Below are 72089 nucleotides of genomic sequence, written 5' to 3'. Positions count from 1 at the left end.
AGAGGGACGAGGTGTGGGATGCTGTCAGAAGTCTTAAGAGAGCCTCTGATGCAGAAACTACAGAACCCAAACCATCAAAAAAAAGAAAATCAACCTTCTGCTGGTGGCATTATAATTTAACAGTGTGATTAGAACTGCTATTGATGGTGATGATTTTTTATCTCATGATTAATCATGATTAATTTTTAATTGTTTGACAGCCCTAATAAAAATAGACATCGATACCTATCAAAATTATATAAAAAAATTAAAACAGAATTTGGACAAGTCTACATCTATGGTGCTAAACCATTTGGGACAGATTCTCCTGATGTAACCCCAGTGATGAACCAGAGATGAATTTGGCCCGGTATTTAAGTTCCAAGGATCATCCTTTGACTCCCGATTCCTGCTCCTCATTTTATAATCGATGTGCCCACACATTTTTGACAAAGCGTCCAAGAGACTTGAGACTTTTCTTCCAAGCACCAAGATTATAGACTCTTTTCTTGATAAAACAGATAATCATTGCAAGCAAAGGGAATCAGCCAGAAAACAACCTAGCCAGCTCAGGACCTCCGAGACCATCTTATTAGCTAAGCACAGCTGGGGAGTCTGAGAGAAAGTAACAGGCTTAGTTTAGATAAGGTTTATTTTTTTAACCCACTTCTTTCTCGGTTATGGAAAATAGACTTCAAAGTTGATTCTTTTGGAGAAATATACAGATGTGATTAATGTCATGATTTTCCCATTTCTCCTCATTACTAATTCTATTCAAATGTTGTTTGTTCAGAGGGGTCCAGGGGGGGACCTGAGAAAGAACTCCCTTCTGATTCCCAGCGATGTGTTGAGATATGAAGGCATGCAATTTGTTGAATACGATACTAGTCTGAAGTGGGAGATAGTGAGAGGGTCCCTGGTAATGAAGTTATTTCACACACATGCACAAAGAGACAAGATCTTGGTGATGCAAACCAGATGTTCTCTGTCTGACCTGTAGGAAAACAGTAATTTAACTCATCCTCGAATGTATAAAATAGAGATGCTTCTGTCAAACAGTTGCCAAAAGAGAGTTTAGCTACTTCTAAAGTGAGCTGGACTATTTAAAAAAAATATTTGTTACAAATTTATCCTCCTTTGGTTAGAACGTCATTGATCAACCAGCCTTGATTTCTGAGGCTCCATTGTTGTTTGTGAGTATTCACCAAATAGTCTCATGGATTAATTTTCACCATGGATTGTTCTAGTATGGTTCACTTTCCCTAGTCTGCATTTGTTTCTTTGTGCCACCTACATCACTGGGGATTGTTTCCTAATCTGGATTGGTTGCTTGACACTACTGAAACAGGAGACCGACAAATCCTGAATATATACCTCTATGTTGATATAACGCTGACCTGGGGAGCCAAAAATTTTTACTGCATTATAGGTGAAACCACGTTCTATCGAACTTGCTTTGATCCACTGGAGTGCGCAGCCCCGCCCTCCCCGGAGCACTGCTTTACCGTGTTATATCCGAATTCGTGTTATATCGGGTCATGTTATATCGGGGTAGAGGTGTACTTACAATTTTACTTTTTGCATGGATTTATATTCCAGAGTGTTTTGGGATTCATGAGCATGTACCCACACATACCTGGCCGCCATCTGAATACTCCCCAGTAAGTAGTAATTAGATCCCAACAAATCAGAGTGAACCAAACTCTGGGGTTTTATTCATGAAAATAGTTACAAATCAGGATTGATGTTGTTGTACTACTTGGTTTCTGGTAGTTACTACCATGCTCTCCAGCGACCATTTTACTCTGCTAGATTTTTGTAAGGGTAGCTAATGTCTCTATCTGTTGAATGCAGCATTTGAACACACAGGTCCAATGGCTCAGTGTGCGTTACCACAGCTCTCCCCACTGCTGTGCTGAGAGTACCCCCTCCTCTTTTCACCTATTGTAACTACTGGCCCAGTATCTGGCCCTACTAAATCTTCTTTGTACGGCTCCAGCGGCATAAAGCAGATGTAAATACAACTAAAGGTCAATGGGGGAGGGGGGAATTTCTCCTGTATGGGACAATCCTCCAGTCACAGTGGTGCAGAGCTGGCAAAGTAGTTCTGGTGCCCCAACTCTGCTCCACAACACAGAGGGCATGAGTGGAGGAAAGGAGGCTCAGCCCTGAGCGTCCATTAAGAGAATGGTGATCCTAGGCAGCTCTTCAGCACGTCAGTGGTCTGGAGAGATTCAAAGCGGACCTGGGAGCAGGGGAGGATAAAAGTGGCCTAACCCCAGTTTTGTACCCCCTCCCCCTTCCTGAACTGCATATGCTGTACAGCTGTGGTGCCACTGCACATGGGATGTTGCATTCGTTTCAGAGAACCATATTACTGGAAAGCTGGGGTCTCGAGGGATTGATGTGTGAGGAAAGATTAAAGAGCTTAATATGTATAACTTGGCAACTAATTGACTGCAGGTGAAGGGGGTCACAGCATAATAGTCTGCAAAAATTTGAAGACCGTAAACATAAAGAAGGGAGAAGAATTTAGCGAGATACTCTTAGTTATACCCAGTGTAAAGCTACGTCTACACTTGGCGCTGGGGGTGTGGTCTCAAGTTGCAGTGGGGGAGGTTTAGGTTGGATATTGGGAAAAACTTTTTCACTAGGAGGGTGGTGAAGCACTGGGATGGGTTACCTAGGGAGGTGGTGGAATCTCCTTCCTTAGAGCATTTTAAGGTCAGGCTTGACAAAGCCCTGTCTGGGATGATTTAGTTGGGGATTGGTCCTGCTTTGAGCAGGGGGTTGGACTAGATGACCTCCTGAGGTGCCTTCCAACCCTACGATTCTATGACTCCCCAGCTTGAGCAGACATACTCGCACTTGCTCTCATTGAGCTGAACTGCAGAGAATTCGAGTCAAGGGTGTACGTGCAGAATTGGTTTAAATCTCCCTTTTTTGTTCCCCTCAGTCTGGTGCTGCTCTGTGCATGGCCATTCCTCACACCGGCTCTGTCACTGCTTTGCCAGGTCGCTTGGGTAAATCACTTCCCCTCTGTTTCCCTTCCCTGTCTTGTTTTATTAGGTTATAATGCTTTAGAAGCAGGGATGGTCTCTTTCAATGTATTTGTAGATTGCTTGACCCAATGGGGCCTGATTTCTAGGTGCTATTGTAATGCTACTAATAAATAATAATCTACACCTAAATCCTGGGTAACTTCCTTCTCCAACTTCATGATACCAGGGGATAATGACTTTACAGAATATCATGGGGAAACTCCTCAACAAATGATGAAATCGTAGAAACAGAACAAATTAAAAAATTGAAGTAGGACGTGATACTTACAAGGGCAAAATTATTCAGTGGATCCTACAGCAAGATGCTAGACTTTTTAGGAAGGAGCTGTATATTTTCTTTGAAATGCTTGCAATTCCTGAAGAGGTCTCTGGCAAAGATCTTGCAGGTGAAGGATTTCTAGGCTAATGGAACTTGAACAGATAAGAAGGCGGCTCTTTGGCCAACAGACAACTTTATTTTTTCAAAGGAGCATTCAAATTAACAGTTTTGTGTAACTGCAAATCACAGAAAGAATTTGCACTTTGAAAAATGAAATTGGGATAGATTTTAGTTTGGCCGTAAATCCTAACAATTCTGCGAGAATATAGAATGTGAAGGGAAAATGTTGTTGACTCTGCAGTTCAAAACATTGATACTTTACAAAGTTTTTATCATGTTTTAAAAATAATAATTTTAGGCTTTTTTTTTCTAAATCCCATTTGCAACCTCTTTTTTCAGGATGTTTTGCCCACAAAAGTTTTGCCTTTTCATAATTTTTTTCCAGTTCTTTTAATAGACTAACAGCACAGACTTCGTCTGTGTGTGTGTGTGTGTTTGTGTAGCACACTGACAGAGTAGTAGCATTTAATATTGATATTATGGTAGCACTTAAAAGCCACCGTCAAATTGGGCCCCATTGTGATAGATTCTGTAGAAACATATAATCAATGACAATCCCTGACCCAAAGAGCTTACAGTGGAAAAGAGAAGACCTAACCGATCGATGGGACAAATAAAGAGGCTGGGGAGGGATAGATGAGGTAGGTTAACAAATAAATAAGAGTAGAATGTATCTCATCTCTTTTAGTGGCTGGTCTGCCCTAGGCTAAAAGTCTACGACTGGTATCCCCTAATGGACTTGTTCCTTAACTCAGGTGGTAGAGCTCAATGCTGAAGGTCCTGAGATCAAACCCTGCTGGTGGGCAAGGTGTGGTGGGGGTCATTTGTCATATGTGCACTAGCATTAAGAACATAAGAACGGCCATACTGGGTCAGACCAAAGGTCCATCCAGCCCAGTATCCTGTCTGCTGACAGTGGCCAATGCCAGGTGCCCCAGAAGGAGTGAACCTAAGAGGCAATGATCAAGTGATCTCTCTCCTGCCATCCATCTCCACCCTCGGACAAAAAGAGGCTAGGGACACCATTCCTTACCCATCCTGGCTAATAGCAATTAATGGACTTAACCTCCATGAATTTATCTAGTTCTCTTTTAAACCCTGTTATAGTCCTAGCCTTCACAGACTACTCAGGTAAGGAGTTCCACAGGTTGACTGTGCGCTGTGTGAAGAAGAACTTCCTTTTATTTGTTTTAAACCTGCTGCCCATTAATTTAATTTGGTGGCCCTAGTTCTTATATTATGGGAACAAATAAATAACTTTTCCTTATTCACTTTCTCCACACCACTCATGATTTTATATACCTCTATCATATCCCCCCTTAGTCTCCTCTTTTCCAAGATGAAAAGTCCTAGTCTCTTTAATCTCGCCTCATATGGGACCCGTTCCAAACCCCTAATCATTTTAGTTGCCCTTATCTGAACCTTTTCTAATGCCAGTATATCTTTTTTGAGATGAGGCGACCACATCTGTACACAGTATTCAAGATGTGAGCATACCATGGATTTATATAAGGGCAATAAGATATTCTCCATCTTATTCTCTATCCCTTTTTTAATGATTCCTAACATCTTGTTCGCTTTTTTGACTGCCGCCACACACTGCATGGACGTCTTCAGAGAAATATCCACAATGACTCCAAGATCTCTTTCCTGATTAGCTGTAGCTAAATTAGCCCCCATCATATTGTATGTATAGTTGGGGTTATTTCTTCTAATGTGCATTACTTTACATTTATCCACATTAAATTTCATTTGCCATTTTGTTGCCCAATCACTTAGATCTTTTTGAAGTTCTTCACAGTCTGCTTTGGTCTTAACTATCTTGAGCAGTTTAGTCTCATCTGCAAACTTTGCCACCTCATTTTTTTACCCCTTTAGCCGCATCATTTATGAATAAGTTGAATAGGATTGGTCCTAGGACTGACCCTTGGGGAACACCACTAGTTACCCCTCTCCATTCTGAGAATTTACCATTTATTCCTACCCTTTGTTCCCTGTCTTTTAACCAGTTCTCAATCCATGAAAGGACCTTCCCTCTTATCCCATGACAACTTAATTTATGTAAGAGCCTCTGGTGAGGGACCTTGTCAAAGGCTTTCTGGAAATCTAAGTACACTATGCCCACTGGATCCCCCTTGTCCATATGTTTGTTGACCCCTTCAAAGAACTCTAATAGATTAGTAGAACACGATTTCCCTTTACAGAAACCATGTTTACTTTTGCCCAACAATTTATTCTTCTATGTGTCTGACAATTTTATTCTTTACTATTGTTTCAACTAATTTGCCCGGTACTGACGTTAGACTTACCGGTCTGTAATTGCCGGAATCATCTCTAGAGCCCTTTTTAAATATTGACGTTACATTAGCTATCTTCCAGTCTTTGGGTACAGAAGCTGATTTAAAGGACAGGTTACAAATCATAGTTAATAGTTCTGCATTGTGGATGATGTCCGTTGGGATGTGCCACAGGTCTAGCAAAAAGGCAAAGTATTGTGTTCTTGATCACTGATAATCTGATCTCCCTACATGTATGGCATTGGGAACAGCTGAATATCAATCAAGATCCAATAAGTAGATCTCAGAGAAGAATTTTGCTAATGTTTATTAGTTTGCTTCTGCCAAGATGGCATAGGTGCATAGGAGCATAAACTATTTTTGTGTAGGGTCTATACAAACCATCAATATTGTTTCAATTTTTGGCAAAAGGGTGGCAGAATTTGTTTTTAAATGTACTGTACATAGTATTCCCCTCCATGTGTACAATACAGTACGAAATGCCAGCTAAATACATGAAGCTATTAAAACGTCTAAGAATCCAATTCTTCTAATGAACACACAACTCTTGCTGATTTCAAAGTGGGCAGACCTCAGCACTAGGTCCACAGAAATTAAGGCTGCAATAGATGAGTATTTAGGGGGACACAGCATTTTTGGGTATAACTGCTAAGAAATATGTCGGCCCTTTAGAAGGGCACAGAGATGGACTATCAGTGATTATAAACCTTTTCCATGTCACGCCACCATGTAACAGAAGAAAAATGTTGGGGACTATTCTTAGCTAGCCATAAAGAAAGGAAGAGTGGTTGTAACCTCACCCTGAAACCTGCTTGTGACATTGGGGGTCATGATCTGCAGGTCGAGATCTCATGGACTAAATGGATCAATGTTGCTTTACACCCTAATTCCTTAAATTCCCAAATATTATAAACTGGATAAAAATGTTGGCTGACAGTCCTTGTATGCAATTTTTTTTGCAAGACGCAAAAATGTAGGTTTTAATCCCAGATCTAAACAAACATCAATTATAACAAATACATCAAGCTCATAAATAGCTTTGACCATTTGATCTCAGTTACTTCAGATTTACGCTGACGTCACTAACGCCAGTGGAGATACACTGTCAGTGTAAGCCAGATAAGAATTTGGCCACAGGAGAGTCATGTAAGGGGAACAAGGTGGGAAACAAGCCCTTTTAAAGTTACCTTGCCTTTTCTGTCGACCATTAAACTAGTTCTAATGGTGGAATGTATTATCAGTGGGATGCGTTTCCAAGGGTCGCAGTGGCGGCTCAGTTGCATGGGACAATTGTTAAAACAAGATTCAATAACGCATGGGGGAAAATATATTGTGTGGACAACCCTACGTAGGAGGATGAATCAAGGGTCAAATCCTGTGCAGGTTTACACCCTTGCACCCCCACTAAGGTCTCTGGGGTTGTGTGGGGTGTATGTCCGTGCACAGTTTGGTCTTTGATGACCTAATAGGTGTTTTCTAGCTTCAGTTTCTGTAAGGCCACATAATGCTACAAACAGCAGAGGGGAGCAGAATTGGCTCGAAAAGTGCCCCAACACGCAGAAGTGCCTCTCTCGTGTGCTCCCTTGTAGCTCCAGCTACTGGGATTCCATGGATCTGGAAGAGGGTATGAGGCTGGGCCACGAGGGGTTAGTGTTGTGGGGATCAGCTAATCTCAGTTCTGTCATGACTGGGAATAACCCAGGGATCATCATGGAAGGGAATGCTGAGACAGTCAGTGCTGAGACATCTGTACTTGCACTGGTATAAGTGAGAGCAGAATTTGGCCTGAATGTTTAAAGGGTGTCTCACGTTTCCCTTTTAATCAGGGGAATTAGGAAATGAGTCAGGGTAAAACTGGATATTCTGGAGCTCTGTGAAATGTCCCTCCCTCTCCTAAATGCAAAAGCAGTGCTAAAGTGCACCCCTATTTTGTCTCATCGCAGCCACACATATGCTACCCCCCCACCCGACACTTCAGTTCTGCTGTGGATTATTCCCACCAGGAGCTGCATTTGGGTTTGAGTATACAACCTATTGCCTTATTAGGGTGCATTTATACCTAAAAATATGGGACCAGATCTTTAGGGGAGGTTGGTGTTGCACCAGTGAAATCAATGGGACTACACCAATTTATACCAGTGCATGATATGGCCTGGGGAATGCATGGAGGACTATGCTATTAATTAAAGCCATATTTGATTTTTTTTTAAGCCTCAATCTCTTTTGGTTGCTGTGATGATTTCTCAAGTAAGCATTTGCTTTCAGTGTATCACAGAGTGGCTGATGGGTTTTTGCTGATTTGGATCTCAAACTGTCCCAGTAGGAAGGCTCTTTGTTATGTGATGCTCCCAGCGATTGTCTAAGGGGGCAGAGGTTAGCTCCATGCTTACTGACCAAAGCAGCGGGTTGGTTTTATGGTTGTGTGTGTGGCTGGCAGGCAGGCAGGTTTTGTGGTAAGGCAGCTGGAATCAACATCTCCAGTTTGGAAGATCAAAGAAAATGACAAAGCTGCCTGTAATAATGTGGCAATAGATACCTGACTCAGGGCACGAGCTTTGCTGGAAATGAGCTTCTGAGAAGGTTTATGAGCCTTGTATCTTTATCACTCCTTTTTTGCTTGCTTCTAATCACTGTGGTAAGCGTTAACGATGTGCACTGTGCCTGGTGAACTGATAAACACACCCTTAGCTTCCCACTAGTGGAAACCAGCGAAGGACGCTAATGCTTTGTTACTGGAATAGTTGAGTCAGAGCCTGTAGCAGGGATTTAAGTGACCAGAATCGAACAACACCAGTTTACACTAAAGATCTGGTCCCATATTTTAATACATATAGGCACGCTAATCAGGCAGTAAAACCCCAAATGGAGCTTCTGGTGGGAATAATCTGCAGTGGAACTAAAGTGTGGGGTGGACAGTGCTAGTTTTGTGGAGTCCTGTCCTTGTCCATTAGAGACTTAGTACTGGATGTGGCTTTGTCTGGTGAAAATGAGATGAGCGAGGAGGAGATTGAGGATGCCAATCGCGACCTGAGTGGGGGCAACACCTCTGTGTGGAGTGACTCAGGTCGGGGCGGGTCCATGCAGGTGGGCTGATGAAGACAGGGGCAAGAATGTCCTGTATTCTGGGGATGTGTCAGAGGCCACTCTACCCCAGCACCCCCAAAATAGGTACCAATCCCTTCTCCTATTCTCCAGGAGGTCAAGCTTCAAAGGCTGGGAAATTCCCAGAAGCAACCTTGGGATTTTACATTAATCGCCCCCCTAGTGATTCCAGAATCTGCAGGAAACCCCATCCCCTGCCCTCCCCACACACACACCAGTGAGCCAAGAACACACAAATACACATCACCTGTATTGACGCAAAAGGGCTGTGGATATTCTACAGCTCAGACTGTCTGACCCATCTCAATATAATGGCTATTTGAAGTTTTGATGCTTTAAACATACAATATAAGATGGCCCCCAAAGATGACAATATCTGTCACAAGAACCATCTTCTGTTGTCCAGCTTAGACAGGTTGGTGTGCTGGCATTTGTGGATCCCATTCTTAGCAGCCTATCTCTGCCCATTCATTGTTTGGGGAGTCTAGGTGCCTAACCCAACCTTGGTGAATCCCAGTGACTTTTTAGGCACCTAAAAGTTAGGTGTTGCAATGATGAGCATTGTAACACCTAAGTCCCTCTGTGAGTGTGGCCCTTGGCCTCTCTGTGCCTCAGTTCCCCATTTCTAAAATAGGGGTAATAGTATTTCTCTTCCCCCTAGAGGTGTTGGAAGGATGAATGCACTAAAAGTTTGTGGGGTGCTCAGATACCACAGTAATGGGGGCCATGTAAATACTCAAGACACTTTTTGTCAACAGGCTAAAGTTACAATAAAATAACCTGCTCTGGTACTGAAAGGATGGTGTGTGTCCACACGGGCCTTTGCATTGGGTTAACTAAACTGCTTTAATTTAACCAGAGGAAGCTTCTGTATAAACAAGCCCATTGCCTCCCTTTCCTCTCCTATGAGGTTATTTACTTGGTTAAATACATTCAAATCAGGATTTGGCTTTTTTATATGGATAGTTTTTTGCTTAAATCCCTTAGTAGTAAATTAAAATGTGTATATTCCTTTTTCTGTCCAGTAATTTGTCAAGGTGCTGCTTTAGGGTTGGATCTTGCAAGATCCTGAGTGTCCTTGACTCCCACTGAAGCCACTGGGAATTGAGGATGCTCAGATCCTGATAGGTGGTGTTCAGAACCTTGCAGTCTATGGTAACAGAGGGCACTTGGTACCTTGCAGGATTGGGGCCACTGAATTTCATGGGAGCTAAGGGTACTGAGCACTCACAGGAGGATCCCAACACCTTTCAGAACCAAGCCAGCTAATGGGGGAGGCGGTGGATAGACAGACTTGAGCATTCTCAGTATCTTATAGTATCAAGTCCCTTATTGAGGTTAATTTAAAATTGGGCAACACCACGTACTGTGATCCTCTCAAACACCCCTGACAGTGTTTCAGTGCAATTTCTTTTTTTTTTAATGGCAGCGTTCTTCCAGAGCAGTGGTTTTCAAACTGCGGGTTGTGACCCAGTACGGGGTTGCAGACTGTAAGACACTGGGTTGCGGTGGCTCTGGTCAGCGCCGCCGACTGGGCCGTTAAAAGTTCCGTCAGCGGTGCTGCCTGACTAAGGCAGGCTAGTTCCTACCTGTACTGACACCGTACTGTGCCCCGGAAGTGGCCAGCAGCAGGTCCGGCTCCTAGGTGGAGGGGCCATGGGACTCTGCACGCTGCCCCGAGCACCGGCTCCATGCTCCCATTGGCTGGGAACTGGGGGGCAGTGCCTGCAGGCGAGAACCACACGGAGCTGCTTGCACACCTTCGCCTAGGAGCCGGACCTGCTGCTGGTCGCTTACAGGGTGCAGCATGATCCGTGGTGCCAGGACAGACAGGAAACCTGCCTTACCCCCCTGCTGCACCACTGACTGGGAACCACCTGAGGTAAGCCTGCGCACCAAACCCCTGCCCCAGCCCTGAGTCCACCCCAAACCTGGAGCCCCTTCCTGCACCCCAACCCTCATCCCTGGCCCCACCCCAGACCCTGCATCCCCAGCCCAGAGCCTTGACCCCCTCCCAGACCCCAACCCCCTGCCCCAGTCCAGAGCCTCCTCCCACACCCTGAACCCCTCATTCCTGGCCCCACCTTATAGCCCTCACCCCTGCACCCCAACCCTATGCCCCAGCCCTGAGCCCCACACCCCAAACCCCTCATCCCCAGCTCCGTTGGGTCACAGGCATCAACAATTTTCTTCAACTGAGTTGCCAGAAAAAACGTTTGAAAACCACTAGAACTTTGCTGAGCTTCACTCTGACACTGACTGATCGGCATTTCCTCATGACATGAAAGGCCATCAATTTCCTTTCCCCTCTCCCAATGCACCCTTCTACTTCCTGTGAGCATATTAACGACTCTCATGACTCATACTCATTCAGAGCGCTATCAGAACTGCTTATCAGTTTTGTCTCTTTCCAGGCTTCTTAATGATACTCCATGGGAAGCTCTCTTAGGATATCGTGTGCAAAGTTTACATTAACAACTTGCTGAGAGACAGAAGCGGTCTTCATTGTTGCGATAAGCTATTCTTCTGGAAATACACTAGGGCCTCCCTGATGTCTCTCAAGTTAATTGACTTTATCCATGAACTTAATAAAACGGAACTGAACAAGACTGGCACACGTCTGTACCATATTCTGCATTCAGATTTGACATTTCTTGGGGTCTGTAATTTCTAAATTCCTTGTCTGCTTGCTTCTGATATGAGACATACATGTTTTAACAAAGATTCTGCCAGAATCAACTTACAGATATTCTTTCTCCATGAACGTGCGGTTTGAATAATATAAACTATTAACTTGAATGTGCAAATTCTTGGCTTAGTTTAACGGCCTTATTGTGAAAGGGACAATGAACACTAGAGAAGGGCCTGTGTCAAAAAGTCTGGATCCAGATGGAGATCTAATTTTCAGAGGGTTTTCAGGTCTTTCTATCTATGTGCTTATGTGACCTCCATTGTGGTAGCATCTGAGAGGTTCTGAAGTGCTCAGATAGAAGTAACACAACTATCACTTTTCTCCACCTGGAGGAGAAATGCTGAATAGTTTGTATGATGTGTGATTCCCAGCTCGAGTGGACAGGCAGCTAGCCCGAGCTGCCACGGTCACACTGCTATTATTTATGCCCTAGCTTGAGTGGGTCTAGTGTGTGTCTGAGCACAATCTTGCTTACCCCTTGGATACGTACTCAGGAGGCTAGCCAGGGCTGCCCCTCTCGCTGCTACTTTTTTAGCACTCTAGCTTGAGCAGAGCTAGTGCATGTGTCTAGCTGAGCTGGGAACTACACCTCCCAGCTGCTGTGTAGACATACTGTGTGTGAGTGAGGGAATGCTTATTGTCAAGGAGATGAGCTTTTCAGGACTGGGGCCAAATTGCAAAGGACTGGGGCCAAATATGCATACGCTTAACTTTAAGCAATTGAGTGGCCCTGCTGGTGTCAATGAGGCGACTTGTGAATGAAGTTAAGTGTGAATGTGAGTGCTAGCAAGATGAGAGCTTAGGTTCCGTTAGATTCTTGAGGGTACAACTTCCTTGGTCTAAGTCCGGTGCCTATGAAAGTCTTATTGACCGCACTCTGAAGACTCCAGTATGGGCTGAGAGTTAGATACCTGCATTCCATGGGAACTGTCTCTGGAGGATGCATTGTGAGAGTTTGATTCAGCCAACTATGGAGGTGGCTTCCAGCCACTAAGTTTAGATCGGGGTCTAAAATTTCCCTAATGTGGGTTTGTTCCAACTGGAATGCAATCTTAGCCCCAGTGAAGTCAATGGTAAAACTCCCATTGACATTATTGGGGTCAGGATTTCACCCTGAGGTCTGAACCAAAATATTTTAAAAAGTATTTTAATATATTCAGATTCTATACTAAACAAAACCCACATGGCATCAGACATAGAAACAGTGATGTTGTTTAGATGGCAGTAGTTTCCATTTTACTATATATTGAAATATAGCATGTAATGCATCGATCTGATTGAGACATTTAACGAGAAGTTACTGATACGCTTTTATTGGGGAAATACTCATCTTTTTTCCAAAGAGATTAGTTCCACCCAGCTCCACTCCAGTTGTAGACCTTTATCTAATATGATGCTATGGAACGAGAGGCAGAAAAGATGGTCTTTCAGTAACCCCCTATTTGACACCTAGATGTTATGGTATGGACAATCTCTAGAAAGTCATGGATGGATAGTTGGACAGTTAGCAGATAATTACCAATCACACATGCAGTAAGGTGTCATTAATTGGTCTGGGGGCTATCGTTGTGCAATGCATTAACTGTTGTGCAGTATATATCTGTGTGACCTTCAGGTGGCCCTCACCTGATTCTGTTTCTAGGTGTAGGCTACCATGAAATGCAAACACCTTGATTTAGTCCAGCTATTATGGGGATGGTATTTTATTTACTGAGCAGACCATTATTATTATCCGTTTTCATTTCAAGAGTTAATCTAAATGCCAGTGGAGTTTGGCTCTCAACGCTAGCTTTAGGGATCCTACTATGATGAATGGTCACGTGAGACTTTGGAGAATTTTTAGTTCCACATTATCATGCCATCCTCAAGCCCTGCTCCCACGCAGTGCTCATCTCCTTACTTTGATGAAACAGCCGTACTTTGGACAGCCAGAAAGTGCCCTGAGTTATAAGCTGTGAGGATGCTGTCCAACCTTGCACGTTATCACTCAATAACAGAAACCACAGAGATGCTTTATTTATAATAAACAGCATGTCCATTACAACATGTTTTTCTAGAGTTTTTTCCCACCGTGCTGGTAACTAAAAGACACCCTTCTGCAGAATTGTTGGAGTTGCAAATAATTGAGAGGCACTGCACAAGATGTGCTCAACATTTGAACTCTAAGCACCGGATTCAGCAATTGAGCCTCATTCCATTGACTTCAGTGGCAGCTCCATGTGCAGAATGACTATAGGATCAGGCACTAATTGATGAAGCATTGAATGCCACTGGGCCAGAACTCAGTACTCACAACTGGACCAGATTTTCACAGAGTAAGCTTGGGCCTTTAAGGAGACCAAGTCCCAGCTGTGACCTGTGCCTAGTTTTCCTTCAAAGTCATGGAACTTGAAGGAATGAAAGCAGGTGACTGAGAGCCAGGCCTTCGGAGAGGGAAGAGGCTGTCTGTTCCCTGGGAGAGGAGAGCTGGAAGGAAGAGAAGTGTGCTGGAGGTGGTCCTGTAACTTGCTGAGGGGAGGTTATGCGGAGATGAGTAACCAGGAGTGTTTCCCTTGCTGGATGAGAGCTGGGAAGAGAGTCTGAGCAAGATTTGGTGGAAGACTGCCTCCGAAGGACCAGGGAGAAGGCCTGACCAGAGATGGGCATTGTAGGAAGTGACTCTAAGCAATAGTACACCAGGGCAGACTTGGGTTCAGGCAGATCACTGCCCCATGATTTAGGGTGCCATGGCTTGTAGTAGTGGGAGAGGAAGGGCATCCCTACAATACCACCTCTGGTGGCAGTGTGGAAACCCCTGAACTAAGGGGGGAAGGAAAGTACTGTTAAGTCCAGGGAGGCCTAAGGACTGTGGTCAGCTCCCAGTACAAGCAGGGAAGGAAAACATGGCATCAAGGACTGCAGGGGCTAGTAGCATGTGGAAAGCACAAGATGACTAAGCTGGCCACTAAGACTGAAGGACTCGTCTCATTTGGATTCTTGTTTTGCTCTGGAAGGTGAGGACTTCTTGCTTTGGCTGGAGGATCAAGGCATCCAAATCACTCTACCAGCCACCTCCGGGTAAGAGGAATTGAACTGTGGTGGTATTGGGTGTTAGAGAAGTAAGCCACACCCTCCTGGCTCTATGTTTTCAGTCTCTCCCAAGCAATACACAAACTGACTAATGTTTTCAGAGAGACAAGGTGGGTGAGGTAATATCTTTTATTGGACCAACTTCTGCTGGTGAGAGAGACAAGCTTTTGAGCCGCACAGAATTCTTCTTCAGGTCTGGGAAAGGAACTCCCAGCATCATTGCAAACGGCAAGGTGGAACACCCAGATCTTGATGCTGGGCCCGGTGGTGGTGCGGAGCACAGGGTGGTGGTGATGTCGCCTCTGTCCAGCATGTACAGGTGTTTGCTCTCATTCAGGTCCCACAGCATGGCCTGTCTGTCCTGGGGTTGGGGGGGCAGAGAGAGAGAGAGAGAGCATCAGATGGAGGAAGAGTCCCTCACGGTGCCCCCCTCTCCTGTCCACCCCTTAACCAACCAGCAAGCGGCCTGCAACTTGTACACAAGAAATGACACACGGACCAAAAGAGGGAGGTTAGTGGGTTACAGATTGTTGTAATAAGCCATAAATAAGCTTGAAAGCTTCTCTCTCTCCCCAATAGAAGTTGATCCAATAAACAATATTCCTCACCCACCTTGTCTCTCTGATCTCCTAGGGCTGACAACTACATTGCATACAATGATGTTTTCAGATCAAGTTCAAATTTTGAACCCACAAGCCCTCAATGGGTTCAAAATTAGGCAAAATCTTTTTTTTTTTTTTTTGGCCCCATGAACAGGCTCCAAAGGACTTTCATTCTTCCCATCATGGAACATTTATTATTCCAGCAGGAGTTTCTGGCAATGTCATGGAAATTGCTGATAGATCATTGTGGATTTGTTTAGTCTTCCAACAGATCAGATCAGCATGCTATAATTACATATCTCTGGAGCACAGACTTGGTTTCTTGTGAGTTCACATTTGTTTCCCATATGTAACTTGCAATATTAGCCTCTCGGTTAATCAGTAGCTTGCCTTGTCCAATAGAGTGTAAGCTGAATAAGCTTAAGGCTAGGCTAGGCATAGGGTGGAAAATATAATGGATTTAATAAATTAGTAGTGTGTAATACAGTGTTCAGTTCTGATTGCCCTCTTTAAAAGAGAAAGGAGAAGGAGAAGAGCTTCCGAGACATGTGATGAAAATAGCTAGAGGCTTGGAGAAATATCCTCATGCATTTCTTTATTGGAAACAATTGGGACTGAGTAGCTGAGAAAGCAGAGGATGGCCAATGGACATCCAGAACCAGGGTCTGGGCCATCTGCAAAGATAGCACTGATCTCTGATCCCAGGTGATCCTCCAGGGTTTGGGGTCAGATCTGCAGCTGGCTCCACTGACGGGATAAGCCTTAAATTTAGACAAGAGGAGTTTTAGGATGAACAGTCTGGGTAATAGAGTTTCTGCTGTATCTTCAAAGCACATTGGTCAGTGCAGGTAATAAGCAGAGAGGTGTAGGCACTCAAACAAACTACACTTGCTCTTGCTTTCTATTGCTATTGACTGGCAATTCCAAGTAAGATGATAAACTTGTGACTTAATTAAAACGTGGAAACCAAACTTGTCCAGCGCCCCAGTTGTCTGAGGTGAGGTTTGATTCATATGTATCAAAACGATACCATTTTATCTTAGGCCTGGTCTACCCTGGGGGGGGGTCGGACTAAGGTACGCAACTTCAGCTACGCGAATAGCGTAGCTGAAGTCGAACTACCTTAGTTCGAACTACTTACCCATCCTCATGGTGCGGGATCGACATCCGCGGCTCCCCCATTGACTCCGCCACTGCCGTTCGCGGTGGTGGAGTTCCGGAGTCAACGGGAGCGCCTTCGGAGTTCGATATATCGCATCTAGATGAGACGCGATATATCGAACTCCGAGAAGTCGATTGCTACCTGCCGATCCGGGCGGGTAGTATGGACGTACCCTTAGTCTGCAAAGTGAATAGTAAAGAAGAAGTCCTAGCAAAAGAGGGGAAAGAAGCGGAACACGGCATAAGAAATAGAATTAGCCATCAATGAACCTAAGAAAAGGTCTCACACGATATTATGTTGATAGCTTCATCATTATGCAATCCCTATATAAACCACCAGTAGCAGCCTTTCTTTGTAATCTATGTATGACTTTTCACATATAAAATTACTTTGGGTATGGTCCCTTTTCTTACGGTTGGCATTGTTTCTAACATCCAATTACTTTGGCTACCATTATGCTTATTAATGATCCATATGTTTTTTTCTTTTGATGCCTTTCCCAGCTCCACACGCCACAAAGCAGGCAAAATTATGCTTCCCACATGTAGCAAAATAATTAAAATTAAACCAATTTTCCCAAGAACTTTTCTGAAATTCTCCAATTTTCAGTCAAAACAGAACATGTGTTTATAATCTCCTGGGATGTAAAAGCCTCACCAACATGCTCTGGAAACTTAGACTCAAACTGTACATTTTCCAGTACAAAGAAGACAACAATTTATACTGGATTCTTTTAAAACTGAACATCATTCATTCCTTTTGATGTATCCGACCAGATGTACTTAAGCTTTGTTTGGTCACACATGCTTTCCAAATCTCTCTCCAGCCCCAAGTAATGCCACAGAGGTGAATGGATTTACTTTGGGTTTCAAATGTTGTAACTGAGATCTGAATCCAGCCCCTATGCATACTAAATTTAATGCCCTTTAGCAAGATATCTATGGACATTTCTACTAGGCAGGCCAACTTGGGTCAAATGATTCTTGTAGATATAAACATAGGCCAATTCCCTAGGGAAAAAAATGGAGGATTAGTGAGTTTCCAGCACTTTGTTTATGCTGAAACAAATGTCACGTTGTATGTATGTCTGATGTAGGTGGGCAGTTCCTTTTAGAAAATGGCCCAGACCAAACCCCAAATTTTGGAAGTTCAGATCCAGATTAGACAGTCTAAATCCATCTCTAGGTTCAACTCTGTCTTTTGAGATGTGGGCCAATCAGTTGTTGCCAGCACAGATGATTCCTTCACACCCTTTGGTCTGATTCGGGTGCCTGGAGACAGCTAGCTTTCTAATGCACTGGGACTCCAGCAGCATTTCCTTTAGGCACAAATTCACTTGTTCGATGAAACTCAAAGTAAAACAGGTAAATGGCAGCACCACTAACAATGGACCAGATCCTGGCCCCTGATAAGTGTGTTTGTGACACTCTGGTCGGTGATTCTCTTGGTGGAGAATAGAGCTGTTCGGCATGGAGCTGGTGTAAGCAGGTGTATACCACTTCCTCCTGTCTCAAGTGTAAAGGAGCTGTTGGGATTATGGATGTGTGAACAGAGCACCACCTGACTCCTTTTGATGCCAGGCTGTCTAATCACTCCTTAAATCCCAGGGTGACTGAACCAGCCTTAGCTGCCACCAGGACCGCAGGAGATGCTGGGACAACAGGAAGCTATATATGCTTTAGTGGCATCATCTTTATATGTTGCACTGAGCGGAGCTCAGTCAGATCTGAAGATTGGGCCACTGTCTCTGCTGATTTTGTATACAACCTTTCAACTAGGTAGGTGATGTTTATTAACCTGACAGTACAATACTGGTCAGAAGCAAGGACCATATGTATCTTACCAGTTATGTGCTTGTGGCCAAAGAATATGTGTACAAGAACCTACTGCACAGTGTAATCACTGGAGTCATAGATAGTTGGAACCTCCTGCTGGAGTTATTTGGTCTGATTTCCTTCTTAGACCTAGGCAGGATTTTTTTTGTCCTTGGTGGAATGGGCTAGAATATGTCTGTTGTTTGGGTGGTATAGCCAAACATTGTATAAATATTGCATGTGTGCAGCCACAATCTTTTATTGTACAGACAGCGCTATTGTCTGGCTTTAATTTATTGTTCCCCTAAGCACTCTCATAACTTCCTTGAAGACTTCTCAGGTTTCCTGTCTGCCTTTGAGGTAATGTCATGGCTGTCTAACTGTAGCATTTGACTGGATATGCAACTAGACTCCCCAAAGGGGCTTTTTTGTTCTGTGTCATTTAACCTTACTCTGAAGGGTAACCTCAACGTACGCTAAATTTCATATGCTAAATATTGATGGAGTATGACACAGAGCTACATACACTAAAATATCAGTAAGGATATTAATATATATTGTTTAATGTGAATCTCATGTTAAATCATTATTATTTGCCTTCTTTTGACTTTGCTGTTGGCCTTTCACTCTTCAGGGGTATGAGTGTAGTCCAGTGGTAAGAACTGGGAGGGACTAGATTCTATTCTAGTTCTCAGTTTTACAAAACGCATAGTAATACCTATTTCCCTGTAATATACTGCTTTGAGAACCTTAAGTGAAAGGTATTCCTAAGTGTAAATAATGACTAATATTACTAGTTATTATTATTATTAATAATAATAATAATAATTATGCTTAGTTATACCAGCTGAAGATCTGGTCCTAGAGCTTTTTTTCCATCAACCTATATAATTGGACTTGAATCTTCTTCTATTGTGCCAGGAAAAAGAAGATTCATAGTCCAATTAAAGGGGTAGATGGAAAAAAAGCAGTCGTGTCAGATCTTCAGCTAGTGTAACTAAGAATAATTAATAATTAGAAATATCTTTCACTCATGGTTCTCAAAGCACTATATATATATAATATTGCAAATGCGATGAACAATGGTGACTAGACACCATTTCCCCTTGGTCTGCATCCTGTTATTTTTGGGAACAATAGCTGCATTTTTGATACAATGCCAGCCCTAAATTTGTGTTTGTCCTCATCCAATATTTTGCTCAAGTGGAGAGACAGTCCTAATTACTAGATAATTTAGTTTATTATATTTTTGTTTAGATCATGTTTGAAATGATAAACAGCAAATGGGGGCCTCATTTCTCTGTGGGGGGTGTCTGAGCAAACTCCCTCAGTCTAATTTCCAGTCAACTCAGACATCCTGGGTTCAAAAGTTCAATTCGTGCTCAAACTTTTTTACGTTTATGTCCTGCTTGTGAGGGATTTCCTCAAATATGTATAGAGAGAAATCCATTGAAAGATAGGGTGAAACTGGAGGGGAGAGTTTGTGGGGAAAGAAATGAGTTGGGATTGGAGGAGAGAAAAATAGAATGGAAAAAAATGAACTATTTCCACTTCCACTTAGCTTTAGAGGGTGGTTTGAGGGTGGTTCCCCCAACCTAAGGCCTGATTCTGCCAGTCTTACTCTGGACAGGATCCAAAGCCTACTGAAGTCAGTGGTCCTCTTTCCATTCAATTTAGTGAGTTTTGCCTCAGGTCCTTTGAGTAGCACCTGACCCCACAAGGTTCCCCATTCATTTCAATGGGACTGTTTCCAGAGCAAGGTCCTGCTTTTAGTGTGAGTGAGGGTGGCAGAACTGTGCTTGCTGGTGTCAGTGAAACTATTCATGTAAGGCCTACTCACCGTGAGCCATGATTGGAGAATGAGACCCACACTATAAAGTGCAGTTCTTTAAGCTAGGAACAGAAGGATTCATGAATTCAAATTAATCAAAACCCGCCAAAATAGTTTGAGGTTCACAAAACCTCAAGCACGAGTATATTACATTCCAGAGGTCCCTCATTCCTAAATGATGGGGCAGTGTCTGGCCTCCTCCCCTACACAGTGGGAATCATAATCCCTGGGCAGAGGTGATGTGTGTGCAGAGGGCAGGGGCGGCTCTAGGGATTTTGCTGCCCCAAGCACGGCAGGCAGGCTGCCTTTGGCGGCTTGCCTGCGGAGGGGTCCGCTGGCATGCCTGCGGGAGGTCCTCCGAAGCCGCAGGACCAGCGGACCCTCTGCAGGCAAGCCATCGAAGGCTGCCTGCCTGCCGCCCTCGCGGCGACCGGCAGAGTGCTCCCCGTGGCTTGCCGCCCCAAGCACGCGCTTGGCATGCTGGGGCCTGGAGCCGCCCCTGGCAGAGGGGACATGTGGGGTCACGTGCTCACTCAGATTTGCTATTTGACTTGTACTGTGCATGCTCACATAGACTGAGCATGCTCATTAACACCGCTGAAGCTGGCTGCGCTCACTCTGCTCCTCCACTATTGGCAGGCGTGGGCCGTCTCTGTCCCTCCCGAGCAGTGCAGCTCAACACAGCCCACAATCCAGGGCTAAGTCTAAAACATAATCTAGCCTGTAAAGTTTTACATAACATTTGAGCTAAATTTTCCATGTGTTCTCCTTTTCCTCTCCCTGGCAGTTCAAACTCTTTAAAACATCCCTTTGTTTTTATATGCAGTTATCTTTCCCCCAGCTGTTTCCCCTCCATGACCAGACCTCACAACCTTCCTACAGAGGTCTCGTTTTCCACATCTTTCATTGCTTCTGTGTGCAGCTCCTCTGAACTCCCTTACAGTGTAATCTTACCACATGAGCAGCATCACCAGGTTCTGTTGGGCCGTTTCCTGAGTGAAAGTATTGGTTTCTTGGGTGGTACCATTGGGAACATTCAAAAGCAAGACTGAGGCCATGACCTCTTCAGATATAGAGCAAGTGGCAAAATAACCACCAATCAACACGCATTCAAAGGGACCTATCTGAGTCTTTTTAGGCTGTCTTTGATCTGTGAGGAAATCTCTAGGAAATGATAAACTGGAAAGTCAGTGTCAATGTATAGTCTTAGCTATGATTACTAGGACATCATTAGTATGTTCAATCAAGCTTGTGTTGGGAGAGGTAAACAAAAGATGTTTATTAATTCTTTCTAGTTTGGATCTAAATGTAACCCCCTCCCCAATAATGACATAATCACAGAGCCAGATTCCCACTGGGGAGGTTGTAGGGGCGGAATTGGAAGAAAAGAGGAACAAGAGAATCCATGAGAGCATTGCATTGCAATTAAGAACACAGTCAGTGCTTCCTCTAATTATATGGCACTGAGGTACCATGGCGTTAGGCATCTTAGAGCAGGGGTGGGCAAACTACGGCCCGGGGGCCACATCTGGCCCTCCAGACATTTTATTCTGGCCCTTGAGCTCCCACCGTGGAGTGGGGTTGGGGGCTTGCCCTGTTCCACACGGCTCCCAGAAGCAGTGGCATGTCCCTCCTCCGGCTTCTATGTGTAGGGGCAGCCAAAGGGCTCTGCACACTGTCCCTGCCCCAAGCGCCGCCACCGCAGCTCCCATTGGCTGGGAACCATGGCCAATCGGAGCTGCAGAGGCAGTGTCTGTGGACAGGGCAGCACACAGAGCCACCTGGCCGTTCCATCATGTAGGAGTTGGAGGGTGAACATGCCGCTGCTTCTGGGAGCTGCTTGAGGTAAGCGCAGCCCGGAGCCTTCACCCCTGACCCCCTCTTGCACCCCAACACCTTGCCCCAGCCCTGATCCCCCTCCTGCCCTCCAAACCCCTTGGTCCCAGCCCGAAGCACCCTCCTGCACCCCCAATGCCTCATCTCCAGCCTCACCCCAGAGCCCACGCCCCCAGTCGGAGCCCTCACCCCCTCCCATACTCCAACCCCCAATTTTGTGAGCATTCATGGCCTGTCATACACTTTCCATACCCAGATGTGGCCCTGAGGCCAAAAGGTTTGCCAACCCCTACCTTAGAGAAACCTTAACTCTATGGATGTCTCGTGTTAGGGTCTACCGAACAGCTCTAAGAGTTGAATACGGCTGACTCAATAATGTAGCATGTTCTCTAGTTCACAAACACAAGTTCATTACATTTTCATTGTGTTTACTTTCAAGCCTCCTTAAGACCAGGCTGGGTAACCACAAAGATGGAAAATGGATTAGGTCCTGGAACAGGAAAAACAGACAACATGCCCTGGAATGTGCTCATCAGAGTTCAGCTAAAGTTGTAAAAACACCACCCACAAAAAAGCCCTGGTTGTAATTCAGTATTGATCTAGATTTAACACAGAAGGTGGATTAATGCTAATATTCATAGAGCGGAGGACTGAGAGTCAGAAGTCCTGGGTTCTGTTCTTGAATCTGCCACTGACTTGCTCTGTGACCTTGGGCAAATCAGGTAACCTCTCAGTGAATCAGTTTCCACAGCTATAGAAAGTGTATAATTAAGTGAGGATGGGTCAGATTAAACCCTGGTATAATTCTACTGAAACCAGTGGAGTAACACCAGGGATGAATTAGGACAAACATATGGTCTTGAGTGGTAGACAAAGCATAAACAGCTGCCAGGCTCAGTAAAGAGCGTCCTTCCCAGGAGTAAACACAGAATAGTGAAGCTAAATTTTAGATCTTCAATCCCATTCAGAAACAACCTCTGCCAGCACTATCACCTCTCTGAAGGCTCAAACTGTGAAATCTTTTCCATAGTACATAAGAATGGCCATAATGGGTCAGCCTAATACGGCCATCCAGCCCAGTATCCTGTCTTCTGGAAGTGGCCAATGCCAGATGTTTTAGAAGGAATGAACAGAACAAGGCAATTGTTGAGTGATCCATCCCTTGTCGTCCGGTCCCAGCTTCTGGCAGTTGGAGGTTTAGGGAAATCCAGAGTGTAGGGTTGTGAATTGGTGTAGAAATAGATATAACCAAAGTTTTTTGTTGCCCAAAAGATTCTCTGCTATAGTCTTCTCCCCATCCAGAATCATGATCAGCCTTTGCCTTCTGTGGCACCTTATAGACTAACAGACGTTTTGCAGCATGAGCTTTCGTGGGTGAATACCCACTTCTTCAGATGCAAGTGGTGGAAATTTCCTGGGGCAGGTATATATAAGCAAGCAAGAAGCAAGCTAGAGATAACGAGGTTAGATCAATCAGGGTGGATGAGGCCCTGTTCTAGCAGTTGAGGTGTGAAAACCAAGGGAGGAGAAACTGGTTCTGTAATTGGCAAGCCATTCACAGTCTTTGTTTAGTTTCCACCCCTCCATCAACCTCAGCCTGGACCAATCTACATGGGAGGTCCACTTCCTAGACACCACGGTGCAAATAAGTGATGGTCACATCAACACCACCCTATACCGAAAACCTACCGACCGCTATGCCTACCTTCATGCCTCCAGCTTCCATCCCGGACACACCACAAGATCCATTGTCTACAGCCAAGCACTGAGGTACAACCGTATCTGCTCTAACCCCACAGACAGAGACCAACACCTAGAAAATCTCCACCAAGCATTCTCAAGACTACAGTACCCACACGAGGAAATAAGGAAACAGATCAACAGAGCCAGACGTATACCCAGAAGCCTCCTACTGGAAGACAAACCCAAGAAAGAAACCAACAGGACTCCACTGGCCATCACATACAGTCCCCAGCTAAAACCCCTACAACGCATCATCAGGGATCTACAACCCATCCTGGACAATGATCCCACACTTTCACAGGCCTTGGGTGGCAGACCAGTTCTCGCCCACAGACAACCTGCCAACCTGAAGCATATTCTCACCAGCAACTGCACACTGCACCATAGTAACTCTAGCTCAGGAACCAATCCATGCAACAAACCTCGATGCCAACTCTGCCCACATATCTACACCAGCAACACCATCACAGGACCAAACCAGATCAGCCACAACATCACCGGTTCATTCACCTGCACTTCCACCAATGTAATATATGCCATCATATGCCAGCAATGCCCCTCTGCTATGTACATCGGCCAAACTGGACAGTCTCTAAGGAAAAGGATAAATGGACACAAATCAGACATTAGGAATGGCAATATACAAAAACCTGTAGGAGAACACTTCAACCTCCCTGGCCACACAATAGCAGATCTTAAGGTGGCCATCCTACAGCAAAAAAACTTTAGGACCAGACTTCAAAGAGAAACTGCTGAGCTCCAGTTCATCTGCAAATTTGACACCATCAGCTCAGGACTAAACAAAGACTGTGAATGGCTTGCCAATTACAGAACCAGTTTCTCCTCCCTTGGTTTTCACACCTCAACTGCTAGAACAGGGCCTCATCCACCCTGATTGATCTAACCTCGTTATCTCTAGCTTGCTTCTTGCTTGCTTATATATACCTGCCCCAGGAAATTTCCACCACTTGCATCTGAAGAAGTGGGTATTCACCCACGAAAGCTCATGCTGCAAAACGTCTGTTAGTCTATAAGGTGCCACAGGATTCTTTGCTGCTTCTACAGAACCAGACTAACACGGCTACCCCTCTGATACTTGACAGCCTTTGCCTTCTTTATTCTGCAGAGAAACATAATAAAGAAGTTCATTTACCCTAAAACTGTGTTTTTTCCTTTCATTTTCCATTGGTTTATTTTCTCCTTCCACCTCCTACTTTCATTCTGATCTTTAATCTTTAAACCATTGCCTTAATTTTTTCCCCTACTTCCCGTTTTCTCTGTCTTCACTTTTCCCCTACCCTTCCTCTGGGCCCCTTGTCCATCTCTGTGTCCCCAAGTCTACAGGTTTCCTCTCTGATAAACATTTATCTATTCCGGTCTCAGACCTTGTATTCTGCACTCTCTCAAAGCCCTGTTAGATATGGGGTTCTGCAAATCTTTCACAGTGTGGACCACATTTTAGTAGAGGGATTCTCTCATGGACACATCACTGCCCATTTGCGATTGTGCAGACCACCTCCCCTCCTACTCACAATCATGGCACTAGTGTGGCAACCATGAGCCAGCACCATGTGACTAACCTGTTTTCCAGTGAGTGCTCCACAGACTACCAATAGCCCATTGACTGCAGTGTGGGTCCATCTCCCTGTAAATACAAGATTGTTCCCTGCACATTTTCAAGCGTTTTCTCCTCTCTAGTTCTAAATGTCCTAAATAATGTCTTCCTTTGGGAGAATGTTCCACAGCCTAATAGAGCCCACTTTACTGATATTCAGCTTATTTTTCTCCTGTTTTAGTTTCATCCCCTAGTTACCATATACTTCCCTGTATCACTATAAACAATCTCCCTCCTTCCTTGTTTACGTCCTTCACATATTTGTGGTTGGTTATCATGTCACTTAGCCAGGCTGTCCAAGTTTAGCTCTGTTAATCTTTCCTTATAAATCAATCCTGCCAGCCTCCCCGTATGTGTGTTTTTTCTCTTCCCTGAATGTATTCCAATTAGTCAATGTCCTTCTGGTAATACCGTGCACAGAACTGAATGCAGAATCCTGGGTGTAGTCACCCCAGAATTCCTTTTCCTCTCCTCCATTCTCTTCCTTTCCTTCATTCCTTTCTTCTGTTCTTCTTAGCATCCCTTCCTCTATTATGGTATCTTAGAAATGTAGGGCTGGAAGGGAGCTTGAGAGGTTGTCTTGGCCAGCCCCTTGTGCTGACGCAGGACTAAGTATACTGAGACCATCCCAGAAATGTTTGTCTAACCTGTCCGTTAAAAACCTCCAATGAGGGGAATCCAGTCTCCCTTGGGAGCCCATTCCAATGCTTAACTATCCTTATAGTTAGAAAGATTGTCCTACTATCTAACCTAAATCTCCCTTCCTGCAGATTAAGTCCATTACTTTTTGTCCTGCCTTTCAGTGAATATGGAGAACTATTGTTCAGTGTCCTCTTTATAGCAGCCCTTTAACATGTTTCAGGATTACTACCATGGCTCTCCTCAGTTGTCTTTTCTCAAGACTTAACATACCCAGTTTTTTAAAAACTTTCTTCACAGGTCAGATTTTTTTTTAAACCTTATGTCATTTTTGTTGCTCTCCTGTGGACTCTGTCTGCACCTTTCTTAAAGTGTGGGGCCCAGAACTGGACACAGTACTCCAGCTGAGGCCTCACCAGAGCCAAGGACAGCAGGACAATTACCTCCCATGTCTTACATATGACACGCCTGATAATAAACCCCAGAATATTAGTTGTTTTTTTGCAACTGCATCACATTGTTGACTCATACACAATTTGTGATCCACTATACCCCTCAGATCCTTTTCAGCAGTGCTGCTGCTTAGCCAGTTATTCCCCATTTTGTAATTGTACATTTGAGTTTCCCTTCCTAACTGTAGTACTTTGCGCTGTCTTTGTTGAATTTAATTTTGTTGATTTCAGACCGAGTCTCTAATTTGTCAAGGTCGTTTTGAATTCTAATCCAAAGTGTTAGCAACCCTTTCAAGTTTGGAGTCATCCACATATTTTATACGCATACTCTCCATGCCATTATCCAAGTCGTGAATGAAAATATTGAATTAGTACTAGGCCCAGGACAGACCACTGCAGGACCTCACTAGATATGTCCCCCCAGTCTGACAGGAAACAATTGATAACTGTTCTTCCAGTACAGTCTTTCAATCAGTTGTGGACCCATCTTATAGTAGTTCCATCTAGGCCACATTTCCCTAGTTTGCTTATAAGAAGGGCATGTAAGATTCTACCAGAAGACTTACTAAAATCAACATACATCACATCTTCAGCTTCCCCACTACCCATTAGTCTAGTAATCTTGTCAAAGATGGGAAATTAGTTTGGTTCGGCATGATTTGTTCTCACCAAATCCAGGTTGGCTATTCCATATCACTGTGTTATCCTCTAGGAGCCTACAAACTGATTGTTTTATAATTTGTTACAGTGTCTTTCTAGATATCAAAGTTAGGTTGATGGCCTATAATTCCCTGGATCCTCTTTGTTCGCGTTTGTAAAGATAGGGACTATGTTTGCCCTTCCCCAGTGCCCTGGGATCTCTCCTGTCCTCCACGACTTCTCTAAGATAATTGCTAATGCTTCCAAGAGTTCTTCAGCTAGTTCTTTAAGTACCCTGCTGACTTGAAAACATCTCACTTATCTAAATATTCTTTACCCTGTTCTTTCCCTATTTTGGCTTGTGTTCCTTCCCCCTTATGGTTGTGTGGAGTATCTGGTCACCATTAAGCTTGTTAGTGAAGACTGAAGCAAAATAGGTGTTGAACACCTCAGCCTTCTTGATGTCATCTGCTATTAGCTCTACTTCCCCATTAAGCAGAAGATCTACACTTTCCTTCATCTTTCTCTTGCTCCTGTGATATAGCACGGCCAGAGGTCAGCAGGAGAGTGATAGATGGGAAATATGTAAGCCCTAGGATGATGAGAGCCTTATTCCCTGTAGAGAGAAGAGAGACTGCTATAGATTAATTAGAGCACCTGAAACCAATTAAGCCAATTAGAGCACCTGAAGCCAGTCACCTGATAAAACCCCCCTGCTTCAATCAGACAGTTGGAGGAGCTGAAGCAGAGTAGTTTGGTGTTGGAGCGGAGAGCAGTTTGGAGATGTGCGGTGGTGGGCCAGAAGACCAAGACCCTAGGTAAAGGAAAACCCGGCTTGTGCAGAGCAGAGGGACTCTACAGACACAAGGGGTTGGGAGAAATTTGGCCCAAGTGGAGAGAGGGTAGGAAGCCCCACAAGCTGAAGGGCTGGAGAGGGAAGAAGCCCAGGGGAAGGAATCGCTAGTTCAAGTGGTTTACTGCTATCCCTAGGGTCCCTGGGCTGGGACCCGGAGTAGAGGGTGGGCCCGGGTCCCTCCCTCTCCACTCCCCTTTTCTGGGACACTAGTGGGACAGTTGATACCCCAGTTCAGGGGTGAGAAACGGTGCCCTGAACCCCCACAAGAGGAGAAAGCGCGGGACCCATCATAATAGTGCTGGCAATTTGCCACACTCCTAATGTATTTATAGAACCTCGTTTTATTGCCGTTTGTGTCCCTTGTAGGTATAACTAATTTTGTGCCGTCACCTTTCTGATTTTGTCCCTACAGACTTGTGCTATCCCTTTGTACTCCTCCTTAGCAATGTGTCCATGTTTCCACTTTCAGTGGGATTCCTTTTTCATTTCCAGGTCATTAAAGAGCTCCTGGTGGAGCCTTACTGGCCTCTGACTACGCTTCTTATCTTTTCTTCTCACAGGCCTGGTTTTGCTGTTGTGCCTTTAATATTCTCTCCTTGAGGCACTGCCAGCCCTCCTGAATTTCTTGGCTCCCCCCTCCCACTCCACTACAGCAGAAGGGCTGAAACTTGATAGACCAGAGGTTCTCAAACTTCATTGCACCACGACCCCCTTCTGACAACAAAAATTACTACATGACCCCAGGAGAGGGGACTGAAGCCTGAGCCCACCCAAGCCGGGGTCGGGGGGGTGGAGTAAAGCTGGAGCCTGAGCCCCACCAACCCGGGCTGAAGCCCTTGGGCTTGGGCCCTGGGCCCAAGCAAGTTTAACACCAGCCCTGGCAACCCCATTAAAAAGGGGTCAGGATCCACTTTGGGGTTCCGACCCACAGTTTGAGAACTGCTGTGATAGACCTTCCCTTCCCTTGCCCTTGGCATGAGGGGCTGCCTGGCAAGTATCTCTGGCTCTCTAGACCTGTAGGCACCTCCAGCCCTACACTGTTGTAGGGGAAGTACATTATTTCTCTTCCTATGCCCACTGCCAGCTCTGAGTTCCCTGTTTGCTCCCCTGACCCCTCCAGCTGCAAATATTTCCTCCTGGTGCTTGGAGAGCTCTGACTGGCCCATCCCCAAGCACAGCCTGGTAAGAGCAGCGAAGGAGGAGCTGCCAGAACGCCGCGGAAGAGGGGAATCTGAGGTGCTATGAAACTGTTAGAGCTGTTTTAAAGATGGGGGGAGGAATTGCAAACACTGTGCAATGGTTTTTTTTCTTTTTCCATCCCGAAATTTGAAAAGTTTCAACCTGCTTTATAGTTGGTCAAAAATATAGGGAGACACCCCTCTCCCCCGACCCCAATGGTCAACAGTAGGGGGAGGGGAAATTGTTAACATTTCAACTAAATCCTTCCCATATATTTATCAAATTTCATCCAACTCTAGAAACTGTGACACTTTTCTTTGTTTACTGGGCTTTTCAATCTCTCAAAATTAGGCCTGTGTGGGGAGATGGAAGCCATTTTATTTTCGGCATTACTGCCGAATGAACAGAGGAGGTGCACACACTGCTCTCTCTTAGGGTAGGTCTATACTCACCGTCCGGGTCGACGTGGTGAGTTCGACTTCTCGGAGTTCGAACTATTGTGTCTAATGAAGACGTGATAGTTCGAACTCCCCGCGCGCTCTGGTCGACTCCGGAACTCCACCACCGCGAACGGTGGTGGCGGAGTCAACCTTGGAGCCGCGGAGTTCGACCCCGCCGCGTCTGGACGGGTAAGTCAGTCGAACTAGGGTACTTCGAGTTCAGCTACGCTATTCGCGTAGCTGAACTTGCGTACCCTAGTTCGACCCCCCCCCTTAGTGTAGACCAGGCCTTAAACTTACTCTTGTTTGTTCTTGTGGCATTTTTTCCCTCTTTGTCTAAATTGAGTGATTCTGACTGTAAGTAGATGGTTGTTCTTTGAGTATGGGGAAATATTTAACAAGCTCCATCTTGAAGATAGATATGTTACTTCCCCTCCCTTCCCTTTATCGTAACCCTCTTTACTTTGTGTATTATGATGAATCTTGTGTGTTGATATATTTGTTGGCTTTTGAAAAAAAGAATAAAAATGATATATAAAAACCACGCTCCAACAGAGAGTGCAATATATGGCCATATGGGCATCACTATAGAAGTACACTGGTATCTTTGCCGTTCATCAGCATCCCATGTGCAGTTGCTAAATTAGAGGAATATCAGCTTTTGTAAAGACAGGTATAACTGCGAAGGATCTAGAAATCTGGTCTCTTTCAATTTTGGGGGGCTTAATCTGAGACACCTTAAAGAGGCCTGCTTTTAGGAGAATGGGCATTCAGCACTTTCTTAAAATCAGGCCTCTCTAACGTGTCTCAAGTTGGGTAGCCCAAACTGAGGCACTCCAGATCACTAGTTACTTTTGAAAACCTTAACCAAATTTGTTTTATGCAAGTAGGAATAGTAAAAAAACCGGGGAGGATACAGGCTCTGTCATGGTACCAAAAAGTTATAATTGTCATAAGGAAATAACTTAGCACAAGATGTTGGAATGATCGGACAAAGGCTAAACAAAGCTAATCCTAAACTAGTGTATTTATTATACTGTGTCTTTGTGTGCAAACAGAACTGGTGATGGCTTATGGAAAATAAAAAATCTAGCCAAGGATTTCTTTGAAATTCAAACTGTAAATGTTTCTCTGATACATGGGAATAAAATGGGAATTTTTTTCAGCCTAGTAAAATACTGAATGTTCAGACGATAGATGGATACAAGAAAAGAATCCTCTGGGATGCTGGAGTTTTGGGTGATGTATTTTGTTTTTTAAAATAATACAGAATTGCCAGTGTTGGGCTGGCCATGATCCCTGCAGAGGGCTGTGTCGCAGATGAGCCTTCTTTTAGAACAAAGAATTTTTGATGTCCCTTGTTGTGCTTCCCCTTACAGTTGCCTCAGATCAGAACTGCTGGTCTTTTTTGCATGAGAAATAACTTATTGTGGAAAGAGGGTGAAATTCACCCCTGTGCAGAGACCAGGATAAGGCCAATGTACTAGCTAAGGCCCATTTAAGCCCTCTGTAACTGTATGCTACATGTCCCCTCATTATCTGATCCACAGAGGATATGGCTGCTACAACTGCCAGCTATTGGAGTTACTCCTTTAGCTCCAGCTGCCGAGACTCATGTTCTTAAATTTGTAAAAAGCGACAAAGAGTCCTGTGGCACCTTCTAGACTAACAGATGTATTGGAGCATAAGCTTTCGTGGGTGAATACCCACTTCATCAGACGCATGTGGTGGAAATTTCCAGAGGCAAGTATAAATATGCCAGTTTCTCCTCCCTTGGTGTTCACACCTCAACTGCTAGAAGAGGGCCTCATCCTCCCTGATTGAACTAACCTCATTATCTCTAGCCTGATTCTTGCCTCCATATTTATATTTGCCTCTGGAAATTTCCACCACATGCGTCTGATGAAGTGGGTATTCACCCACGAAAGCTTATGCTCCGATACTTCCGTTAATCTATAAGGTGCCACAGGAGTCTGTCACTTTTTATAGATCCAGACTAACATGGCTACCCCTCTGGTTCTTAAATTTGGAAATCCTGGGTTCAATACCATTGATGACCAAGATGAGTTCTTACTGGTTGACCTGCTGGGGTGAGGAACCCCTGTACAGGGCTCGTATGCTGCTTCCCTTGCCGTGCAGCAGTGCTGCTCCATTTCAGTTTGGCTCCACTGTGGGGAAGGTGTTCCTGAGACTAACCAGAGGAACCACTGCACGTATGGTGTGTGAGTGCAGTTGTACTAGAACATTTTGGAACAGCGTCTAGTGTTCAGAGTTCCATAGAGAGAGCTGTACAGAGGAAGTTGTTTGCAGGGCACAACAGAAATTTTTATTGGTCATACAAAACCCAGGGGCCTCAGCTACATGTTCTTCATTGCCATCTACCGGCACTTCATCATAAACCATTGACATATATGCAGCTATAAAGCACTCTCAGAATATTAAACAGTAACCATAGGAGGTGTAAGTGTAACACCGACAGACCCCGGTCATCGGGCAGGATCAAACCTGGGATCTCTGGAGCTAAATGCATGAGCCTCTACTGCATGAACTAAAAGCCACATGGCTCTTAACTAAGGCTGTAGAGCAAACTCATTAATCTCTCTCTGAGTGGTCTCGGTGCCACTAGATGGGACAGAGCACCACACCCAGGAGGTGTGTGGGTTACATAAATTCAAGGTCACAGTAGTGGCAGCCCTCATACTGCCTAATCATTCTTCTGGCAGCAGGGCGCTGAATGGGGGAGGTTGAATAGCAGGACAGCAATGGCTCTGCAGCATGTGGAAACCTCTCTCCAGGTACATCCTAGGCTGGAGCTCTTGCAGCTAGGGAAAGAGGCAGCATGGCTGGCCAGAGCGGGGTAAGGGATGAAGAATGGTTGCCTTCTGTGGCACTGTGTCGTTCCATCACTATTAGTGGATAATGTAGAATAAGAGCATCCTAACTCTGTCGTTTTCCCCAGCTTTCTGTCTCGAAGTCCCTCTATTCATTTATCCTTTTCCCCATCTCTCCCTCGCATTCCCCATCCCTCATAGCATAGTAGGATCTGCCAGAAGGATCCTGTGCTGTTTCCCAATTGCTCATAGTGCTGATAGGGAACCTAGGAGAATCCTTGCTACTTATTAATCCTGGGGCTTATTCCGAAAGGAATATGGTCCGGCTCCCTTTGAAGCCAATGGGAGTGTAATTAGGCCACCGATATTTAATAATACTTAGAACTTTCTTTTATTCTTTTGTGCAGCTGAAGAAAAACACAGGTTAAAATGTTGATTAAATGGGATTGGTTGTGTCAGAAGGTTATTAATGGAAGGAATGAGTGATGATGGCCAAGCTCCTTAAGAAACCTATCTCATTCAAAGCCAAATGCACACATTCACAGTGTAGCTAAATTAGCCACTGGTCTGAATGGACAGCACAACCTGCTTTCACTCTGAATGCAAGTCTTACCAAACAATGTCAGGCCCAAGACTGGTTGTACAGATATTCTCACTGAAGAGTAAGAGCCTGATCCAAAGCCATATAGGAGATGTTCTGGTGACTTCAGTGGGCTTAGAAATCAGGCCCCAAGTCTGGTAACTTTCAGGCCAAATGAATTTTACGAGCCCAGTTTACAGTGGTGCTTAATTTTTACTTTATAATGGAAGCTGAAGTTGAAAACCTTAATTATGGCACAGCTACCTCTGCTCTAGAATAAACGTAAAAGCTTAAGTTTCAATCTAACTATCAAAAATGAATATGAACTTTTGTCTCTGGAGTATTACAAAATGTTGCTTTAATATATTCACATTTCTAAATATTTTACAGAGCCCGAAGATGATTCTGTTGTACAAATCCCACAACACAGTTTCTTACAGAATTACTTTTAAAAACAGAATGATACAACTATTTGTAGTGTGTTACTTTTGACATTCAGTGGCTGGGAAAAAATGAGGCATGTTGGGAGCAGAACAACACTTTAAATCTGAATTTCCTTACCTGGGTAGATTTCAGTTAGCTCTCCAGTGCTATTTGACCATTTGATCCTTATATGCTATAATGCACAACAGTTTGCACTGACGTATGTGTGGAGTCTTGGGGCTTGATCCAACTCCTATAGATGTCAATTGGAAGATTCTCATTGACTTCAATAGGAGTTGGTCAGACTTTTGGTCCACAGGTATTTCTTCAAATGGGGATGAATTTGATATTCTAGTACAGTATATGAAATATTTCTGTTTTTCCTTTTATATACTTCATGTATAAACATAACGGGCTGGCCAGATTACGCCCATTGCAAACTCAGGACCTAATTCTTTCTTCATGATCCCATACTTTTTTGGGGGAGTCAACAGGGCTTGTGAACAAGGATCTGAGACGTGGTGTATTCTTCTACACTTAGGCTTTGTCTATACTACCCAGCTTTTAGTGACACAGCCGTGTCACTAGAAGTTGGGCAGCGTAGCCGCTGTTTGTTGGCTCATTTGCCGACAAAATACTTCCACCCCCAACGAGCGGCGTTCGCATTGTCGGCAGGAGAGCGCTTCTGCCGACAAAGCGCTGTTCACACTGGCACTTTCCGCGGCAAAACTTTTGTCTTTTGGGGGGAAGGGTTAACACCTCTGAACGACAAAAGATTTGCTGTGCAATTGCCAGTGTAGACATAGCCCCAGGCTATGTATGTCTACACTAGAAAGTTTACAGTGGCACAACTGTACTGATGCAGCTGTGCCACTGCAAGTTCTCCCATGTAGCTGCTCTATGCAGATGGGAGAGAGCTCTCCTGTCAATATAATTAAACCATCCCCAACGAGCGGCAGTAGCTGTGTTGGCGGGAGAAGCTCTCCCACCAACATGGCGCTGTGCACACTACCATGTATGCTGGAGTAACTTATGTCTCTCACGGGAGTGGTTTTTTTCCCCACACCCCTGAGCGATAGACCTTTTGCTGACAAGTGGTAGTGTAGACATGGCTTTAGAAAAACTCTTCTGTTCTCTACCCTCCCCTCTCACGGACACAGGTGTAAATCAGGTGTTAGTGACCTCAGCCATAGTGTAAATCTGGTGTGAGATCAGAATCAGGCCTTAAAAATCGAACAGTTTCAAAAGCGTCAGTGTTGGCCTAAAAAGGAGCAGTGCAGATTTAAATCAATAGTAAAACTTCTGTTGATTTTCGTGGGAGCTGGGTTAGGCCAATGCTGCAGGCCTTTGAAAATCCCACCTTTGATTTACATTAGGGATATTTGGATTTTCTTCTCTTCTTCAGAGGAAGGTGCCCGACTCAAGCTACAATGTAGGGTACAAGTGAAGATGGTCTTCTAGGATTCAGGCACTAGTATTAAACATGTTACATGACTAGGAAATTCTGCCTTGTTGATTAGGGAGTTTTTGCCCTGGATTCAGAAGAACATAAAAACGGTCATATTGGGTCAGATCAAAGGTCCATCTAGCCCAGTATCCTGTCTTCTGACAGTGGCCAATGCCAGGTGCGGCAGAGGGAATGAACAGAACAGGTAATCATCAAGTGATCCACCCCCTGTCGCCCATTCCCAGCTTCTGGCAAACAGAGGCTAGGGACACCCTCCCTGCCCATTCTGGCTAATAGCCATGGATGGACCTGTCCTCCATGAATGTATCTAGTTCTTTTTTTAACCCTGTTATAGTCTTGGCCTTTACAACATAGTCTGGCAAGAAGTTCCGCAGGTTGACTGTGTGTTGTGTGAAGAAATACTTCCTTTTGTTTGTTTTAAACCCGCTGCCTATTAATTTCATTTGGTGACCCCTAGTTCTTATATCTTGTATTATGAGAAGGTGTGAATAACACTTCCTTATTTACTTCCTCCACACTTTGCTTTGGTGCTTTGTAAGATAACAGCATTACTTGTTTTTTCAACCTTTTAAGTATTTTTGTTTGTTTGTTTTGTTAAAGTAGGCCATTGCCTTTTGTTTGGATTTTTCCAATTTAGCAGCTTTCTGCAAGTGGACCTGATTTAAACGATTTTGCAGGTAGGCATTTATCTTGATTTTTTTTTAATTGAGTGCCACTAGTGTGCCAAATTAAATGTTCTGGTAGTTGCATGTTTTGGCCTGTCATTACCTTAAAGGATGTTTTATTAGTAGACGCAGCCGGTGTTGCTTTCAGTGCCATTCGAATTGGAGGTATGAGAGTGTTCCAGTTATGCCTATTGGCATTAACCAGTTTTTTAAACATTACTTTTAGAGTTCGACTGGTTTGTTTCACCATCCTAGATGACTGTGGTTTGTATGGCATGTGTAGTTTTTGCAGGACTTCCATTAATTTAAAGCAGTTCACAAAGAACTGACCAGTAAAATGTGATTCCCATTGAAAGAAGACTTGCTTTAATTGGATCCTTGCTGTGGCTTTTGCAGTATTGGCCTGTAGAGGAAATGCCTTTACCCACTTTGAAAAAGGATTGACAACCACCAAGAGGTATTGGTTGCCTTTTTGAGTCCTTGGCAAAGGGCCTATGAAGTTAATTGGCAAAGCCATCCATGGACCTTTATACACCTGAGATTTAAAAAAAAATTTCTTCTAGGACAATTAGTGGAGGATAATTATTTTATTTTATACTTTTTTAATATACTTCATGCATTGAAATCTAACTGTATGCAGTGTGTGTTAAATTGCTGTTTTTAAACAAATAAACATTTAGGTCTAATATTTACTGGTTGAAATTCATTCTCTAAGGGAGATTTTTTTTTAAATAATGTGTTTGCCAAAGAAATGAATTTCTTCACATTAAAACCAGATAAATATATATTGCACACTGTGGAGACATTCCTCCTCTCTGAGCTGAACTGTGTTACTCAGTGCAAATGTCTATCACATATTGTCATATAGGCATAATACACTGAGCTTCATGTGCGTAATCATGTCTCCCAGTAGTAGCTAGTCCCGTTGAATGTAACAGCCTGCTACTAACTAACTGAGATCTCCTTTAACACAAGTGTTAGACACCTGTGGTTTTGGTACTGAAGATCCTTGGTTTGATCCTCACAAACAACCGTATTGCTTAGGCAGCTGTCATGAGCTCCATAAATCTGTGTGAAGTTATAGTTTTTGAGATCACTAGTCTAATCCTGTTCACATTGGAATGAGTGGGAGATTTGCAATTGACTTCAAAGGGAGAAGGGTCAGACTTTGTTTTTCACTGGTCCTGGGTCATGTGCATTCACTTCCCTTGAGTTTAGCTTTAAGAGTTGAACTGCCTCAAACCGGTTATGACCAAGCAAAACCCAAAATCAAAGAGATGGGTTTCACTGAAGCATGTGGGTTTGGGAAGTTTTGCAAAGGTGCACGAGGAGTCATCCTGCCTGTCAGCTGTGATGAGATCCCCAAGTGTTGGTACACAAATGACCATTAAACCATGATACGCAGCCTTGGCATGGGGAGTGAGGGGATTCTCCCTATCCAGAGGCACCAAAAAGCTGGCTTAGCATTTCAGTGAAAAGTCTGTGGTGCCCAAAAGAGTTTTGGCTGGTTTAAGTTCCACAAACCCTAAACTAGCAGTTTTATGTGATTCTCAGCTTCCGATGAGCAAGGTTTCACAGTTCTGCATGAGTATGGAACAAGTGCAAAATATGACAAATTCTCTTCTTGGTTAGTTTGTGGCTGCAACCCCAACCAATGATGCTGGTGCAACTGAGAGCAGATTAAATGCTGGCCTAAAATCCACAGTTAAATCAAAGCCAAGAATTTGACCCTTCATTTCTACATGTTTTCAGTGTAGCACCTGATTTTATTTCTCATTAAGTTAGTGCGTGTGCTATGCTTTAAATTGCTGGCTAAACTTTTGTCTGCGGAAGCAACAAAATGAACCCAGTCCAATGATGATCACTGATAAAATTAATGCAACCGTTAGTATAATAAGCAAGTTAATTTTCTTTAGATCCTCTTTTTCACAGACTTCTGGTCTTATGTTGCTAATATACATTTCTTCTTGGTACCCAAAGCTCTTAGAGTACTGGCATGTTATCTGCTCTACACCAGGGATCGCTACATTTTTATTCTGGATCATAGATGAGAGCCAGACATTTCCACAGCAGCTGAGTGGGTTCCCAGCAAGATATAAGTTTTTAAGAGAGTTTTCTAATGCTAAAATGTTACTGCTCTGTAGATTACTAAAACTGTTTTTCCGTAGATCCAGAACTTCCAACGAAGCATCACTACCCCACTTGGGTAACCAGCTCAGTTGATTTTCAGACAGGTTTAAATGTTTAAGGTGATGAAAACGAGGCAAGTCAATATTTAAAACTGTCATGCCATTGCCATGTAAATTCAAATACTCAAGAGATGTCTCAAGTCCTGATAATGCTTTAGCCTCTATTTTCAGTCCTTGGTTCATGGAGAGCTCCAGGAGAATTAGTGAAGTCTTGTAAAAAGCATACACTGGTAAGTTCTTCAACATGTTGTCAGCCAAGTATAAGTACCTAAGAGCAGGGAAGTCAACAAATGATACACAACCATTCTCCTCGCCAGTAAGCCTTTGTTTAGCTAATCCGGAATACATGCTGCAAAAGCTAATATTATTACTCTGGAGATTGAGCAATTTGATGCTGGGAAGGCTCGCAAAGATATCAAATTGCAGGGCCTGGAGATGATTGTTTTGAATGTAGAGCTCCTGTAAATTAGTCAATGTGCTGGCATCTAGTAAGAGATTCTGCAAAGCATTGAAGCTTAAATCAAGGATGGATAGTGAGATCAATGCACTGTCATAATTCACGGCAAACGTCTGGAGGCAATTTTTACTGAGATTAAGAAACCGAAGCGAGGACATTGACTCAAAGAACTCATTTGGGATGGATTTGATCTCATTATAACTTAAGTCTAAATATAAAAGCTGGGATAGATACAGAGAACTTGTGTTTGTATTTTGCTTCTGATCCAGAAGATGAAAAGGAGCTTCCAGCCAGTCCCTTTCCATGTAGTTCACCTCATCGTGAGCAGAGTCAGCAGTAAACTGCATTAAATTCTTAGATAAATTCAGATACGCCAGCTTGTTCACCTGGGGGAAAACCGGGAAGCGCAGTAGCTTGTTCTCACTCAGATCCAGCCACCTCAGGTTATACTCTTCCTTTGACTCTGTGGCATGAAAAGTCTCAATGCTGTTCCTACTGAGGTCGAGTATCTGGAGTTGTCTGAGGCTGAAATCTGAGATGCAAGTGATCGAGTTCATGGAGAGATTGAGCTTGGTGAGATGCACCAGAGTTTCAAAGGCACCTTCTTCTATGTCCATGATGATATTACTGTGGAGGTCAACCTCAACAAGAGCTGGAGACCCCTGAAACATCCTGTGCAATATCACGGTAATGCTGTTTTCTGCCAAGGAAAGATACTGAAGTGATGGTGCTTTGTGTATAAAATACTCAGCCATTCCATTGTAAAGTCTGTTGTGGGACAAGTCCAGTGTTCTGATCTCTGGTAAAAGTCCAACTCCTGGTGTCCTATGCTGAGCCAACTCATCTAGCTGGTTATTGGCTAAAATGACCTCCACCAGGCTTGTCATGTATGTGAAGACTCCGGGCTCAATGAAGCTTATTTGGTTGGATCTTAAATCCAAATGCTGGAGCGAGGTGTAAAATGTCAGTGGTTTCTCAGAGATATTTTTAATCTGATTTCCAGACAAATCTATTTTATTTATGTTTGGATGGAGCTCTGGAGGGATTTGGTGAAGCTCTTTGCCATGACAAAATGCCTTCATCTTTACCTGCAGAAAAGAAAGAGAACAGGGAGTCCTGGTTACCACCTATGGGATGCTCAATGGTTTTTCATCGAGTATAAAGATAACATAATATTCGGAATCTGATTATATTCCTTTTCTTGGAGATTGGTCGTACTATGCTGTTCTCTATTCAGGCGATCAGAAACCTGAATTTCTTCACAACGTAGGGTGGGTTTTCATTTCATTTCATTTGAGATATTCCTGCCTTATACTGCAATAAGAGTTCCCATGTAGGGCGTTATACTAGTATAACTACAGCAGTATCATTGTATCGGTATAATTATGTCAGTAAATTCCCCCACATAGATTAGCCCTAAGAGAGAAGAGAATTGGGTCCTTTGATTTTTGAGATCTGGCATCATAAAAATTCAAGCTGGAGAGGCTCCATTAGATCATCTAGCCCATCATAAAGAATCTATGATTCTATGATCCTCTTGCCAGCACAGGATTAGTCCACTTTGTACCTTTCATCCAGTCTAGTTTTAAAAGTCCTGAGTGATGGGTCCAATCACTTCCCTTGAGACTATTCCATTGTCTATTAGACCTTGCACTCAAACACTTTTTCCTGATATTTATTCATCCTAAACTTCCCTGGCATAACTTCATCCCGACTCCATTGTACCTCATAATAAACTAGATTCTGCCACTTTGCCTTAAATTAATAAGTATTATTAATAATTAAAGTTTAAATAAGTATTAATAGCTATTACAAATAATTAAATTAATAATACTCCCAAATTAGCTCCATTGACTTCAGTGGGATTACTCACAGTAAGGTACTACTCATTGAGAGGAAGTATATTGGAATCCAGCCCTAAATAAACAATCCCTCTTCTTGTTTTTTACACCCTTCAAATATTTGCAGACTGTGATCACATCTCCCCGTAACCATTGTTTAGCTAAGCAATACATCTTTCAATCAGTGCCTCCGCTCCCAAATCATTTCTACAGCTCACCTCAAACTCCCTCCAGCTTATCCAGACCTCTGTCCATCTATGTTTATACTTTCTCCAAGGCAACAGCTTCTTTCTTTTGGCCCGGCGAGCAGTGCTGTGCGCACTGTTCCATGTGGAACAGAAGGAATGCAGCAGGGAAATGGCACGGGGTGGGGGATTCACACATGCTGCAGCTCTCACTGGTACAGCTCAGGGTGAAACTGACGTGCAAAGGGTGTGGCCTTTTAAGAGATGCTTTAACGCAGCTGGTAAATTAATACCCATACATCAAAGTAAATTTCTTCTCGTGGATGTGTGGGTCTGAATGCAGCTGATAGGGAGCTTCAAGTATGCATCCAAATTATGAGCCATAGTTTGCAAGGAATTGTGGGAGCATTGGGCTAAAAGGCCTGGTGTAAGGCGCACACATTGCGCTGTTAAAATTAACATCCAGCAGCAAGATTGGAGCAGAGTCCAAAATGCTTAGTAAGCATCTACGCTATGCGAATAGGTATCTATCTATTCACATAGGCCATGGGATCCTCTGGGTCAAACTACTTGCTGAATCCCTCTAATTATTCTTATACGGAGAACTAGGAGCTAACCGTCATGAAGCAAGGCTGTGGGTTAGCTCTTCAGAAGTTACAACAAAAGACTCTCCTCCAAACATCTGTTTCACACAAGCCGGGGGGGGGGGGAGTAATAAGCCTCAGGGATGTTTACGAGAATCTGGGTAACATCCAGTGTTTTGTGAATCACTTGCGCATGTGAGTAATGGAGAGTGCACATTGCCGGATGTGCGGCTTGTCATAAATATGCCAGACAAATGAAACCTCTCAGCCAGAGCTGGACTCCAGCTACGCCCAGTCTGCTGCGTGGTGCTCCCCTCGTGGCAAAGCTCTCTGAGAGCTCCCAAGTGACCTGCATCTTGAAATTTGAACCCCAAATCCACCCAGAGCAGCTAAGTCCCCACTAAGGGGAAAAGGAGTTCCATCCTGGCTCCTCTGAGCCATTAGCGCCTTCCCACCAAGACTTCCGAGTGGCTCACTTGAGCTGAAAGGTGACCAGAGGCCCAACGAATCTCGCAGGGGGGGCAGGGAGGAGGCCTATTCAGTCAGCTAAGGAAGAGGTTGGGAGTGGGAAGAAGAACACTCAGGAGCCAGAAAGAAGCAGCATTTGCATCAGCCCAAGAAATGACAAACTCCTTCCCTCACTTAGGGCCTGATCCTGTCAAGAGCTGAGCACCCTCCGCTCCCAATGCAGCACTCACCACCACAACGAAGGCCTGATCCAATTCACTTTGACATCAAGGGGAGCCTTTCCATTAACTGCAGTGGGAACTGGGTCAGGCCCAGACTGCTCAGTACCTTTCAGGATTGTGCCGTTAGTCCAGTGTGTAAACCCTGCAGCCCCTAAACCGGACTGATGATCATGTCCACACCTGCCATGGTTCTGCTGCTCTGTAGATTTCACTTTTCCCTCTCGATCACTCCTTCATCTGCGCCCCTTCTCTGTACCTCCTGTCCTTTCCCCCCCCCCGCCTCTATCTCTGCTCTCCCGGCCCCTTCCCTCAGCCCTTGAGGGATCCTGCCCCTGCTGCGCCCACATTTCTCTTCACGGCGACACAGAAAAGGTGCAATGGAAGGGGGGAAATCTGTGTGTAGGAGTGAGTACAGAGCATCAGTTCTCCTCATACCCTCGCTTTTCCTACCCCCGCAGGCTTTTGTTAAACTCGCGAGCCACCTGCATGAGCCTTAGCAAAGCTGTCCTCTTCTGGGCTCGCATTCCCTCCTCCTCAGCTCTGGCAGCTGTTCGTATTACAGTACAGTGGCCTGCCGTGCTAAGAGTGGGAAAGCCTCTTGCTGCTTTCAGCATCTGCTCCCCATAGAAAAGGAGGTTATTAGATAAAAATTGGCCCAACAGCTCTGAAGTGTGGGGAAGTTTGGATTCAGAATCAAACTCTGCCACTCAACTCTAGCTGATAATTTTTGGGGATGGAGCCAGCAGCCACCCGCTCTTTACCAAAACTAAAACCAAGGTGGTTTGGCTCTAGGTCCCATCGCATCCTAAACACCAATGTTTGGGTGTTTGAACACAAGGCTTTGGGCTAGATCCTCAGCTTGTGTATATTGGTGCTGAGTTGCAGCAGCTGAGAATCTGGCCCTTTGGTTCTTCTCTGCAATGGCCAAAGAGGGGATTTGGGGGGGTTGATTTTGAAAAACCTCGTTCACCGGGTTGTGATGTTGCCAAACTAAAACCAGTCGTGATTCAGAGCTGGGTCCAGTTTTATGAACCATCAGTCTTCAGGATGGGCTGGATAAAAGATTCCAGCTCTGGCCTTCCTCTAGTCTAAAGCTGTCATCACAGGAAGAGCGATGCGTGAAACAATGCCATTGCAGTGAAACATCCCATTGTGAAATAACAGGGAATGCCAATTGATCTCGCTATCGAAATTAAGCTGGGCTGAACTGTGTTAGGATTTGCACCCTGTCTTATCTCACTGGGCCAGATTCTCAGCCAATGCAGACCAGTATAACTCCATTGAGATTAATGGTGCGGTGTCGATTGACACTAGATGAGAACCTGGCTCTGTGACTACAGCGTATTTTGTCAGCATCGAACGTATCCCAGTTGCACTAAACAGCTCAAAACTTTTTTGGACTCTTCCTTTGCCTGTGCAGCTGAATGCAGTTTACAGTGGGGTTGCGGAAATCAGCCAATATTTACTTCTCAAGGAATCAGCTTGAGCTTTGACCCATCAAAACAAGGGCAGGGAGTAAGCCCTTATTAGATTTACGGTGTGTGTCATCCTGAGTTCGCATGTCTGGGATGCCTGGGACCGAAAGTGTCATGTTTACAGTGGTTTCATCATTTCTTCCTCTCCAGCCAATAAGTGAGAGATCCAGCTACCTTCCCAAGTTCTTTTTGTACGCTAGACCCTAATTTCCCTGAATTCAGGAAGTGCATTAGTACAGCAGGAAAGGAATGAGTCCCATAAGGGAGATCTGCACAGCCAGCAAATTATTCTTTTCCCTATTTTGGAAATGCTCAGGGATTTATGCCGAACAGCTTCAACGTTTAAAGAAGTAGATGAGTATTTTTAAACTCCCCTTTACTGTCAGCTGTATCTGGATAAAGGGAAGGAGGGAGAGGAGAACCAGTTCATCTGTGAATAACATTTACATTCTGGTATAAGGTGTTTAAAAAAAAAATCTGTGGGACAAATCGTACTTTGGAGACAGAGGTTTTGTCTCTAAGTGGGCCTGATTCTGACCTCACACCCAGCATAAATCAGGAACGACTCCACTGAAGTCTGTGTTAAACCAGTGTAAGTGAGGGGAGAATGGGGATCACGGTCACTATAGAGGGAGCGGTGGGGTTTGTTCATGTCACAGAAGAAGTTCCTTTTTTAAGATAGGATCGCCTTGTGCGTAAGGCACTGGACTGGGACTCAGGAGATATGGGATCTCTTCCTGGCTCTGCCACAGTCATCCTGTGTGACTCTGGGCAAGTCCATTCATATTTCTGTGCCTCTGTTCCCTAGCAATAACATGTGGATAATAATCTTTCCTTTCTCCCACCTTATGCTTGTCTTGCCCACGTAAGGTCTGTCTGCACAGCAGTTGAGAGGTGTCATTCCAGTTCCGCTAGAGATACGTGTGCTGGCTCTGTGCGAGTGTCACCCACAAACCTCCTGGGGGTGGTGGTCTGTCCCCGGCTGGTGGCACTGAGACCACTTAGAGAATAATGAGACTGCAACAGCTACAGGTGGCTTTTAGCTCATGCTGTAGCGGCTCATGCATTTAGCTCCCGAGGTCCCAGGTTCAATCCTGCCCTCTGACAGCCGGGGTCTGTTGGCTTTACATGAGCTAGTGCGCTAAAAAAGAGCAGTGGGGCCGTGGAGGCATGGGCAACAGCACAGGATTGCACATGGGGGGCTAGCCCGGGCCCCTCAGCCCCATTGCGATTTTTAGCCCACTAGCTTGAGCAGAAGTAGCACATGTACTTCTACCCAAGCTGGGAATCACATCTCCCAGCTGCTGTGCAGACAGACCCTTAGACTGTATGCTCTTTGCAGCAGAGACTGTCAGTTACTAGATGTTTGTGCAGCACCTGTATCATCGGGGTCCCAGTCTCATTTAGGGCCTCCGAGTGCTACTAGAATGCTACTAATAATAATTAAGGAGAGACGTGAAAGAGGAGATGGCTCCTCCTTGGGGAATCTCTTACCATTTCACAGGACGACTCTTCCAAGGGCCGATGGCTTGAGATCCCTCCGTTCGCTGCCAGGAAGAGTAAAAGATACAGTTTCATGTCTCTGTAGGGAAAAGCAAAGATGGATTCAAGCTAAACCTGGTGTTAAGTCCATGCAGCCACCGGACAGCAGGGTCCACACCAGCGACTGGCACAGGGACTTGCATGCAGAATAGAGTAGCAAAGCCCTCTGGCCCAGTCTGGCAGCGAAGGGAGCATTATGCAGTAGGAGAGATGGCAGGAAAGCTCTAAGACTGAACATTTCTATGGCTTGTCCATTGTGCTGCATATCTTAGAGCAGGGGTGGCCAGCCTGCGGCTCTGGAGCCACATGCGGCTCTTCAGAAGTTAATATGCAGCTCCATGTACAGGCACCGACTCCGGGGCTGGAGCTACAGGCGCCAACTTTCCAATGTGCCTGGAGCCAGTGGGAGCCGCGATCGGCCGAACCTGCAGATGCGGCAGGTAAACAAACTGGTCCGGCCCGCCAGGGTGCTTACCCTTGCGAGCCGTGTGCCAGAGGTTGCCGACCCCTGGTTTAAAGGATATATTAGCTAACAGGCAAACTGTCTTTGGTGCATCAGTGCAAAGTGGCTCTGGTTGCCAGACGCAGAGTGGTGCAAACAGGTGCACTAGGACAGGGGTTCTCAAACTTTTCTTTTTGAGGTGCCACCCCCGTGCTATAAAAACTCCAGGGCCAGCGGGGGTGGGTTCAGGGATTTTAGCTTCAGCCCTGCGGGGGTGGGGGGTGCGTTAGGATTCAAGGCTTTAGACCCGTGGGGGTGCTAGTGCCTCAGGGCTTTAGTCCCACAGAGAGTGCTGGGGCTCAGGGCACCAGGCTTCAGCCCTGTGGCTCTGCTCCTGGTTTCAGCCCCCCAGGGGCACCAGGGCTTGGGGCACCAGGTTTCAGCCGTGTGGTCCCATGGTCCCGCGAGGGGCCGCGGACCCTTGCTTGAGAACCGCTGCACTAAGATGTGGGACCTGTGAGCTCCCTGTGGAAATTCTAGCTAACTCTGTCAGAAATCCTCTTTTGGGCTCCAGCCCCCAGCCAGTACCAATCACTTCCCTTTTGAACGTGCCAGTCACAGTTCTGTTTGCTTGTTCTCTTTGCCACAGCATTGCCCCATAGTTTGGCTTGATTTTTTATACCAGTCCCTAGGCTTCCTGTGAGTGTAATTTTGCACGTCCCTCACAACATGAGCAAACAGCAAGGATGGCTCCAGGAAACAGATCCTGGGAAGGTCAGGCCACTTCTGGCTTGCTTTGTTTTTAGAGCACGTTTTCCTCATTCCAGCTGAGTCTGGGATGGAAATCTGGGAGCTGTGATACTGGTGGGTTTTATTTTAGGCTTGAACACTGCACTCTGATCAAAGGCTCTTAATGTCCTCGGTGCCTCAGTCTCCCGATCTCTAAAATAGGGACAGTATTCCAGCAGGTGTCGTGAAGCCTTTTCACTACTGTTAGCAAAGTGCTCCCAAACCCGCCAATGGCGGGTGCTGTACACTAGCTGCTGGCAGAGTGCTCTCCATGAATTCTCCCCGCTCAGTTCAAAGGAGCCCAAATTTGTTGACCTTCAGAACATGCTGCAGGACTCTTCCGTGGGGTCGTTTTGGAGTAAGAGTCGAGGGGGAGAGGGGACTGTTTGGGGGCTCACACGGTATTAGTTAGTTGGACCTGAAAGGGGAAGAAAGTCTGACGTGCATATTTATGATTTGTGATCTTTAAATAATGGCAAGGCACTCAGAGCTTTGCTTGGGCAGCTTGCATAGCTAAAAAAATAAAATAAATAATTTCTGCTGGATACTGCTCAACATAGGGCACTTCTCTATGTATCCTGAAGTCCGGCTCCAAACAGTGCAACCCTGAGTATTTCCTGTCTGCGATGGACTCCATCCATTAAACTAGCGGAAGAATTTTACTCGGATGCTTTCAGTAATTATATTTTGCACTTAAAAAGGACTTTGCAAATTCAAGATCTCAAAGTGCTTCACAAACTGTAATGAATCACTGCCCTGAACCAAGCTGGGAGACTGGGCTCTTCTTCCCCTGGGAGAAAGAGGCACAGAGTCGCTAAGTGACTTGCTGCGGGACCTTGGGTAAATCAGTGGAAGAGGAAGGAATCTATCCATCCTACAAAAACAATGAGGAGTCTGGTGGCACCTTAGAGACTAACAGATTTATTTGGCCATAAACTTTCGTGGGTAAAAAATGATGCAAAAAAAAAAAGATGCATCTGAAGAAGTGGGTTTTTTACCCATGAAAGCTCATACCCAAATAAATCTGTTAGTCTTTAAAGTGCCACCAGACTCCTCGTTGTTTTTGTGGATACAGACTAACACGGCTACCCCCTGATACTATCCATCCTATGTATTTCTAAGGTGCCTACCACATTGGTATCCAAGTGCAGTAGAATCCATTGCTAGTCTCCTGCTCTAACCACTAGACCACACAGATGCTATCAACTTCAGGGTAGCTAATTGTGGACAGGGTGGTATCAGATCCTCTCTTTCATGAACAACAAATAGACCTGAAGGTTCTATTCCTTTGGATCACTTTCAGTTCAAGTGCCAGGAGCTTTCTCCTGCTTTGCGTAATTTGCATCAGTCCAGCTCCTTTGTTTTCTCACTCCACTGCCTGGTAAATAAGTACAGGAGGCATAGGCAACACAGGCTCTGTGGGGAGTCTGCTAGAGTGGGCTGAAAACCCACATGGTGCTGCAGCCACCAACAAAACCTTACCCCCTACATCTGAGCTGGTGGCTCTGACAAAGTAACTTGGGAGCAGCTGAAACAGTAACTTGCTATAAAGGGAGCTGTTGTTACCACAATGCAATGCAGGCAGTTTCATTTGCGGTCCCAGCGTGCTCCCATTATAGTGAAATCCCCACTGTTTTCAGAGGGAACAGGGTGGGGCCTCAAAGCATCTTTAATGTTACAACTGTCCGCCTAGACTTCGTATCATCCCAGCTCCCCGCTCCACAGTTGGACAATGAATGAATTTTGGAGACTAAGATTCATCCCCTCCCACCTCATGCCAAACCTTAGGAACTGGGCCAGCATGTCTAATCAGATGAGACAGACAAAGTGCAAGAGAAAAGAAGTATCATTATCTCCATTTCACAGATAGGAAAACTGAGGCATATAGAGTCAATGGTTCACCCAAGGACATACAGGAACTGGGAATTAAACTCAGCTCTCCTGAGTCCCAATCTGTTGCCTTAACCACAAGCTCAGTGATCCTCTTTTTTGGCATTAAACAGTAAACATTAATACAGGTTAAATGTTGTCATTTGCATTTAGCAATGACACCAACAAACTCCCAATTCCCCCAAGATTATATTTCTGTAATATAGACTATTATTATTACTATTTTTTCTCATCCAAACTAAATAAAAGAGAAGCAAAGCTGCCATGTGTGTTCCTTTAACATATGTAAGACGCACACTAACTACACAGAAGGCCATGTACCCCCATGGATTATCGCATTTGCTGTTTTTAAGAACAGAGTGAATATATTGCAGTTACCTTGTTTCATGTGTCAGTTATTTGCATTCCCACCTTCCGATATAAAATAAATCTTATCCATCTCTCCATAGCACAGATTATTAGTCAGCCATAGCACAGATTAGATCACCCTTGTTTTCACTCTCACCCATTCAGAGCATGAAGTGGTTTCACTGGTAACTTTGCAGCCTGAGATGAAACTGAGACATTTTAAGGGAAATATCCTTATTTGGGACAGTGTCTGCTTTAAATTATGTCCCTTGTCTCCCTTCTGACTTCTCTCTTGGTTGTTTGCTGGGTCCTAGCAACCACTGTGTTAACAAGTAAATTAGCTACTCTGGGACTCATCCTGGTTTGCTTCTGGGGGAAAGCACACATTGAGAAATACAGGGGTTTTGACTGAGCAAGGCTCTTGGGTTTGGGCCCCGTGTTTGCTCAGGTCAATATTTGACTTCTCTTTGTAGATGTCATTGCTTGACTCTGTGTATGGCTCAGTCAGCGTGTTTACTTTAGGGTTTTGTGTCAGTGAGTTACATTCCTAAAGAGCTGTAAAGGAGCCACAGAGCGTATGATAGGCCCCGAATCACTATCTTACAAAATAAACTGAGATGTCAGGGTTATAAATGAGAAGATACAGTACTGATGCAAGTGAAGCCCTTGATCCTGGAACCCTTACTCACTGGAGTAATCCTTCCTCACACGAATCGGCTTATTGATTGATTTGTCCAGAGGGCCCTGATATCACTCTGAAGTAAATGGGAGTTCGTTGTTGGCTAGAACACACCCTAGATGACGTATCGGTGTAGATTTAAAAGGGACTACTCGTGTGAGTAAGGGTGACTAAAGATTGCTGGGGTGGGCCCTGCTGCATCTAGACAAGTGGTTTGATTTCTGTGGTCACTTATTGTTCCGCCTGCCTGACCTTCAAGTAAATATTTTCATTTCAAAAGAAGATTTTACATCTAACATTAAGATATGATGGTGATTTCTGATTTACCGCGAGTTAACATATATGGATTATTTCATGCTGCCCCGTATGGTTGGATCAATACTTGTCCTCCAGGTGCCTTTTCCTACTTAACACCCCACTTCTGCAAATTCCTTCCTATGCCGATTTCACGGTTGTGGTCTCCAAACCCTCCCATGTCTGAATGTTGCTCTATATTTTCCCTGTGGTGAAAAATAAGCTCTTTGGAGTAGGGCTTTTGGTGTTTTGTTTGTGTTTTGTAAGGCGCTCTGAGAAGGAAAGGCATAAGCACCCAAGAGAGGCGAGGGATTATTTAGTGTGGCACGCAGGGGTATGATTAGGAATAATGAACAGAAAAAGAGAAAATCACGGCTAACTGGAAAACTTCCTATCAGTGAGACGTATTCCGCTGTGGAAACAACTTCCCAGAGAAGCGGTGTGAGCCTCACTCCATGTGACTTTTAGCACTAGACTGGAAAAGAGACTAGATCAGGAATGATTAAGGCTGCTTGGGAAAATATTTTTTTCCTGTGAAAAAGTTTACAAAAAATGAATATTTCTCATTTTCATAGAATCAGAGAAGATTAGGGTTGGAAGAGACCTCAGGAGATCAAGCAGGACCAACCCCATCTAAATCATCCCTTTATGATTTATCCCATCACCATCAAATTAAAGTTGTACAGGTATTTATTGAAAAACCCCAAACACAGATTTTATTTAGTTTTTTGCAAATAAAAAAAAAACAAAAAAATGGGGGGTGGGAGGGCTTGAGAAAAACCTGAAATTATTTTACAGAAACAGAAAATTTTTTTCGTGAAAGTTTCCCTTTTGTCGAAAAGGCATTTTTGACCCTTCCACACACACACAAAAAAAGTTTTAAAGCAAAGTTTTTAACCAGCTCTTGGAATGATCCTGGAAGGTGGACTAATGGAGCTTTCCCAACCCAAACTGCAGTGAACTGTCTGGTGTGTGGATTTCACCATTGGCGCATAAGATAAGACAATGTCTGAGCAAGTGAAAATTCACATTGCCCGCACACTGGATGTAGCGGGGTTCGACTGTCATGCTTGTAGGACATAATCAGAGGTGAACCAACCATTGTGGGAAAGATTATAAAATCTGCTCAGCTATTTGCCTATTCCTAGAAAAGATCTCAAACCAACCTGTTTTAAAGTTTCTGAAACATTTGGGTACCCTCCCTCTGCCATTATTTTTGGGAATATTTGCTCTTCTGGAATTTGGTTGCAATGACACTTAGCAATTTACATCTTTAAAGTGCTGTAGAGACATTAGTAAGTTATATCTTGAGGATCCCAGTAATGTAAGGTAAATATTATCCTCATTTTACAGATTGGGAAACTGAGGCAGCAAGATCAAGTGCTCACTCCCATAAGGGGCTGAGAGCCCTCAAATCCCAATGAAGTCAATGGAAGTTGAGAGCACCTGTGACCTTGTGTTCTACGTGATTATCCCAAGGCCACAGCACAAATCACTGCAGCTATCAGTGAACTCAACTGGGTTTTGTCAGTGACGTCAGTGGAAGCAGAATCAGGCATGTGGTGTCAGTGCTGGGGTTAGAACTTAGCAGTTCATCGCTCAGAGTTGTGTATTCCGATACTCCTTTCTTTCAAAGGCCATTTTCATGGTCTTCTCCCAGATTGACCCGGAGTAGGAAGTCGCAAAAATCCCAGAAGCTGGTTCTCATGAGACTTCCAGTGATCTGTTGCACATCTCCAAGGGTTTGGTAGAAACATTAATACTTCTGGGTGGTTATGTGAATCAAACCTCCAGCCCTTTGGAGTTTGTCCATCATGAGTTTAATTGCTCTCTAATGCAGCACCCTCGGCAGTCCTTTCGGTGCAGGGTCTGTCTGTAGATGGTTGGGTTCTGCTCAGAGCTGGACAGAGCAGTGTCAGACCCTCTCTTTCATGAACAACAAATAGACCTGAAGATTCTATTCCTTTGGGTCACTTTCCGTTCAAGTATCAGGAACATTACCTTAGAGAAGTGAAAAAACTGTCTGTCTGCTAAGAAATGATTCTCCAAGGGGAGAATCGGGGAGAGAACCACAGACCTGTTAGCCCTGTTCTCTGCCCCAGCACTGGACTAATCTCCCATGGGAAGCTCTACACCCATTTATCCTCTTCTCTCCTGCCCTCTCTCCCCAATCCTCTTCACTTTCAGCTGTTCCGTCCTAAGTAACCTCCCCCACCACCAAAAAAAGCTTGTTACACCCCTTCTCCCTCCCTATGTCTGTCTTATCTATTTAGATTGTGAGGTCTTCAGGGCAGGGCCTTCTACTGCTCTGAGTATGTACAGTGCCTAGCGCAGTGGTTGGCCCTGTGGCTCTATCGTAATAAATATAACTATGAATATAATCAATAGAGATGGATGATACAGAGAGTATGGACCTTTGCCCAAAGGTGGTGGTATTATTATTATTATTTATTTATTATTCCAAGTGAATTCAATCTTTAAAGAAAAATTCAGGCAGATGTATGTGTTCTGTAATCCTAGAGGAGATCAAATGAGACCAGGAAATTAATTTCAGCTACCTCTGACTGGGACAGTGTCCAGTAACCCTCTTGTGAATAATGTGTCATTCTTCAGGTAAAAAGCCAAAATATTAGATCTACTCACTAAGCCATAACCCTTTGCTTAAAAAACAAATTGAACTGGTAAGGAAATAACAGAGAGATTTCATAATATTAAGATAACTGAAACCCCTTTTTCAATTAAAAAAAAAAGCATGTTTCCTGTTTTGATTAACCTGGACCTTTGTTTAGGAGATGTATTTTTATGAATGAGGCTGCAGTGTTTGGCTCTCACGGTATTTTCTTTGAGAGAGAAGTTGTGTGAGGTAATTTCTTTTTATTGGACCAGCTTCACCTCACACACCTTCTTTTTCACATATCCTTGGACCAACATGGCTAGAGTAACACTTCGAAGAGTATTTTCTTAGGTTTTTATACATAGGCATTTTCATTGCCTCTGCAGCATCGCGTGAACCCTGGCACGGGATTAAGAGGAAGGAAGATTTTGAAAAAGGAATATTTGGCACTGATGTATTCATATTTTCAAGGCATTGTTCAAATGTTAATCAAGAATCATAACCTCCTGGGGAGACTGTCAGCATAAACCTTTCGTTTGTCTACAGTGGCTTCTGAGCTACCAGTTTCCGTCTACGCAGACGGTTACCACTTTAAAGGTTGCTTTTTAATAGCAGTGATTAAACGTAAATGAAATACTGCTAGCCCCGTCTTACAGAGGGGTTAAATGATTTGCCCAAGGCTGGGTAGTGAGTCAGCACAAGAGCTGGGATACTCATGATGCCTGGCTCGTTTCCCTGCACTCAAAACCAGTCTTGTGAGCCAGGAGACTTTCTATAGGATTAGTTTATGGACCTATATTGCAGAAGCCCCGTAATTGTACCAAGCACCATGCAAACATGCTGTCCTTGTCCCAGAGATTTTAGTAAGTCTCACTACTATTTTCATTAGTAATGAAAACACGGAGGAAACAACCCAATAGTTTTGTTGTAAAACTTACCAGTGCCTCCTTAACTTAAATGATCCAAGCCACTGTAATAGGCTCGCCAGTGAATTAGCCATACAGCTGTATGGGACGTGCCCATCGGTTATTCAGCCCATTCATAAACACAAATCTGGTTCATTTACCTTCATCCTCGGTGGTATATTTTTTTTAAAGGCTGCAGCGCCACGTTACTGAATCCCCACTTTCTCCTGCAGTCGGAGAAACGTTTGGCTCAGCTTTCCAGCAGCATCAAAGTTTAACTCGTTGCTGTACATACCTGCTGTTTGGATGAGGGAGGAGGCTTCCCTTCTGCTTGCAGCGTTCGTCTCCCAGGTTCTCCCGACAGCCCTCCAGTGAAAGTTGAGGAAGGGCTTCCTTGGGGAAGTCGCAGCTCTGCTACATGCCAGCTGACTAAAAACTCTGAGAACTCAGACAGAAGTTTAAGTCACTGAGAAAAAAAAATACTCCCAATAGACTAGCCCTTGAATTCATTGCTCAGCAGTCATCAGCTCTAACATATTCCCAAGCTCCCATAAGCATGTGAATATAGACCTCAGTAAGTTATTAAATGTGAGTCCTCTGCTCTTTTTTTTTTTGTTTTCCATTTCACTTGCTTAACCTTGGCTTATTTCCTGGAGGTTCTTAGCTGATAATAACGCCCCTCTCATATTGACACATTGAAACATTCTGCGAATACCACCAGAAATCCCCTTTGCAGATTTCGAAGGTAAATTCATAGTATCTGTCTCACAGATGTGTGTCTGGTTCATGTTACATTCATTTTCAGGTACCTTGACCTAGATCATACTGTCCGTTAAAGTTGGGGTAAATCAGAAGTAGTTCAATTGCCTGCAGTGGATTTACAAGTGAGAGCAAAATTTGGTTCTTTGGTCTAGGTCCTCAGCTGTTATAAATCATCACCGCTTCTTTGAAGTTGTGACCCCAAGACTCCCACTATTGATATATAAGATAATGTATTTTAAGGCTTGAACAGGGGGAGAAAATAGATGGTTTCTAAGAGGAATATTAGGTCAGATTCTGATCTCACTTACATAGCTATAAATCCAGAGCAACTCCGTTTACTTTAGTGGACTTAGTTTTGAAGGGGTGTGATATCAGAATACAGGCCATATGCTCATATACAGAGCAGATTTCTGTCTAATGTAAAAGATATGCTCTGATTTGCATGTTGCTGGTTTCTGAATCCATGTATTGGTTTGCAGCCATACCACTCTGTACTGTGGTCTTATCGGCTCTCAGAAACTAAACATGGTTAGAGAGAGGAATATGCAATCTGAAAAGAACACTGAGGGTAAAGATCACCTGTAGAGGAGACAGTCTTCTTGGGGGCCGTTCCTAGACTGGAATGAATTCCCACAGGAACTGAGACCCATCACAAACTTGACCACCTTTGTCTCTCAGTGCAAGACACGCTACATAGACCTGCCTTCTCTATCATAAACAAATAGCAACATGTGTGTGCGTGTAGAAATATATAAAATTCCAAACCAAGAACTCCACAGCGCTCACTTCTCCCCAGGGAGTGAGAATGAGGGAACAAACACATGGCTTAATGGTTAACCCACTCCGGTGCTCGGATACTCCAGTGGGGGAGCAGTATTAGAACCCACAGAGAACCGAATAGAACGGAGGTGATGTTTTTGATTCGGTAGCAGGCGCTCTTCCCTTTGAGTGAGAGATGAACAAGGGTGATACGTGGCTCCGTGCTGCAGAGGGGCTGTCTTTCAGCTGAGATGTAAACTGAATAGCTGACCATCATAAACGTCACCACTGTCATTGTAATAAGAAAAGGGGTGTTCACCCCAGTGCCCTAGCTAAACTCCATTACGTTTTGCTTCTCTAAATGCTCCTGGGAGTATATGTTGGATACAGTAACCGCTTTCATTTCAGGTACCAGATTTTTGTGCAGCCTTGCTGCATGTTGTCAGACAGTTTCTGGGTTCCAACTCAGAGGTGGCTGCATTCCTAGGGTGACCAGATGTCCCAATTTTATAGGGACAGTCCCGATTTTTGGGTCTTTTTCTTATATAGGCTCCTATTACCCCCCATGCCCGTCCTGATTTGTCACACTTGCTGTCTGGTCACCCTACTGCATTCCTGTGGTGGGTGATGTGATCTTTGACCATTAGCAGTAAATATGCCCAATGGCCTGTGATGGGATGTTAGATGGGGTGGGATCTGAGTTACTACAGAGAATTCTTTCCTGGGTGTCTGGCTGGTGAGTCTTGCCCACATGCTCAGGGTTTAACTGATTGCCATATTTGGGGTTGGGAAGGAATTTTCCTCCAGGGCAGATTGGCAGAGGCCCTGGGGGGTTTTCACCTTCTTCTACAGCATGGGGCATGGGTCACTTCCTGGAGGATTCTCTGCACCTTGAAGTCTTTAAACCATGATTTGAGGACTTCAGTAGCTCAGACATAGGTTAGGGGTTTGATACAGGAATGAGTGGGTGAGATTCTGTGGCCTGAGTTCTGCAGGTCAGACTAGACGATCATAATGGTCCCTTCTGACTTTAAAGTCTATGATTCTATGACCCTTATGTCCTCTTTAACAACCACGTCGGCTGTTGAGAGTCATAATTATGTCACACCAGTAACGTGTTTTGGGATCCTGGGCTGGAAGACTCTGTGGAAGTGCAAGATGTAGATGCTAACTAATATTTCAAAGAACTAGAAAAGTTCATGGAGGATAGGTTCATCAATGGCTATTAGCCAGGATGGGCAGGGATGGTCTCCCAACCTCTGGTTGCCAGAAGCTGGGAATGGGTGACAGGGGATGGAACACCTGATATTACCTCTTCTGTTCATTTCCTCTAGGGCATCTGGTATTAGCCACTGTCGGAAGACAGGATACTGGTCTAGATAGACCTTTGGTCTGACCCAGTATGGTCGTTTTTATGTTCTTATGTAATAAAGAATAACTTATTTGAAATGCTAATTTAAGGCCTGATCCCACACCAGATATTAAATGAGAGATTTGCCATTGACTTCAGTAGGAGCAGGAACAGACTTACTAATAATGGAACCGTTCCCAATGGTAAACACTATCTCTGATAACATGTGGAAGGGAGGCTATTCCATAATGGTGGGGCTATGCGTGTGTCCACACAATACAGACTATACCAGGATAGCTACATCACCGTAGCTATGCTGCCATAACCCCAGGCTGTAGTTTCAGCCTTTGGCACCACCTTCCTGAATGACAGTAAATATGTCAATGGAAGAACTCATCGGTCAACACAGCTGCATGTACACTGGGAGTTAGGTCACCATAGCTTCGTCAGACAGGGGTGTGGATTTTTCACACCCCTGACTTCCGTAGCTAAGGCAGTCTAACTTTTAAGTGAAGACCAAAACAAGCAACCATTTAAAGACACTCAGAATTATCAGCGTAAACATCGTTATCTCAGGGATGGAGTAAGTTCATTTTTTCTAAAGTTACAGTTAAAAAAGGAACCAGCCACACACAGATGAACTGGCAGCTTTTAATCAGACATAAAAGATTAGTAACCAGTCATGTGATCACACTGATTTTAAAATAGATTATGTCACGTCAACAGGATGCCCATCTGTGATTATAAATGATATTTCCCCAGACTAAACAAAGCTCCGATTTATGTTTTGGTTTCTTTCCTATGCTCTTTTTATAGTTTGTCCCTTTTGCTGTTAAGAACTGGAACACTGAAGGGCTCCGTTCTGCCCTCAGTCACATAGATTCACTTCCTACTGAAATTCAATGTGGGATGCAGCTTTGAAACTTAGGGCAGAATTGAGCCTTAGGGTCCTGATTTGCCTTCAGCTTAGTGTAGTCACTTACACCAGTGCAAAGTGCAGAGGTGCATAAATTTCACTCTCATCTTTCTGTAACTGTGTCCATCACATTGTACATCGGCACCTGAAACACTATGATTCTGATTTGATAGCATTTTACATCCACTTTAGGTAACAAATATTGTTCAGATCTCATTGTAAAAGTGGGTCTTAGTGAGGAATTTGTATGTGGGGAGGGTGGGACCTTTGTAGAACAGAGCAGGAAGAGTTCTGGGAGTGGTGTGGCATGGAAGGAAAAACAAAGAGGATCATGGGAGAAGCAGACAAACAGGGTGCTGAGCTTGTGACATTATTGGTGCAGAGGAAAATGGAGCAACATAATGAAAGACAAGATCAGGGTAAATTTGGGGAGGGCCTTAAAGGTAAGGACATCAAGAAGCTGGACTTTGATGCTGTGGAGAAGGGGAAGCCAATGCACCAACCGCCATGGTATATAGGAACAAGTGAAAGGTGCACCCATGGTTTTGACAGCAGAATTTGGCCCAAAATGTATAAAACATGAATTCCTTGTGCACCTCAAACTCCCACTGACCTGTGTAAGGAACAAAGGATCAGGACAAAAAGATGCCAAGTTAAAATCACAAGAAGTCAGGGAAGCATTTCTGTATTCTTTGGGATGTTGAGAATCAGGGCTCAGCCCTGCCATACTACACTCCCCCTCTCTGCTGAGATTCTTAGGTGCATCTGTATGTGCAGCCTGTGGCTAGAATTTTGCCTATCCTTTTTGCACATCTCTGCATTTGATCTTCCCAGAGATAATTTAGGAACAACTAAATCAATCCTGTCTTGAGGTAGGGGCATGTATTAGGCTAGATGTTTCCTTGACACGGCACCCAAGCTCATTCGAAAGGTTTATGAAACAGTGAATCCTTCTGACAAATCTGTTCTGACTTTCGGATTTGTCATAAAACTCCAAACCAGGCAAGACTGATGTGGTTTTTGTTGCAAATATTTCTCACATCATTACCTTCAACTGAAATCACAAACGATTCTGAGTCAGGTGATTGAAAACAAGTTGGAGAGCACTTTGCTCCAGAGTCTGCTTTCTAGGAGTGAGGTTCATATTTCTCCATTTAGGACAGCCACTGGATTCAAAATATCATTGGAGAGGGGGTGTCGGTCTTTATCTGTCTCAGCATTTACCCCTTGCTCATCACTATTCTATCCACGCACCTTACAAAAATTGTATCAAGGCATCAAAAAGTGTAAACAGCCTTGATACTGACATCGCCGCTGCTTGGCTAGATGCCTGGGTGTCTCTGCCCTCCTTTCTCCTACCATCATCAGTTGATTTAGTTACTGTAGTGGGCAGAGGATGTTATTGTGGGGAAACTATGGTGACAGGATGAGTCTTACATTTCATTCCTGTTTGGTCCAATGAAAGATATTACCTCTGTAATATCCTGGGACCAACACAACGACAACAACAGTCTATTTCATCCTAAAGGCAGCATGATTACTGTCAATCCAATCTCTTGTGGAAAGGGGATTCATAGTTGTGGGCCAGCTGCTGAGAACGCTCTGGCTCTCATTCCTGTAGGTCTCATCATGTTGATTTGAGTTTCGTTTATAGCTGGTTGGATTCTTTTTCCTGAAATGTTTTGATTCAGAAATGCCACGGCGGTGCCATTTGGGAGTTGTAATTAAGGTGTGTCAGGCCCCCATTCTCCTCTAGGGGCAGGTTTCTTAGCTGGACTGTTTCACATGCTGTATCTTGGCCATAGACTCCCATGATGCAGTGTGCTGGCTCAGCAAGAGGGGACACCCTGGTGTATCATGGGAGATGTAGTCCGGATGAAACTTTTTGGTTTTAGAACAGAAATGAAAAACTTCTCATTTTTGGGAGCATTAGGTTATTCAGCAAAAAGTCACAATTTTCCACAGAAAGCAGACATTTTTGGCAAAAAAAAAATTAATTGAAAACCCAATTTTTGGTTGAAAAACTATGGACCATTTTTGAGTTGGCCTAGTTTTGTTGCTCCTAATAGCTGCTATTGTTCTGGGGCCCTGCCGTGATGAATTGGGACTATATCAGTACAATCTGCAAATTCTGATTGCTATTGTTAAATTGCATTATGAAAATCCACTGGGTCATGAATGCTTATATGTAAGGGAATCCAAGTTTGCTGACAAGCCCTGTAGCACATATGCATTAGACAGATACAATAAAAAGTGCTTAAATTTCAATGACCTCATTCAGGTGCAAATGTCTGTGATAACAGGTGACATGCATTTACTGGAAATCCAGTTAGCTGGCCCTCTGAAATGAGGGGGAAAGGCAGGAGCCCTGGAAGTTACCAGGAGGAAAACAAAAGAGAGTAGGTCACCGGGAGAGGCATAAAATAAAGGAACACACAGGAACTGGGGCCAGATAGGAAGAGGAAATGTGAGGCAGGAGAGACCAGGTCAGAGACACAGAATCTGGGAAGAGGCTCCATCAGGGACCCCTACTCTCATGAAGAGGGGACACCTTGACTTCCTGCCTTCCTGGACACAGATGGTTCTCCAGGGGCTCACAAGGGAAGGGTGAGATAGAAAGTGAGGGATATTGAGCTTTCAGATATGTATTGTTTAGTATGATCTGAACTCTCCTGTGCTTCACATGATTAAGTATACAACAACATAAAGGTGGGTTTGACTGTGCAAACCATGTGTGTGTGGAGTGCTTCACAACTACTGTGAGCCTCTGAGGGAGTTAAATCAGAAGGGCTGCACCTGTAGAGTTCTGGGAGAGGGTGTGTTTAGCACTGGGCTCTCTGAAGGGTCAGTGGTGCGCCTAGAGGGGCTAGGAGGCTGAACAGTGCTAGGTCTGGCGTAGGGGCCAGGCTTGAGTGGTAAAAAGCTCAGAAGAATCCAATGAAGAAAAATACTTCTGATGTAATGAACAGGATTATGCCATATCATAAGCCCTTTTGTACTGGAGGGGTGTGATGTCCTTGGAAGATTCCTTCTCGTACAATATCTCCTCATCACTGGAATATGGTAAGTAGTGGAATCATATGGCGAGACCGGAAGTTATTAGTAATGCTGCTGCTGCACCTGTCAGTGGTCATGGGCTTGGGTCTACTATGTGGTAGGCATGTGTTTGGTGGGCCATTAGATGTTTTCTTGTAGATAGAGACATAGACGTAAGACAAATATGTACGCTTGAATCATAGCTACTGCTCGTTCTGGGATTGTTAGTAAGAGGAGGATGGTTACAGTTAGAATAGATAAGGTTATTATTGTTGGTAATAGGGCTAGTACTGCGGTAGAAGTAAGTTGAATTAATAAGTGTCCAGATAGGTCTGTGCCCTGAGAGAGTACCGAGGGACCCCGAGACAGGGACAGTGGCTGGACTCTGCTCAGGATCCCCCTCACAGCAGGGGTGGCTATGAACGGGCACTTGCTAGGATCGGTGACACCTGTCCTCTGAAAGCTTTGAAGATCTAGCTCAGGACTTTGAATTTCATCCAGTATTTAGGACTTGGGCTGCCACTTATTGAACCATATGGAGCTTCTTCAAATCCTTCATTTTCATCCCCAGATTTAGTTCCTTGAAGTCATCAAGCCGGAGATTATGAAGGGACAGATCGCTGTGGCTAAATCTGTATCTAAAAGGAAGGGAAACAGCCCCTTGGCCAGCGACAGGTGCCACACACGCAGACTCAGCCAGCCCAGCCCAGCAACGCTGTTACAGAGCTATTGCCCTTGAGATTGTGACAGAACAAGAACTCTGTTTTGTGAAAAATTGTGTGGTTCCAGCATTTGTTTCCCTTCTGATGCTGAACAAAACCAAAACCTTACACATTTTTTCATGAAAAACAAGACAGAAAGACAGCCCCCAGCCTGGCCAATAGCCCAGTGATCAGGAAACTCACCTGGAATGTGGGAGACTGATGTCAAGTCCCTGCTCTGGATCTCCCATATCCTTGGGGAGAGCTCCAACAACCAGGCTCTTCTGGGAGGGACAGGGTCTGGCTCTGTATTTCGAAGTTGTGGTTTCAACAAAAAAACATTTAGTCACAAAGTTCTTGACCAGCTTTACTTGTGACATCAATCAAGGACCGGGGCCCATTGCGCTAGGCCATGTATGGCCACACACTAAAAGGACGGTCTTGAAGAGCCAACCCACATCTGCATGCTCTGCAGATCATCAGAGCTCTGCCTGAGCACAGGGGTCTTTGTTAGCAGATCAAAGTCACTCCCTCTTCTGGGGCTCACGCCTACAAACATGCCACACCCACAAATCCCATGGATGGGGAGCCAGTGTAGGTGAGTCATTGAGCTCATCACCAATGCCTGTAGAGCTCACAGCCAGTAGAGCCTGTAGATCAGTTTTGATTGGGTATGTGGGTCACATGGTAATCTTCTGTTCCCTGATTGGATGAGTGTAACTCTTAGACTCCATTTTCTGGGGTGAATAATCTTGTTTACCAGTTAAAAATATTCCCAAATATTCCCTTTTCTTTTTCTGTTCCCATGAACATTCCTGCCAGTAAACTCATTGGCTGGAATATTTTTAGAAGGTAAACACAAGAAGGCATGAGCACAGCCAGTGGGGATGCCATTAGGAATTCTAATGGAGGTTCATGGAGACTTTTTTTTTTGCAGTATTCTGGTGCAAAGGCATTTGGGAAAATGCATGGTTAGGGGAAACAATGAATCCAGTTGCCTTTGTTTATGAATTAAAGAGTCTGCACACTCAGCAAATTCAAGTGCTGGCTTTTCTATAGTGATAGTGGCTCTCTGATCTAGAATTCCAACCAGTCAGTGTTGATGGTTGCTCTGACGCTAAGGTACACCTGACTACTTACAGCATATTTAATATTTTCCCTAGCCACTGGCTTAGGGGATGTATTGAGGCAGAAGGGGGCCTGGCTGAAAGAGTTAAAGATGACAGGTCAGGCTGAGAGAGAGACAGATTGATATGACAAAGATCAAAGATGAACAGCATTTTGAATGGTCCCATACTGTTGTTTCCTTCAGCAGTGGTATAGGTTTTGCTGGTGCTTTGCCCAGAAGGCATCAGTGCAAGATGATTTACAGCCTACCCAGGTCCGGCTCCAGGCACCAGGTGCTTGGGGCAGTCAAGGAATTTGGTGGCGGGACCCTCGGTCCCTCTCATAGGGAAGGACCGGCCACCAAATTGCCGCCGAAGAAGAAAGTGGTGCGGTGCAGCAGGCACAGATTGCGATTGCGGCTTTTTGTTTTGTTTTGCCGATTGGGGAGGCAAAAACCCTGGAGCCGGCCCTGAGCCTACCTTACAAATCCTACTACCTAGATATGTAGTGCATACTCTGGGAAATAATCCTTTCTCACACAAGGCCTGCTGAATGCAGTGATGCTATTCCCATGCATCAGGGCTGCAAAACCAGGCTTGTGTGTAGTACTTTACATCACTAGCTTTCAGTGGGGGCCTAGAGCTGACATTTTTTGTAACCGAGAAAGCATTCAGTGTATGATGAGTTAATTTCCGTTACATTCCAGATGGAGCTAGACCTTCTTTAGCTAGTGTAAATTGGTGCAGATTCATTGACTTAAATGGAGCCACACTGATTTACCTTCTCAATCCTATGCACTGATCGCCCACCACTAAAACGGGTTCTGAATCCAAGCTGTGTAGGAAAGTCTTTCACACTTCACATGGAGTCTTTGGACACTGCCTGATGTATAGAGTTAAAAACTGAGTTTATTTCATCCACAAAAAATTTGAAGATTTCGTAAATAAAATAAAATGGCCAGTGTGTTATGCAACATGGGAGGTTAGCGAAAGGCTCAGGAATCAGGCTGAGAAAGTCATTGCAAATACTCAAATGAAACATAAACGGTAGTATTTTGGCAACTGCAGGATTCACACCTTTTGGGAAGGCGAATGAGTTCTCTTTGCCATGAATGCAAAGAATAAGATTGGTTTGTATACATCTTGCCTGCCCTCTAGTGGTGGATGGATGCAGCTAGTAATGTAAATTAAATCCAAATGTGAACAATGAATAGTTGATTGTTTTATTGATCACATTTTATCATCTTTTATGCTAACCCTGTTTCACATGATTATCATTGTTATTACTATTAATATTTCAGTTAAAATGTAATTATTAAAATAAAAGCGGCACATTTTTAAATACATCCCAAGAACAAGTAGGGCAATCCGGAACCTGTCAGGTCCATTTTTCTTTATAAATATACTGTAAAAACTTTGTAAGACTGACTTTGTCAACAAGCTATGCAAAATCAATTGAGTGATCAATCAGTTTTTTCTAAGCCCGTATCCTATGGCAACATAAGGAAAGTCAAAGTGACAGTGTAAAAATATAGCAATGTGAATGCAACAGACTGTTTTTCAATTTTCATATGTGAGTATATTAGTATAGTGCCTGCTCACTCTTCATGGTTCTTATATGGGCCCCATTACCATGGGATTTGAGCACCTCACAGCCTCCCTCTCAGGTGTCATAGTATATTAGGGTTGGAAGGGACCTCAGGAGGTCATCTAGTCCAACCCCCTGCTCAAAGCAGGACCAATCCCCAGATTTTTACCCCAGTTCCCCAAATGGCCCCCTCAAGGATTGAACTCACAACCCTGGGCTTAGCAGGCCAATGCTCAAACCACTGAGCTATCCCTCCCCCTGACAGGTAGGGATGTGCTGTTATGTCCATTGTACAGATGTGGAACTGAGGTACGGAGCAGCTAAGTGACTGGTCCAGAGTCATGGAGGAGGACTGCAAAGAACTGAACCTGTCTCCCAAGCACAAGACAAAGCCCTAACCACTTAACCATCTTCCCTCCCTCCCTTATAACTGAGGTCCCACACACGGTTGCTGACGAGTGTGTTGTGACAGTGTTGGGACCCTTGCCAATGCAGGAGTCTCTTGTGACAATTTCACCTTTGGACAATCTCCCTAAAATCTCATTTCAGCACCTTTAAGACACTTCCCTGAGGCCGAGAGCGATTGTGGCTACTGGTCTGAACATAAGCAATAGGAGCCAGCACTTCCCTTAGATCAGTGTTTCTCAAACTGGGGCCGCCGCTTGTTCAGGGAAAGCCCCTGGCGGGACGGGCTGGTTTGTTTACCTGCCGTGTCCGCAGGTCCGGCTGATCGCGGCCCCCACTGGCTGTGGTTCGCTGCTCCAGGCCAATGGGAGCTGCTGGAAGCGGCGCGGGCGGAGGGACGTACTGGCTGCCGCTTCCTGCAGCCCACATTGTCCTGGAGCAGCAGGGCCGCCCAGAGGATTCCGGGGGCCCGGGGTCTTCGGCGGCGGGGGGCCCTTCCGTTCCGGGACCCGCTGCCAAAGTGCCCCGAAGACCCGCGGCGGAAGCCCCCCGCCGCCAAATTACCGCCGAAGCGGGACCCGCCGCCGAAGCGCAGCCCGGTCTTCGGCGGTAATTCGGTGGCGGGGGGGGTCCCCGCCGCGGGCCTTCGGGGCACTTCGGCGGCGGGTCGCGGAACAGAAGGGCCCCCCCCGCCGCCGAAGACCGGGCTGCGCTTCGGCTTCGGCTTCGGCGCGGCGGCCTCTAACCCCCGCTCCCCCCCGGCCCCTTACCTGAGCGCGTCTCCGGCCAAGCCCCTGAGCCCCGCCCCGCTCAGAGCCGCGTGGTGAGGGGGCGGGGCTGTGAGCTCCACGCCCAGCGGAGGCAGCTGCCCCGCCCCCTCCCCACGCGGCTCTGAGCGGGGCGGGGCTCAGGCCCCGTTGGAGCTCCCAGCCCCGCCCCCTCACCATGCGGCTCTGAGCGGGGCGGGGCTCCCGGGCTCGGCCGGAGACTCGGCGTTTGATGCGCCGAGGCTCCAAGAGAGGGGCGGAGGCGGGAGCCTCCGCTCTTCTCTTGGGGGCCCCTGCGGAGCCCGGGGCCCGGGGAAAATTGCCCCCTTTGCCCCCCCCTCTGGGCGGCCCTGTGGAGCAGTGAACCACGGCCAGTGGGAGCCACGATTGGCCAGACCGGCGGACGTGGCAGGTAAACAAACCGGCCTGGCCCGCCAGGGGCTTTCCCTGAACAAGCAGCGTCCCAGGTTTGGGAAACACTGCCTTAGACGAGTCCCAGAGGGCTAGATTGTGACTTGGAGCATACACCGGTGCAGGACGAGGCATAGGCTGTGCCCTGGTTTACTCCCTCAGGAGCAGATGGGAGGCCCCCTCCAAATGCATCGGCCTGACTTGCTGAGACAGCGTGGCCAGCTAGCGATGTTTGCTGCTGGTGTCGCTCTACAGCAACTTCCTGCCCCTAGCCCCAACCCTCCACAGACCTCCTGTGTGAGTGGCTTAGGGCCTGGCTGGCTCTGCACTGGGGTGAATTTCGCTCTAAATCCTCAGGGCTTTGAGGAGAGGAAGGATGGGCTTGCGGTTAAAGAACAGGTCTGGGAGTCAACTTTTGCTCCTTGGTTCTGCAACTGCCTCCTGAATAACCTTGGGCGGGTCACTTATCTTCCCAGAGGCGCTGTAAGAGTGTGTAAAGTGCTTTGAACTTCTACAGCACCCTTTATCTGGGGATCTCAAAGAACTATTTAGAAGAAAAAAAATCCCATCTTGCACAACAGCAGCCTTTCCCCACCCTGCCACACGTGGAGCATTGGCCAACTCACAGGAATAGTGACGTCATTTCACTGTGGTTCCTGCTGTCTCTTCAGACTGTGCTCCATGTCTCAATCACAAAGCAACCATTAAAGTTGGTGCCAGGTTACTTTTTTTGTATGCAGTGTAGTTGTAGCTGTGTCGGTCCCAGGCTATTAGAGAGACAAGGTGTGTAAAGTTTTTCTCTTTCACCAGCAGAAGTTGGTCCAATAAAAGCTATTACCTCCCCCACCTGTGTCTCTAGATTACCTTTTTGTCAGTCTCAGCAGAGAATCCCTGCATGGACTGGGTATTATTATTGGGACTGTAGTAGCTTCTAGAGGCCAAAACTGAACTCCGGGCCCCATTGTGCTAGGCGCTGTACAAACACATACTAAGCGACAGATTTGCAATCTACATAGACAAGAGATACAGAGAGCAGGAGAAGACATAGGTGTGGGAACTAGGGGTGCAAGAGGTGCTGCAGCACCCCCAGGTTTTGTATGGAGTCCCGGCTGCCGGCCCCACACCTGGGGCTCAATTCCTTGCCCCGGCCCGGGGCTCCACACCCGCCCCCAGCCTTGGCCCCCTTATCCCTGTCCACTTCTCCCTGTCCTGGAGCCACAGCCCTGCTCCCAGCCCCAGGACTAGGGGGTGGTGAGGGGTGTGGAGCAGCACCCTCATTCTAAAAACTGTTCCAGCACCATTGGGAGAAAAGAAACATTGAAGTCTTTAAACCACAATTTGAGGACTTCAATGGCTCAGACCCAGGTTTGATACAGGAGTGGGTGGGTGAGATTCTGTGGCCTGCATTGTGCAGGAGGTCAGACCAGATGATCATAATGGTCCCTTCTGACCTTAAAGTCTATGATTCTATGATTATTCTTAGACTGGCTAAGTTTTTGGTTTTGAAAAGTTATTTTAGATGAAAAGTGGGTTCTTCTATGAACATTTTTGTATTTTTAATTTTCTCTTCAAAGCGAGACAAATTCTGCTTTGTTTTGAAACAAAAACGCTTTTGGCTTTCGTTGGTTTGTGGTGTGTTGGCAGGGAACGTTTGCTGTGCAGCTGGGGCTGGTCAGCGTGCAGTGGACCGAGGCCTTGTTCTCCAGGGCCGTCAAGCTGGGCAGGAGCGTTCTCTGTAACGCTGGGGCCTTGTTCCAGTCCCTTGTCTGAGCGGAGTTCCACTGATTCCTCAGCGCAATGGGCACGGTCTGAGGTTCTCTGTGCCATGCCTCCTGGTTCCCTTGTTTTGACCCTATACCCAGAACCACCGTCCTTGCTTGTTCCTTTTTTGTCCCCAGTGATCACTTCAATTCTGAGTTCTTTGACTCCTCCCTCAGCTGCGGCGGGGAGGGGACAGGCCTTCTGTTGCTTTTGTGAGGCTCTCACCGTTAGTCCAGGATGGGCTGGTGCTATTCCTGGGGCGCTGGTTCACATCACAAGATAAAGTCATGTGCTAAGCCACACCGCATGGCTGTAGCCTGGGTTACAGGTATAGTGCAGAGGTAAATCTGTCCCATGGCCAGAAGCAAAATGCACACATGTGCTCTGAAGGCGTGTTCCTTCAGCCCAGCTGTGAAGTTTATTTCAAGCTAAGGAAATAATCGAGTGGCTCTCTCCACTCCTCTTGCCTTTCCTCCTTTCATTTGCAAGCAGCAGAGGGATTCCCCAGTAATAATACGCATCCTGCGCTTCTGAATGGAGCCCATTGCAGTCCCCCATTTTCCAAACCCCGCGTAATGGAAAAAAAAGATTCGCTTTCTCAACTCAGGTTGACCTGTGTCTGAAGGAACACTCGAAAGCTAAATTACTTGTCAAAATAACGGCACAACATTGCCAGGGCATCAGTTCCTGCAGGTGCAGGGATGTACGGGAGGCATCACCCCTGCCCGCACTTCAGCACACTAGATGGGTTTGTGCCAAGTTCAGAAGTGCTACTTGTCTCCTCAGATACATTGTCCAAACAGTTTGTTTCCACAGACATGCTCCTTCGGCAGCAGCTCTTCTATATGACAATCATGGGGAAGAATGATGGTGTTGTGGTTAGGACAGTTACCTGGGACTCTGAAGTCCTGAATGTAATTCTCTGCTCTACCACAGACTTCCTTTGTGACCTTGGGTGAGTCTCTTAGCTCCTATCTGTAACAGAAGAATGATGATACTTCCCCACCCCACAGGCAAGTGCATTACAGCTCGGGCGGCAGTCAGATACCACAGCAATGGGGGCAGTCTAGGTACCACCGATATTGGTATTTGCATGTGGAAGTTAAACATTGCTTTTCTTTGGCCATCAGGATTGTTCTTTTCCTCTGGCCCGGCCTCAGAAGAAAGTCCTGCTCACTGACTGATCCTTATGTTACTGAGATCCAAGTCGGGTGACCAGACGTCCCGATAAAATCGGGACTGTCCCGATATTTAGTTTGTCCCACGTCCTGACCAAGGTACGATCGGGATGCCGTTTGTCCTGATATTTTGGTGCGGGGCTGGAGTGGATTGGTCACCCTAGGTGGCAGGCTCCCTACTTGCCTCCGCGAGCTCCCGGGAAGCGGCCGGCAGGACCCTGTGGCCCCTAGGCACTGGGGCGGCCACCACCAGCGCTGGCTCCATCACGGCCAATGGGAGCTGTGGGGCAGGGCCTGCGAGCACGGGCAGCATGCAGAACCCCCTGGCCACCCCCGACCCTAGGAGCCAGACCCCTACTGCCCAGCATCCCGACACACACAGATCTCTCCCACTGCCCAGTGCCCACAACAGGCCCCCCACTGCCCAGTGCCCTGCACCCCCTCACAGCCCAGCACCCCACGACAGACCTCTCCCCCCCCCCCCCCGGCCGAACTCACCAGCCCTGCTGGGAGGTGAGATGACTTCAGCTGGGCTGAGCCAGCAGCTGGGCTGAACCAGCAGCGTGGCCCGGGCTGGAGCTGGGGCCATGAACCCCTGCCCCGTGACTTGCAGCAGGGGCCATACACCCCCCACGCAGCTTCCTAGGGCTGTGCACCCCCTCCCCATGGCTCTGGTCGGGGCTGTGCGCCAGTGGCTGCCTCCCCCCCCCCCCCCCGCCCCCATGTGTCCTGATATTTTACTCTTGCGATTTGGTCACCCTAGATCCAAGAGCCATTTCCGTGGATGAAGATGATTGACTATCTGCCTCAAGGCCCCACCGAGGCCCCCGCTGTGCTAGGCACTGCACACACACGTAATGAAAAAGCTGGCCCCGGCTGGCCCCAAAGAGCTCACAGGGACTGTGAATGGGGGGTGAGGAGAGGACATGGGAAAACGGAAACAGCCATGTCTAGTCTGGCCAACAGCAATCGTCACAGGACTCACTTGTCATTGTTTCTGGATTCTCTGGGGCTCTCGCAGATGACGCAGGGGTGTCCTGTGCCTGTCAGGGTTCCTGCAGAGCTGCCTTACATCACGGGGAGCCCTGGGACGCATTCTGCCTCTGATCAGCAGAGGGCCTCCCGGACTTCCCCAGTTGCACTCAAAGCGGGAGTAATTTGCTGCAGCTCCTTAAAGGCCTGCACCCCGCCACTGCCTGTGCAGACAGCAAGGGCCGCTGCCCAGAAGGTGGGGGGAGCAGAGCCCTGGCACACAGTCCCCAGCCCCTTTTTGGAGATGGTCTCCCGGGGAAGGGAACAAGCAACTTGGTAGCAGCTCTGTGTTTTCCTGCACATGGGGCCGTGATTCCGTGTGCACAGGGGAGGCTCCTTATTGCCTCCATCTCCTGCTGTTCCGCTAACGAGACAGGTTCAGACAACACTGCCAAATCTGCAGCTGTGGGGTCCCAGCCTTTGTGGAAGAAGATAAAATGCTGGTGGGGTGTTTACTGCTAATGTCCGCGTACCACGCTGGAGCTGCCTTGGGCTGATTGGGAGCTCTGCAGTGGTGATAACTTCGGCCTCCCGGGGAACTAGGGTGTGTCCCCTTTTATTGTGGGTCTGGTTTGGATGTACCACAATTTCCATCCCATCCATGCCCCACTTGGCCAGGAAATCGCCATCCTTTACTCTCCTAACTCTCCACAGGCACGCGCACCAGTTCCGGATGCGTCGCTTACCTCCTACCGCAGCGCAGACACGGCCTCAGCAACTAGAGCCAAGGAATGGGACGCAGTGCCGGGGAGAAGGTTTGCAGACTGACCCTAGGGCATTGCAGCCAGGAGGAGGAGGTGCCCTGACACCCGATCGTATCTTGACTGGGCTCTTTGTCAAAATTGAACCAGCTCTGCAAAAGTTTTGATTTTTGACAAATCAGTGAAATCTGACCAAACCGTGTGTCACCAGAATTTTCCCAACCTGCTCTAATGAATATCTCATGTTCAGAGACTATGATTCTGTGTATTCATACTATGCTTTTCATGTGGACACTGACTCTACAGGGGCACGGCAGCCCTCAGCCCTGTCCCTTCTGTGTCTGTGCTGGCCCTATCTTAGTGTCTCAGAGCAGTGCTAAGTTGAGGATAGCGCAGCAGAGAAACAGCTGCCCAAAGCACCGTACAGGTGCTTGGGTACCTGATCCCTTGCTGTGTGTGTTTATGAAGGAGGAGCACATAGGAAAAACCTTTCCCATGGAGCTGTGGTTTTAGGTGGGCTTGTTAGTGAAAAGTGCTGCAGAGGAACACAGGCTAATTTTAGAAAAGCAGAAAATATATGTTCTCAGTTTGCTGAACGTGCTTTTGAATTGTGACCCAGGGCAGTAGTATCTGGAGTGGCTGAGCAAACGCCCCCATCTGTGTGTTGATGTGAGGTTGGGCAGGGGGGCTGGAGCCCATCCCAGAGGTGGAGATGGAGATGATCTGCTGGCCTTGCCGTTGGAGGACGCCCTGCCATATGACGGGTGCCAAGTTAAAGAGCTAGAGCATCAGGGAGCAGAGGAATTTGGGTGTGCTAGTGCCTCTGCGTAAGTTAGGACAGGAAAAGAATTATTGTACCTAGTAAATTTTCATGAACTCAGAGGGGGATAAAGCCCTAGAATGAGATCTACACCCAGCTGTATTCCCCTTATTCACACAGCGGCAGCCAGGCCCGCAGTGGAGATTCTCTGGATTACCAGGCTTGGGGAATGATGCTGCTTACTCTCAGCTCCTTCTCTTCATTTCCAAAGCCATAACTGGCCAGGTGCCTTAGGGCTTGTCTGCTCAGAGGCCTAGCGTTCGATAGGCTGGTGTGTAAATCTACAGCGCGATAGCTTGTCACCTAACAATCGTCCATGCGGCCTGCTCCCTTGCACTAAAAATTCCAGAGTGAGTGCTGACGTGCGGTGATTTAGCCCATCGTTTGGGGCTATGAATTCTGTAGGGATGCAGCTGTGTCAGTTGTGCCAGGGCCTGAATATGCCTTTTAGAAGCTAGGGCTGCAAAGTACCATGAAACAGGGCACCATTTGAATGGTACTCTGCCCCCCTCTGCATTCTGAGATAGAAACATCACCTTGATGTATTCAAAGTGGGATTTCTGCCAGGAAATATATGGATATTCTCACTGATGCAGAAGTTAGACTCTCTCTTTGGTGGTTTCTTTCGGCACACATCACATGAAATCTCATTCTTCAGAATCAGAAACTGAGAATAAACAGAGGCAGATTAGGGGTTTCTGAGGCCCTGGGCCAGAGTAAGTGGGGCTCCCTCCCTACCCCTTCCGCCTGCAGTCCCCCCACTTTCAACCCCCGCCCCCCAGTGCTCATGCCAGCAAGTGGGGTTGGGGCACTGGGGCTTCCCACGAACCTGCTCCCCAGCAGGAGCGCTGTGTGGGCGGAGCGGGTTGAGGTGCAGGGGCACCCATTTTTCCAGGGCACCAGCTCCATTGGCCCAGTGGCTAATCCACCACTGGAGATACACAAAAGGTTTAAATAACAAGCACTCAGGCAGGAAGTAACAGTTAGCCAAGTGTATTTTTATTGCAGATCCTATATAAAATGTAAACTATATTAATACTATGTGTTCCTTGTACATAATTACACTTTCTACTGATCTTGATTTGATTGTACATCCAATTAGCATTGAAAAATTACACTATAATATTTGTATTACACCATCCTGCAGTTCAACGTGTTACTTACCAATAAACTTTTCTAGCCTCACTGTATAAGAAACTGAGTGACTTGCCCAGAATCATGCAGGAAGTCTGTGGCAGATCTGGGAACTGAACCTACATGTTCTAGGTCCTGATCTAGTTTCTTAAGCCCAAGATCACCTGGACTTCCTTTTTAGAAAGCAAAATAATAGGGAAACATCATTTTAAAAATCTGCCTAACAAGTGAGATTCAGTATCCCACCAATCAGCGCATGCTAAGTACAGTTCTGTTGCACTTTACTCATACAATCTAGCTTCTGTGCAATTTACAAAAGGAAAAAAAATAAAGTAGTGAATGAGTGAGGAAGATGTTTGACTTTAAACTCATGTCACTGCACAGAATGATCCAGATTACATCTCTTTCTGGAATTACTCCAAAACAGAGAGAGACCATCGTTGCAAGGAGGAAAAAGAGAGATGGGTTAGCAGGATTCAAGTATTATTTTCTACAGAGCTTTGCCTGCTGTTTGCCTTTGTGGACAGAGACAGTGAAATTCAGTCCCGTGCAGCAAGCCAGAACATGGGATAGAGCCCATTTCCATCTCCCTTAAACCCCATTTGGAAAGTTTAAGTGGTGCACAGGCCTTTTGGTAGACTTCTTTCAAAGGGTAACTTTCCTCCAGACAGATAATTATTATGTTTATTGCAGTAGTAAGTCAGAGGTACAATGTCTGTCTAGCGACATCATCAAAGGATCCAACCACATCAGCCACACCATCAGGGGCTCATTCACCTGCACATCTACCAATGTGATATATGCCATCATGTGCCAGAAATGCCCCTCTGCCATGTACATTGGCCAAACCGAACAGTCTCTACGCAAAAGGATAATGCACACAAATCGGACATCAGGAATGGTAACATACAAAAGCCAGCAGGAGAACACTTCAGTCTCCCTGGACATTCAATAATAGCTTTAAAAGTAGCCATACAGGAACAAAAAAACTTCAAAGAGAAACCGCAGAGCTACAATTCATCTGCAAACTTAACACCATCAATTTGGGCTTGAATAGGGACTGGGAGTGGCTGGCTCATTAAAAAGCAATTTCCCCTCTCTTGGTATTGACACCTCCTCATCAGTTATTGGGAGTGGACCACATCCACCCTGACTGAATTGGCCTTGTCACCACTGGTTCTCCACTTGTAAGGTAACTCCCTTCTCTTCATGTGCCAGTATATTTATGCCCGTGTGTGTAATTTTCACTCCATGCATCTGAAGAAGGATTTTTTACCCACAAAAGCTTACGCCCAAATAAATCTGTTAGTCTTTAAGGTGCCACCAGACTCCTCGTTGTTTTAGGGGGTACAATGCGATCTAAGTACTGTACAAACACCTATC

The 72089-nt window shown here is 45.5% G+C and overlaps 1 protein-coding gene across 2 annotated transcripts; it reads right to left on the bottom strand.

Annotated features, from left to right (window-relative positions):
• Window positions 1-35105: 35105 nt before the first annotated feature.
• Window positions 35106-60128, bottom strand: LOC123375042 (transforming growth factor beta activator LRRC32-like). Of its 2 annotated transcripts, XM_045025606.1 has the most exons (4): window positions 60008-60128; window positions 52574-52716; window positions 44270-44357; window positions 35106-39089 (listed from the first exon to the last, which is right to left on the bottom strand). In XM_045025606.1, the coding sequence occupies exons 3-4, from the start codon at window positions 44351-44353 to the stop codon at window positions 37149-37151; spliced, it is 2025 nt and encodes a 674-aa protein (XP_044881541.1). In that variant the 5' UTR covers window positions 44354-44357; window positions 52574-52716; window positions 60008-60128; the 3' UTR covers window positions 35106-37148. The 2 variants fall into 2 exon arrangements, with proteins under 2 accessions (XP_044881541.1, XP_044881551.1); XM_045025616.1 differs by lacking the exons at window positions 52574-52716; window positions 60008-60128 and adding an exon at window positions 52312-52399.
• Window positions 60129-72089: the final 11961 nt, after the last annotated feature.

Source organism: Mauremys mutica, chromosome 1 (assembly GCF_020497125.1).
Source record: "Mauremys mutica isolate MM-2020 ecotype Southern chromosome 1, ASM2049712v1, whole genome shotgun sequence".
In the NCBI taxonomy this organism is placed as follows: domain Eukaryota; kingdom Metazoa; phylum Chordata; order Testudines; family Geoemydidae; genus Mauremys; species Mauremys mutica.
The sequence above is the reverse complement of the archived record's forward strand: the minus strand, read 5'-3'. Positions and strand labels throughout refer to the sequence as shown.

Bases quoted from the DNA above. Each gene is read 5' to 3' on its own strand.
- LOC123375042 (XM_045025606.1), bottom strand. From the start codon at position 44,353: ATGAAACTGTATCTTTTACTCTTCCTGGCAGCGAACGGAGGGATCTCA. The intron at 39,090-44,269 runs GTAAGAGATTCC...TCTTTTCTGCAG, and splicing joins AAGAGTCGTCCTGTGAAATG to GTAAAGATGAAGGCATTTTG.